This window comes from Gouania willdenowi, chromosome 3 (genome assembly GCF_900634775.1).
Source record: "Gouania willdenowi chromosome 3, fGouWil2.1, whole genome shotgun sequence".
Lineage (NCBI taxonomy): Eukaryota > Metazoa > Chordata > Actinopteri > Blenniiformes > Gobiesocidae > Gouania > Gouania willdenowi.
Window position 1 is genome coordinate 37,095,455 of NC_041046.1, and position 60,948 is coordinate 37,156,402.

Sequence of the window (60,948 nt, forward strand, 5' to 3'; positions counted from 1 at the left end):
ACAACTACGCAGTGTTTTTTTCTATTAAATAATACACAAATAAAAACCCAGCTCTATGTACTATTTACAAGAGGAAGTATTACAAACTAAAAATGAAAGGGAAGCTAACTTTGCTGTGAACTAAATTTACTGTTGACCTTCACTCCTTATGTGATTCTTTTTCAAGAACGCTAGAATGTCAACTTTGTTGATTAAGATCAAACTCGCTCCACATCCTCTCCGACAGTAACCTGGAAAACTGGCCCTGAAGGCGTCTCAGAGGCTTGAACAGCTTCAGCTACTGTATGTGTTTCACCTGCTGCTTCCTCAGGTTAAATGTTTTTACTCCGCTGACGTTACGTCACAAATATTGCAGACAGCGTAAATGACATCAGCCATGCTTGCGGAAACTGAAACTACTGAAGTCATTACGCTCGTGTGCGTTCAATGCTGTGTTCATGTCCGGCATGGAAAATCACCAACTCATCCACTTCCTCTGAACCACAAGGATGTGTTTAGGTACAGAATCATGGTACTGTTGGATTTTTCGTGAATGGGTGCTCAGTAGTACCCCAGAATGCAGCTGGTACCTAGAAAAGAACCATATTCGGTCCCCATCTCTAGTCATTACTTTTTATAAACTTATCATGGTCAGAGTTTATGTTTTTATCTCTTTCTAATTTTTTTTTTTTTAACAACTCGACGACTGAGTAAAGTTGGTATATTAGCCTTTAGTCCTGCTAAATATCAACCAGTCCAACACAAATAAAAGGCGATATCACCTTTACAGCACTTGATGCCTTCCAAAAATTGTCTTTTGTAAAGTCTAGTGCTGTTCACTCTCGATGATTACCAATTAGTGTGTGACAACACAAAGGACAGCAAGTGTAATATACAAACAATATGGTTCTAATAAACATAAGCTGTGTTTACGTCAGATAAGCAGTCACACTCATATTTTACAGGTAACATTGTAAACAAACCCAAAGCTGTTGTTTGTGTTTAAGGGTGTAAGAAAAAATTCATTCGCCAAAAAAAAAAAATCACAAAATTTCACAGCGCGATTATTGTATCGATCCAAAAAATGTCCAGATTGATTTTTAAAATCAATTTAATTGTGCTAACATGCATAGCACATAAACACCCGGTCACTAGGTGTCAGTGAACCACATTTAACCTTTTTAAACTACCTCAATACTCACTGCAGTTTAGCTTGGAAGTTGATTGCACTTTATTTTCATAAAACATATTGGACTTCTATATATGTACGTGGTTACTTTCTTCTTTTTAAGAATGTAATAACTTCACAGAATCAAAATCTGTTGTAGAAGCAAAAGTTACACTTTTTTAAAAAATGTATTTCGACAGTTTGATAAACAGCACTTATTTGTTTTAAATGGTACTTGAATTACTGTTAGTTACCATTTACTCACAAGTTTAAAAAATAAATAAATAAATTGTATTTCATACTATTTTGTACTTGTAAAGGTAATATTTGTAACTATTGATATTGCAATATATATCATATTGTTTAGTATCAGAATATATCATATAATGACATGCAAGTCATGACTCATATTGTCAGATTCATGGCAACGCACACTCCTATTTGTATTACACTGTCGGTATGTCACCCACTCTTTAAACATGTTACATATCATAAGAGAAGTACTCACATAAAACCTTGCATGGGAAACATCTGAAGGTAAAGCGACGTTATAAGAGCCCACTGCCTTATAGAGACATCGACTGTGTCGTACCAGCACCCCCTGAGGCCAAATGGTACTTTCTGACCACCTGTGAAACATCGGAGTTACACACGTTAGTTTCTACGAGTGTGTGTGTGTGGACGAATGTGCATCAGTGTGGAGAACTCACACATGCTGAGGTGCGTTACTGTAAGAGCCGTGCTCCAGCTTCTGCCAGCGGCCGAGATGAGCCGCTGAGCGATGGAGCAGATCGCAGTAGCTGGGAGGCAGAAGCTGACTCATCAGCATCACAAACGCATTGATCCACACCATGATCAGGTGCTCACATGACCAACGCATGTCGTAGTACTGGGTGCTCTAGAGAGGTAAAGTGGGAAGCCATGAATCGTGACAAACTAGAACTGAAATCTTAACAAAAAGAGGTTAAATTCAGGGAATATACAAACCTTAACAAAACACAGAGGCAAGAAGGCCACGTAATAAGCACTGAAAAGGGAGTTGAAAAGCACTTCCTTGATTCGCCGGTTAAAGTCACTCTTCAGCTCTTCCACCTCGGCTCGAATCACCTCTGGTGTGTGTGTGTGTGTGTGTGGCGGGCAGGTGTGGGTGGGCATGTGGGGAGGGCTGGAAAACTGCTCTTTGAGGTTCTCTCGCAGCAGATACAGAAAGTCTCGTGGTCGGAAGAAGGGGTTCTCTGCGAGGTCCGTCTGCTGGTGGTCGGAGGGATAATCACAGTCAGCTGGAGCTGATTGGCTCTTTCCTCCGTCCTGGTGGAAGCAGCAGAGCGGGACGTACACACCAAACCTGGCATGATTATAGGAAGAAAGAATAAATCAATCCTCTGCAGACTTTAGCACGTTTGAACATGTGGGACACATTAGGAAAGGGTGGGTGTGCGACTTCTTAACTCTGACATCAGAATGCAGGGAAACAAAAGCAGCCAAATGCTTACAAATAATCTGTTTTGTGGAACGGTTGGAATATTCATTTCATTTTTTGGATATGGTTTAGGAACTAAATCTAAATGTCATCAAAGTAAATCTATCTGTCATTGACAATGTCTGAAACTGAAAGGTTCAAAATCCAGCTGCAAACTTATGAATTGACACTCAACATAAAGAGACGAGTGTTTTCCAGATTTTAATGCAAACAGTTGCATGAATTCTTCGCTGTTCATTGAATAAAGGCCTGTTTAAAATTTGTGATTGTAGCAGCTTTAACTACTTTTGTGCAGGAGTAAAGAACAAAGTTTACAGCTGTGACAGTCTCAGTAGCAGGGTTGGGGTCAATGATAATTATAATTAAAATTGGAAAAACATGTTGCAGTTGTAATCGTAATTGAAATGTAAATATGTTCAAATAATTGTAATGGGCACGAACAGTCGATAAAAGCTGTCATTTATAACTGAATGAAATGCAAAACTGGGGAACCATGTGACAGTTCTAAGGATTACACATATGTAGTTAACAACTTTTAAAATATGTTCCATATCATGTTTACCTGTCAGTTCTATTGAGGATCATTTAAAAATAATCTGAAATCTAGGAGTACACAGACAGAAAAAAGGCTAAGACGCACACACCAAAAATAATAATACCAATATTTTCATTTATTAGAAAACCTAACAAGGTATCCAAGAAATGAAAAACTAATTAGATGATAGATTATATATTTTTAGTGTATTTTACAGTCGATTTAAGACATGGGCCAAAACTAACCCGTAATCGAAAGAGATGCTAACAGAAAGCTAACACAAGAGGAAGGTTACGTTTTACACGGTTATTTATTAAAGGCTCAATAATTGTAATTCATTGTAAATGACTTTCAGTAAATAAATAACAATAGTAATTGTAGAAAATGCAGGTCAACGTAATTGAGTTGTAATTGAACATGGATAATTGAAAATGTAATGAGGACTCACGGGTATCCCAGGAAGAGCAGGTTTAGCACTGAATGGTTTTTGCAGAGGTTGACGAGCGTCCAGCAGATCACCCAGCCACACAGCGTGAGCAGGCTGAGACGGGCTGCGATCAGAGCCACGTAGCGGAACGACGACCTCCCACTGCTCTGTGACACCTGGATGAGACCCACGAGGCAAAAAGTCACACACGGTCAGAGTGCACGTGGCTGCGCTCTAAAGGAACTACAGCTGAGTGAGCGTTTCATGATGCGTGCGTGCATTCACCTCTGAAACAATGGTCCAAACGAGCCTTCTGGCCAACATGACTGTAATGAAAATGGCCACGTGGTAGTCCATTAAATGAAAGTTCTGCAGGAATAAAAAGAAAAATACCAGGAGTTTTTATAATAAAAATATTGTTTTTAATGTTTAAAGTGGACTTTTTAGCGTATCAAACATAATGCATGAAAGAAAACAGATTTTTTTTTAAAATTAACAACTTAACAATTGCCTAGCACTAAAGATATTGTCCGAAATCAAATATTAAATATTTTTTCCTTTCTCTCCATTTTTAGGGTGCATTTCAGAACTAATTTAAATCTTCCAAGCATTTATGCAAACTTCCCATAATTTATTTTCTTCAGTATTCTATATTTGTATTCTACATCCAAAGGCACATTATTGAAAATATAATACAAAAACAAAAACAGAAACAAAATAAGAAAATCAAAACATAAGAAATTAAACTAGGTGCTAAAACAGGTCATATTCAATACATTAAAGATGTAATATTGCTTCTGCATTTGAGGAAAGGAATGAAATGTGTGCTTACGAGTGAGGTAGAGGCAGCCGGGTGGCTGTATGGATACCACCACACTGTCCTATAGATGTTGATGTACTGCACAAACAAGGCCACCAGCAAATAGAGAAAGAGCAGGAACTCAAAGAGCAGGCTGCTGTCTAACGGCAGCTCGGGAATCCTCGAGTGACGCACCGGCTCCGGAGTAATGAGGGCCGAGATCGGCGGGGCCGAGAGACCCACCGAGTTACTGCTCCTGAAAACACAGGCCTCTGATTACTGTGAGGCAGCGATGGTACCCACTGCAAAAAGCACTGAAACTATTCAGTTATAGCTTGGTTTTTAAGTTAGGGAGACCATATGTCTGGTGTCACGGTCTGAGTTCTGTAAACCTTGAATGTTTTTTTTTCTACATGTTTCTCATTATTTCAATGATGGAGAGATTTTAAGAAGACATTCATGAGATTTTTCAAGGACAGATTGTAATATTTCATAATAAAGGTGATTGACTTCAGTCATTTTTTAAAGTCTTTGTTATAAAGTGAGAAATTAATTTTTAAACTTTATTGACAATAACAGCTTATTTATCCATTATATTGTATTTTGCTGTAACAAGGTAGATTAAAAAAATGTAGAGTCATTTTCAAGTATGCCGAGGTCGGCCCAAGTGTCCTCTTTTTCTGAAACCAATATGGTCACCCTAGTTTAAGTACTAGTATTAAATGTTATTTAACTTCATAGAAAGACAATAAATTCTCCCATGAACAAAATGCATTTTTCAACTACATCACTACTTCTTATATATTTTTTGTATCATTTTTTTGTTTTAAATCAACTAGTTTTTGAAACGTCAGCACAGCATTAGAAATGCTTTAGATTGCTATTTGCTCAACTTTAATGAAAATATGATTTCTGCTTTGTGACATCACTCAGCATTCTGCCATTTTCAGGCGTTTGCCAACAACTGCATTGTTTATGATAAAGACCAAAACAAACCTTCAAGCAGCAATATCAAACCTTCTACATTTGTTTGTGAATAAATCATTTTAAATGTATTGATCTATAGGTCCTACACTATGTCTTTATCTGTTAAGATGCTATAGATGCCAGCAGCTTTAAAGGAGCATAGGGCAGGATCTAGAAATCAGACTCCATAGTGACACCACAGTGGTTAGTGTAACTGCAGCAATCAACCAAGACGCCACGGGGGCACATCAACTGTTTGTTTATCACCAGAACTAATACTGTGGATAGAGGATGGATACCCGACCAAACCCTGATGGGACCCGACTGGTCGGGTTCAGACAGATATTTAGAACTGGTGTTCAGGTTCGGTCACATAGTGTTGTTTACGTACAGCGTTCTTCCTTTCCTGCTGCAGCTGTTACAGCTGATGTAGAACCTGAAGAATGTAGCTTTAACTATAACAGTGAGAGCAGTGGTCCACGGTGCAATGGAACAGAGGACTGTTATAAAGGAATACATCGTTGAAATGTTCCTTTTCCTGCACAATAACATGAATGATCCTTATTTTTGATATGTGGATTATGTAAATAGATGCGATGGGTCTCTTGTGTGCACTGCGTCTGTTTGTTTCACTTTCGCTTGTTACAAACGCACTGATCTGATGTTGACATTAACAGTTGTTAATAATTAAATCGGTGCTTAGCACTAAAACAATGAGGTATTCACTATTGGGTTGGACTCGGACTGATCGGCACTCCAACTGTGACACGGTTATTTATTTACTCGCCGACCATGTGACTGTTTAATGCAAGACCTGTGCACATGCCTCTGCGTACATCTATGGAACAGTAGTTTAGTCCACCGTGCTTTTCTTCTTTCAGTCTCCAAGCAGTCTTCTTCTCATTCTTTTTTATTTCCGGTAATGGGCCGCCGCTCCAAGCCGTCAAGAACGCGCACCAGCATCATTTGACGTCACCATCAGAGTAATTTGACTTCACGTTCGCAGAACTGCGCGGGAAATACGCACCCAGAACAACAGTACAAAATGCATCACACAATCTTTTCAGGGCAATAGGTAGAAATGTGTGTGAGCTCATTCTCTTTGGTTTAAAATGCTTCATCGTCCATTAGCATTAAAAAAAATTAAAATACATTTTTATTTTTTCTCAAATCCTGCTCTATGCTCTTTTAAGTTTTGCTGGAGGAGTGCTGTACACCTGGAGCACATGCACACACGCACACGCACGAAACTGTGTGTGTGAGAAAAAACACTGCATTGCCCAGCTGCAGGACTGACAAAATATCTGTGTTTATCAACCGTTTGCTCCCATGGTGGTGCAAACTGCTCCGCTCTTTTATTAACCAACCTGTTTGCATGGGCGTTTTTCTCTCGCTTCCCCACCCGCCACCACCACCACCTCCTCCCCTCAAACCAAACTGTTACTCCAAAGTAAACACTGGGCAGAGACGTGTGCGCACCTGTTCCTGAGGCCTGTACCATTGCCGAGGTTTCCTCCGACCAGAGTCTGCAGGGATGGCAGAGCGGAGCGACTTAGCTGCTGTCTGCTGGGACCCCTGCGGCCTCCTGGCATGGTCGCCAGTTACCGTGGCGACCACGGAAGGCACCCACCAACCAAAATCCTCGGGGATTGCTCTCCTCCTTTTTAATAAGCAACCATATACAGCTGGGCCACTGTGGAGCCAAACAATGAGAAGAAAGAAAATGTAAACATGACAAAAGGGCAGAGAGGTTTATACTAGAAAAACAAAGGACAGAAAGATGCTAAAATGCCTAAAGCCTGAACAAAACTATCATAAAACTAAGTGTGTATGCTTTGAAGATTACTTTTGTGATTCATCACTGAATCCTTTTACTTCAATCATTTGTTGATGCTGTTCATTTTAGTTAGTCATATTGTTTTTAGGAGTTTAGAATAAATTAAATGTGCAAAAACTTTGAAATTATTATTTTAAATCAGTGTTTCCCAAACTTTATTGCCCCATGTACCCCTTAGTTCATGTTATATTAAATATGTAGACTTTTTATATCCACTGTATACAAAACAAAAGAAACATTTTAGGGTATTTCCTGGGTTAGGGCTAAAATAAAACTGATGGAACTATAGCTAGAAGGACACGGGTCCGGCAGTGCCAGAACTATAGTCAGGTTTGTTTGAGGTCCTGGTCTGGACCAATAGCAACAGCCAAAAAATAAACTGACTAATGTTTCTGTGTACCTCCTGAGAGGTGTTCAAGTACCCTTAGGTTACACGTACCCCAGTTTGAGAACCACTGCTTTAAATCAATGCAAGCACCAATCAAATTAGGCTGTAACCTAAACAAAACTGGTTTACAGTGATTTTCTAGTTCTTAACAACAGTCAAACCTTAGCTTTTACATAGCAACACTCCCCACTGTTGTCAAACCACAGCTCAATAATAGAATTATTAAGCCATCGCTGATGGGCTCCAACCTCAGCTTTTAAACATGCTCTACTGAATGGACTCACTGTAAAAACAATGGCCTGGAGGCGTTTGCGTATACAATCATTAAGAGTCAGTGAAAACTGACAAACAAGTCTCTACTGAGTCACTCCAAGCTGACATCATTCAACCTGTTAACGTACAGCAACATGTCCAACCAGGCTGTTAATACTGAAAACCAGCCATAACTGAGTCACATTAGCTACGTCCACATTGGATCGTTGGCGTAGTTGGGAATGAATGAGTGAAGGTGACAAACGGTGCAAAGAGATGACTCAGGTGATTAATAGGTGACGTCTCACCATGACACGGCACCAGTTTTACCTTGTGGTTAAAAAAAAAAAGCACAGAAATTATGACAAAGAGACAGAATAACTACAAGAATCTACAATTTGTTTGGGTGACTAAATAAAACACACCAAGTTTGTTTAATTGTCACTGACTGAACACACACAAACACAGCATTATTTACAGCAAGGGTAGCCATTATGTCTGTACAATTAGGTGTGTGTGTGGTACTTATGGTTCTATTGTTAGAAAATGGGAGAACAATCAAAATAATTCGTTGGAAAAGAACATCAAGAGGTAAGTTTCAACTGAATCAATGTCTGAATCATTACCATAAAACATAAAAAAAAAGAAATGGTTTAAAATGAATATGAATTGTAGTTAAACATAAATATATGTATATATATATATATATATATATACAGTATATATAATTTTTACACCAACAACTTTCTGATCATTTTCACTTCTAAAACAGTTCATATAACTTTTTATTCAGGGTTTAAAGCTTGTTCTGAAGCTTCCTTACGAGCTTGAAAGGTCAAATTAATGCATTGGTGAATTTTCTCTCTTAATAATGAAATGTTAACTTAACACACATATGATGAGAAAATATATAGGACTTAATACTAGAGATACCTGAATGAAGCAGTTCTGTATTTCTCCAAAAATAAAGAATTTAATGTACAGTTTGGTCAGCTTTACAATTAATTTTTTTTAAAACATTAAATTTAATATCAAAATTTTTTATATTAATTTTAATGAGTAACGAATAATTTCAACATTATTGTGCCTTAGTTTGCACTTCTACGTATACATAAAATACTAAATACGTAAGAAACCGACCATATCCAAGAAATAAGTGACAGATATCAGTTAAATTTCCTATGTTTTGTGAGCAATTTTTATTCAATTAAGGGAATTATTATGTCAAAATTTGAGGAAAATGTAAGTATTATGTAAGAATTTTGAGTTTCTTCAACTGTTTAGCATTAAAAATGACTGCAATCATGCGATATAAGCACAGGGAAAACATTAATGATTTTATTTATTAAATGATAAATATTATCTCTGTCATTTTTGCTTCCTGTGGGCCGAATTGGATGATCCAAAGGGCCGGCTTTAGCCCCCGGGCCATGAGTTTGTGGCTTAAAGTGTGAATGATTAAGGTATCATGATCAGGTTCACTGATCCAGATAACTGTCAATATCTGGCTAAGAAGATGTTTGATACTTAAGCTTTCAAAATGCTCTTTTTCATACTTAAATGTATCTTTAGTTGAGAGTGCTTGAAAATCATCCAAGTATTTTACACTCTTCCATCAGTCATTCAACAGTATGAGTTTTACTCCTGCATCTATAGACCAGAGTTTCTCAAATGGGGGGGAAGAGAAATTAACAAATGAAAGCATTAGAAATATGGGAGTTTGTCCTTATTTTTAGTTAAAACTGATAATCATACAAATGTTACCAGCAACTCACAAAATAAGAGAAAAACATACTGAATAATAAAAACAACAGACAAACAACAACAAAATGACACGCACGGAAAGAGAAAAATATGTACTATTACCAGCAACACACAAAACGACAACAAAGACACACTAAATGACATAAATACACAAGATCACTACAAAACACATCAAAACCACAGAGAAACATACAAAACGACATAATAAATAACACCAAAAACACACACACTGAGAGAGAATAGTTTAAATAATACCAAAAACACGAGAGAGAAAAAATACACTGAAGAGTAAAAAAGAACAAATAAACAACAACAAAATACACAAAATGACACCAACAAAACAAACAAAATGATGATAGAAATAATGTTGATTAGAAAATGAACTGAGGTCAGTCTTAGTCTAACATCAGGTGGGAGATGACAGGAAACATTAAAAACGATAGAAATAATTATACTCACAAAATGAAACTCTTTCAAATGTGTGTAATCACTCATTCATTCCATCATTATGTTATAGTTGTTTTTTCACAGTATTCTGAGTAAAATGTTGACGTCGGACAAAAGGGTACGAGGACTCAGAAATAAGAGAAAGGGGGTAATAGATAATAATAATCAGTAATTCAACTTAAGTACGTTTTAAAAAGGAGTAACTCAACCGTTACTGAGTAAATTATTTGTTTAAGTTTTAAAATGATCAACGGACATGGTGAAAATACAAAAAAAAAATAATGAAATGACCAGACAATCAAAGGCATCACATCATAGCTGACCAATCAGATTAAACATAATGCACGACATCAAAACAGCTTTGAATGATGATTATTTTATAATTTTTTTGGTTCAGGTTGTGGTTTTCTACCTATTATGTTGTTACCCACATGGCACAGTTTTAGAGTTCATAAATGTAGCTATACTTAAAGCCTGAGAATTTTACTATTTCTAATTGAATTTATTGGTGTTACAGTATTAAAATAATAATAATAATAGTACATTTTGACAAACCTTTTATTTTCTTCAGATGAATTTGCAGAAAATAAATTAACTTCCAATTGTGCAAGATTTCATCTCTTGCTTTTTAAGTTTATACATGAAATGTTTACTGTATTTAAGGGAACCATGGTAAGATTTATTACCAAAAATAAACATAAAGGTGAAAGTAACTAGTAACTTTAACATTGAGTACTATTTAATTGAGTTACTTTATTCTTGTACTTGTCTACAATTTCAATCAAGTGACAGTACTTCTACTCAGAGGTGAAAGTAATGGATTACAAGTATTCACGTCACTGTAATGAAGTTGCTTTAATGGGTACTTGTACTTTTTTGAGTAAATTTCTAAATCAGCAATTTTACTTGTACTTAAGTACATTTCAAAAGGAGTAAAGTAACTCATTACATTTCTACATCCAGACGTTACTGAGTAAATTATTATATTTTGTGATTTTTTGTTTGCTATTCTCTTCCTATGAAGGCATACTGAACACAACATTTATACATGAGATTTATTACAAAAAAAAGCTACTTTTTACTTGTACTTGGGTTTTTTTTTTTTTGTTTTTTTTTTAAATGTATGACTTACTTGTACTCGAGTACAATTCCAATCAAGTAACAGTACTTCTACTTATATCTGATATAGGATATATCAGTACTCTTTAATAGCAGTGTGACGATATCTCGAGACGGCGATATATGGCGACATTTTTTTCGCACGATCGATTACCAATATGCTTGCGCTAAGTATCAAATTATTATTTTTCAAAACCTTTTCTGATTTTTCACTAAAATGTGCAGGTACATCTTCACATAAATTTTGTCACTGTTTGTTGAAGGAACCAATATATTGTTTACTGGAATATTGCACTATAATGGTGTCACTGGTAAGAAAGACACTATTTTTTGTTCACAGAAAGCACTATTGGAGATACTTATTCATTTACATTGGTATGTTGACACTTATTTACAGAAATGTTGCACTAAAATAGTGTCACTGTTCATGGGACACTTTCAATTTATTCTCTTTCAGAGATATAAAATAAAAATGTTATTTTTTTCACTTAATCTGTTTTTTTTTTTTCTTATGTCATAGATCAGGGGTCACCAACCTTTCTGAAACTGTGAGCTACTTCATAGGTACTGCATGGTCCCAAGGGCTACCAATTAGAAAAGCACTTCTTAAATACTATATTTTCACAGTTTCACTTTCAATAGAGTCAAATAACAAGGAAGGCTAGCAGTAACTTAAAAGGTAGGAAATGTTGACACTTTATTTCTCCGAATGTATGCAATTGTTTCATTTTCATAAAAATTTATAGAAAATCCACCTAAAAATTTATAGAAAATCCACCTACATCTATGCACCAGATCCACAACACTTAAAAACATTTGTTACAATGTTTCAGTGAAAAACAACTTTTAAAGATCACTTTATCTGCAGTTTTTAACTTTACTAAGTAGTAACTACATCTCATATCATTTATATTTGTGAGTTTGAATCCTGGAAAATAAATCAAATTTTAGATGGAGCTCATTGGTGACTAGCTCCTGAAGGCCCCTCACATGGTCCATGTGGGCTACCTGGTGCCCACGGGCACCATGTTGGTGACCCCTGTCATAGATTATCGTAGATTGATTTCTGACCAATATATCGCTAATCGCAATATCTTCATATCGTGAGCTTTGTATCGTATCGTGAGGTACCCACCCCTACTCTTTAACACCTCTTGCTGTAAACTAAGCCAGTTAAAAATGATGTATGTTTATTGTTTGTTTGGGTGAGTGTGGCACAGCTACTGACTGATAAAAGATCAATAAATGAAGAAAGAGGTGAAATACTACATCAGTTTAACTCGGAGCTGCAGTGTTGACGTTAAAGCAGCGACTGAAGCTTCAGGTGAAAACAGGAACTTGATCAGAGCAAATGCACAGCCTGACAACAATGGAGGAGCAGCAGCAGAATGGTGCAACTCAGTGGAAGTGCAACGTGTTTCCACTTTCCAGCATTAAAACGAGCAGATGTGTGTGTGTGTGTGTGTGTGTGTGTGTGTTTTCTGCCTTCATTCACTGTGTAGAGGGAAGGACTTGCTAAGACTTGTACTGAAGCTGTGTGAGAGCTGACAGCTGGCACAGCTCAACATCACCGTTTAACAGCAGGCCTTTTAGAGGAACACTTGAAGCTTCGTTTTCACGGTTACGTTTTTCAACGCACAGCGAAGCCGCAGCTACTCACACAACGTGCAGCGGAGAGCCGAGCTGGACGAGGATGCATCAGTCAGTCGTGTGTTCGAGTCCCGACAGCAGCCAGCATTCTGCCCGCTTCCCACGTCCTCTATCGGCGACCGAAAATGTCGGAGCGACGGATTACCGGAACACCGGAGACTCGTAGGGTCGGTGGGCTGGAGCGTTACAGGTTTAATGGCTCTAACGGCTTCGGTACCGGAGAGTGTGGCTGCTGGCTTCCCTTCTCACAGACCGACGTGGCAAACCCGCACCGCCTATCCTCATGACGTCATCAACTTGCGACTACTTTTTAAAGCTGTGAAAGTATGGAGGAAGATTTGTACTATATATATTTCCCCACTGAACTAGATGGTCAGAACTTATTTACATTTCCCCTTGCGTCAAAGATTGTCTTGAAATGTATTGTTTATTTTTTGTTGTTTTTTTAAAATCTCTTCTTTTTTTTGTTCCAAATGAATGACATCTTGATTAATGCCATACCATGGTTTCACTTTTGATATGATTTTTATGCACAATATTTGTCAATAAAAAAAGAAAAAAAGTTTTAAATAAGAGATAGATTTTTCTTTATTATTAAAAAAAAACAAAAAAAAAAAAACATTTTCAATCAAAAAAGTTTGCATTTGAACATTTTTTTCTTTATATATTTATTTTAGATTTTTGATTGAAGTAAACTTTTTTTATTGAAAATGTTTTTTTTTTGTTGTTGAAGTGATTTTTCTTTTGATTGATTTAAAAAAAATGGAATAATGAAGATACAAATCATACATTGATAATTGTAAAATATACTGAATAACAAATACAATTTAAAAAACCCATTGTACTAAGCTTTAAAGTCACTGCTATTATCAAACTATTACAGATATGTACCACATACTGTAAGAATGGATTAAAATGTGCACTTCAAAATCAAATGTCCAACTAATTTCCCTATCCTTGTAAAAATGGTGAACATCTACTTTTAATTTTAAATAACAAATCCTTTTGTTATATAAAATAAAATAAAACAAAGGTGAACATTTGTCTCTCCGTACATAGACTTTCACAACTGGATTACGAGAAAGATTACAACTTTCCTTATTACTCAGAAGATAAAAATGCATTTGATCCAATTCTTGAAAAATAAAGTTAAGAGATGTGTGCACAAAATATTTCCAACATTGCCTCCCTTTTTAAATTAGCTAAAATTGTATGTAAAAATTATTTCAATTAATTAAAACTTCACTTTTGAAAAAAATATATACACAACATTAAAAGTACATTATCTGACTAGAACTTAAATGTTCATTCCCCTGCTCTGCTTATACTTACCTTTTACTAATATTCCCTATGACACATCTACAACTTGTCTGCACTACTGTTACATGTTCAGCAAAATGATAATAAAGCTTGATTTATTATCATTTCATTTAATAATGCATTACCAATTATATTAAAAGGTTTAAGATACATCTTTACTTGACAACATCTGGCCAAATTACATCAAAAACATCTACAGTGAAGATAATAGTGAAAAAAGTTGTGTTCAAATGCTATTTTTGAGTTTGTGAAATATTTGCATTAAACCCCTTTTTTCTTTTGATTGAAAAGGTCTATTTTGATTCAAGTGAGTTTTTCTAATCCATTTTTGTTTGAACAAATAAAGACACAAATCTACCTCCTATGCTTATCTTGCTATCCTACAATAGCAATAAAAGGTGAAATACATGTGATGAAGGAGAGTTTAAACAAGTTGTTTTTTTTTGTTTTTACCCCAAAAGGAATGTTTATTTTTAATAAACACACATTCACTGTACAAAATAAGACAAAAGTCAAACACTTTATTCCACATTTAAGCATATTTTACACCTGAAACATGTCAGGAAGTAAAAGGAGTGTAACAGCATTATAAAAACCAATGACATCCTAAAAATTCATAGATTTTTACACCAATAATAATAATAATAAAAAAAAACAAACAAAAAACTAGTGTCCGTTTAGATTAGATCGTTTCATAGAGCATTGACCTTTTAAGGAAGCGAGATCATTGTTTCTAAACAGTGACATAAAATAAACACTTCACTACAGTTACCTTAAGAAGTCAAATAGTTATTAAACATATCTACACAAGTAATTGTAATAAAAAGCTACAATTTCAGCATTTACAAGATCTAGTTTTAACATGTGTTCATATATGTTCTCGGCTAATGTAACGAGTCAAAACAAATATATGATGACGTTTTTTTTTTTTTTTTGCTGAAGTTCTTGACATAAGAAAAGCTTCATACATTTATTGCTTGAATTAAACTGTTATACCATAGAAATCCAACAGAGGGAGCATTAGCTCAAAATCTATCCAAAAGAAACAAATAATCTCAGCCTCTTTCTGCAGAGTTGGTGAGGCAGGATTCTTTTCCTGATCTCTGAGCTTTTCACTTCGGGTGCGTTATTATTTTCTAAGAAAGGCTCATTTATGGTCTGCTGTACCCATAACTGAGCCCTGAGATGTGCGTTTCACCACTGGGTTGTTCAGATGATGACGCTGGTACCACTGCGAGAGTTCTTGTCCTGAGAGAGACACACCAGCTTTAGATTCAATTCAGTGGAAATCAGCCTCACTGAGACCATATAGCGTTTTTACCTGATAATGTGGCTGTTGCTAAGGATCTAAATGCATCAGTGCAGTTGAAGTGACTGAATGAGCTAAAGTAGCGTGTTTCTTACGGAATAGCGGTCGTTCCTGCGAACTGGTTTCTGCCCAGGTTCGTACTCTGTGTAGTTTGGAGGTTTGTCGGACCCGCCTCCCCCCCTCCTTCCTCCAGATGTTCCTCTCCTGCTTCTGATGTCCTCGTCTGAGCTCCAGGATCCGCCTTTTGAGCGCCGGGATGCCGGTGGGGAGTAGTTTCCCCTGGATCTGCTGTCAAACAAGTCGTCCCTGGAGCGGGAGCGCGGGCGCTCCATGCCTCCCCTGAACTCCCTCTGACTCCGTCCGTCCAGAGAATCCTGACTGTAGCTGCGGGACATGGCTTGAGATCTAGCTGTTGAGGGATAATTCCTCCCGCCTGGTCTCTGCTGGTTTCGACGGCTGACAACGCTGCTGGAGCTGGAGCTCGGAGGACGGGTCTTTGGGGGCTGAGGTACTGATCTACCAGGCTGATGCTGCTGCTCCCTTAGAGGTGGGAGAGTAATAATGCGACGCTCCATTCCCACATCATCCAGGGCTGAGAGCATGCTTGGGGGGCCAGGAGAAAATGGCACATTAATGGGCATGTTCTGGGCAGGAGGTGGGAACTGCTGCATGTGGGGAGGAGGAGCAGGCTGAGGCTGTTAGGAAAAGAAGAGAAGAAAAAGCAATAAGTACTAAGCATGCAACAATTGTCAACAGGAAGACATTGTCATCAACATCGCACGCCAGATTGGTTCTCATTATAACTCACAACCTTTTCCTAAATGTACTAAATCTAACTTAAATGTATATACAAGAAAATATTATCACATCAGAATATAAAATTACGAACTATCTTAAACGGTTTCTAAAAAAAGCTGCCCCTTAACTCTGGAAGAAATAAATCTGCACTTCTCATTTTCAAACTCCATCAAGGTATTGATACCCTGAAGCCCCACACTGAATTTGGTTATCCTATCTTATGCGATTTCTAAGAAAAGCGGTCCCTTTTGAAGATACCTCGAATACAGTTAAAAAAAAGCCACAATAACTCGGAAGTAAAATAAAAATGTTTAAAATAAAAAAGTAGCACTCTTTCTTAAGCCCTTGCTGTTTTTTTTTAATTTTTTTTAATTCACTTAAAACACTTAACACTGGAAACACTTCGATTGTCCGGACCATCAGAACCGAACGTGACCAAAAAAAAAACCGAGATACGTATTGAATCGTGGGCTGACTATCGTTGCATCCCTAATAAGTACAAATAAAAAGTCTTCAGATAGATCAGAAAAGTTGATCCTATTGTGTCATCAGAAAGAGTTGTACAAACTCAGTTTTTACTAAAGCGTTTGCTTCAATTATTGTCTTTCCTCCAAATTTAGCCTCCAACGAGACATTGTGGCGCAATATACACTATAGATCTAAAACTGAAGTGCTGTTATGGCACAGATAACACTGAAAATTAAGCAGCTTTAGTACCGACACAAAAAACATAATTGCTCTGACAACTGCAGGGAAACACTTTTCAATACACCATTTTCCTGCTGCAGCGTTAATATCAGTGGCAGAGATGAGCAACTTTTATCACAATAGGAGCCACAGAAATGTGATTATCTGATCTTAGGGCCACATTATCAACATTAATGTCAGCATTAGAATAATTACTAATCCGAGCATTTATACAGGAAAGAACAAAGGGTTAATGTGTTTTGTTTTTCATTGTGTATATTTTGTTCGTTGTGTTTTTTGTCAATTTCTGTGCTTTTGTTGTTTTGTTTTGTGCGTTTTTAGAGTCATATTGTCTATTTTTGTAGTCTTGTGCGTTTTCTGATGCAGTTTTGTCTATTTTTGTCGTTTTTTGTGTATTGTTTTGTAATATTGCATGTATTTTTTATGTTCATTTTGGGGGCTGCACAAAATTAGTCCGTTAGCCGTCAGCTGCCCATGTCTGATCTATGGCATTAAGTTTATAATAAACAAATGTTCATGCATCAACATCCAAATTATTTCATTGGAAATGATCTGTTCTGGTAGTTTTGTTGGTCTTGTTACTAAATAAAGGGGTCTCCTTAGGTTAACTAAACATCTTTGTTTCTATTTATGGCTCACAATGATCCACTTTTTTTTAATTAAAGTTCATGTTTATTATCTATAGCAGAGTAAATCACATTTAAGGTAATAGACATCTTAAAATCTACTTACTTCACACAAAGAGACTGATTTCCATCAGCCTAAAGCAATCTGACTTTATGCACTACTTCTTTAACATAACATGTTTACAATGACTTGTTTAGTAAATTTATGTGGTAAATCATAACAGATTAAAACTGTTAGATTTACTTTTCAAAAAATAAGAGTGCCCACAGAAAGTCTTCAGATGTGAACAACATACTGTAGGTTAGCTTAAGCTTCCATAAACCCACCTGCAGCATAGGGGTGTTCATGTTCATCCCTTTGACTTGGTTCTCCAGGTAATCAAGCATCTGAGCGTTTTGAGACGGGGGATGGTAGCCGTTCACACTAGGAGCGGGCATGCTGTAAGACGAAGACTGTGGAGGAGGAAGAGGCATCGGCTTTAAAGGATAACCGTTAGATGAGCCCGCATCTGAAAAAAGCAGAATTGTATCGATTATTAATGAGTGATTAATAATATGGATCACATGACCAGTCCTAGAGGGCGGTGAGTTAGAGTGGCATGTCCTCTTTTCACGTCTTGTCCAGACCGACCAGCCGAATTGTAAAAACTCATCAAAATGTCTGGATTTCCCAAGGACCCTGAATGCATCTAGTGCAGGGGTCTGCAACCTGCGGTTCTGGAGCCTCATGTGGCTCTTAGACTCTTTTGCAATGGCTTCTTGTAGCTTTAAAAAAAAACTAATAATAATACTGAATTGTTACTTCTTACAGAGGGTATAGATGATTAATGACATAACACAATTTGTTAACCTAAAAATAAATCATATTGTGCCATAACAATTTCATACTTCCACTCCTGCAACATCTATAGAGCATCAACTTTCCTTACACCTGTGGCTAAGCTTGTGTTTTAAATCCCTCTTAAGATAACTAAACTAACAAAAACACTATTCTGGAAAAAAAAAGATTTTATTTGTGTGGGGAAAAATTTATTTAATTGCCAACATGTCGGCTTAGTATGCATGCTTGATATGCTGCAAGAAATTAGCAATAAGCACGTGTTATCAAATTCAGGTTATTTGTTATAGACCTTCAAATCCATTAACTTATTAAAATATTTCATACTATTTTAACTGTATAGAATTGTATACACTGTATTGTCTTCATTGAGAAGGTTTTTTTTTGGCTCCAGATTAACTTTAATCCAGGCGAGATTAAGCAGAATGGTTTTTTTGAGAGTAAAGGTTGCAGACCTCTGATCTAGAGGAACACTTTAACTTAAATGACCATCACTCCGCTAATACTTGCTCTATTGGAGAAGTTCCAGCAGTTTCTGAAGGCTAATGAGTTGCTCTTTACAGACAGTATCACGTCATTACAGTAATTTTACTCACACATGAATCATTAAACGGAATCATTAAACATGCCGCTTTGGTTTGACAAAATTGTCACATATGAAGAAAAGAGAAGATGGAATGAAAGAAACCAAATACTGGTGGATTTAATTTAAAAATATCAGTAATAAGATCGTCCTGGATGATAAAACCACCATGGAGGTTCAGAGAGGGATTTGAAAATGAAAGAGCCATTGGGAGAAACTTAGAATGTAGGATGTTAAGGTAAGTTTCCATCATCTGCTCTAGACCTCATCACCTCCATAGACAACAGACAGAATAAAGCGCAGTCAGCATGGGACCATGTGATGTAAACTTTCAGTTATCTATTGAAGTGAATATTTAATGATTATTTACTGTTCTGTAAGCCTCAAGGTTTTTTTTTTTTTCATTTTTAGATGTTTCTCATTGTTTAAATGATTGAGAGATTTTAAGAAGGTTTATATGAGGACAGATTGTTATAATGTACAATAAAAGGTGATTGACTTAGTCAAACCTGTTATAAAGAGAGAAATTAATCTTTAAACTTTATGAACAATAACAACTTTATTACTAACGATATTGTTAAAAGGTAAATTAAGAAAAAAATAATTAGTCATTTGAGTATGCTGAGGTTGGCCAAAGTGTCCGCTTCTGGAAATCAATATATGGTCACTCTAAAAGTTTAACACAATCACCCAACCCAATTTTTCAATTGTCATTTGCACATTTGTTGTTTTTCTAATTACGGTATGTCCTACATTTTTCACTATTATCCTATGTTAGTATTTATTTTTACTATTACTCTCTTCTCTTATACTGTCTTCTGCAAATGTGAATTTCTATTCTATTCTACTCTATTATCAAAATGCTCCAGGACGGGACTAGAGCACATGTGCTTTTGTCATGTGTGTACTTACAGAGCATTGGGTTTTGGGAGGAAGCCGTCATTGGCGTGTAAATGGGCTGTCCGCCTGCCCAGGGAGCCATGGCCCTCTGAGCATCCTTTATCATACGGTGCTGCATAACCACTGAAACATGAGAACATCAATCTATCACATAATGTTTGGGATGACGGGGGCATTTAACATTATTATGCATCATCACTCTGTGTTCTCCCTCCAACAAAAACATAAAAATAAAGTCACACCTTCTTCAACATTATTCATTCAATCATGCACTAATCTTGTGTGTCTTGTGTCCAGGTTCATCACAACCTGGACAGGACCCTAGTCTGCCATAACACCATTATAAATAAATATTATACTAAACTAAATAATTGAAGATTTTTGGCAAGTAAGCAGTCTACTTCCACGTACAACGTTCAGGACAGCAGCACTGTTGTGGGCAGCACGGGCAGCGAACATAACAGCAGCAGGCCTGAGGGCAGCACTGGCAGCAGCAGATGCAGATGAGGAGGATGAGGAGAAGACCACCGAGGACGATTCCCAGCACTGTTAACCAATCTGTGGAGAGAGGGCCGAAAGAAGCTCACAAGAAATCTTCCTCTAAGTTCATCTGAAATGATTCAAACCATGAAGTAGAAAAACAGTGTGTAATCAGCAGAGGTGTAAAGAGTACTGATATATCCTACTCAAGTAGAAATACTGTTACTTGATTGATATTGTAGTCAAGTACAAGTAAGTCATACATAAAATACTCAGCTACACGTGAAAAGTAGCTCAATTAAATACTACTCAAAATAAAAGTTAATACCTACTTTCACCCCCCACATGGTAATAAATCTTACCACGCTTCCCTTGCATACAGTAAACATCTCATGTATAAACTTAAAATGGAAAAGATCAAATCTTGTACAATTGGAACTTAATTTATTTTCCACAAAGGCATCTGTATAAAATAAAAGGTTTGTCAAAATGTACATTTCTATTTTAAATAAAATAACACCAATTAAAATCAAAATAGAAAACATCCCAGGCTCTAAGTATAGCTACATTTATGAACTTTAAAACTGAGAAAATAACCTCCATTGAATGCTGTTTTGGTGCCGTGCATTATGTTTAATCTGATTGGTCGGCTATGATGTGATGCATTTAATTGTTGTCTGGTCATTTCATTTTTTGCAGTTTCACAAAGTCTGTTGATCATTTTAAAACAAAAAAATAATAATTTACTCAGTAACAGTTGAGTGCAGAAATGTAACAAATTACTTCTTTTAAAACATACTTAGGTACAAGTAACGTGAGTACTTGTAATCCATTACTTTCACCTCTCGTAATCAAGCATGTGAAGTGTGTTTCTTACGGTAGACGATGAGTTTGACTTCTTTATCAGAGTCTCCTGTGGTGTCTCCAGCAGCATCAACAGAACAAAAGTAGACGCCGTTGTCCCACCACATCACCTCCTGGATCATCAGGTCTGCATCTATACGCACACAAAAGTGTTACAATGTTTAGGAAGAAAATAAACTGCTGGACATTTTTATTTCAATCAAATAAAAAGACAGAAATTAAAACCATATTGGGTTTAACCGCTCTTTGCCTTTTAAACAGCATCTGTGCAAATTCCTTGATCTCATTAGAGTTCTTTGCATTGCTATAACATCACTTACAGGGCACCTCTGTATTTACAAGTACATACAAAAAACTATTTCTTGCATTAATCCCCGAGGAGCAATGGGTAACCACAGTGTAGCTCATCTTAACCTTGATCCCCAATAGGACAGGAGCTGGGAGTCAGGTGATTGCTCATGGGCCCATGGTAGTAGATTCAATCCTGTGCCCCTCCAGTTCCATGTCTGCATCTTTAGCCATTAGGCTACATATGTCAAATTCAAGGATCGGGGGCCAAATTTGGCCCTTTAAAGCTCCCAATTAGGCCCGCAGGAGAAAGGGTACATTACAAAGTATGGAGATGAACTTTTGTTATTGACCAAATACATATTTTCCACCATAATATGCAAATAAATTCATTAAAAATCCTACGATGTGATTTTCTGGGTTTCTTGTTCTCTTTTTGTCTCTCATAGTTGAGGTATACCTATGATGAAAAATACAGGCTTCTCTCATCTTTTTAAGTGGGAAAACTTGCACAACTGGTGGCTGACTAAATACTTTTTTGCCCCACCGTAAATTGGTCACAGAATCAAGGAAAATTAGGATATTACACTATTATACGTGGAAGTGTAAACCACGGGACATGAATGATGAAACAACTCGTTTTCCCGTCTATAATCTGCGGCCGGGTTGGGATTAAACTGCTCCGTATTTGGCCCCTGATTTAAAATAAGTTTGACACCCATGCATTAGTCGGTAGCCATTCTGCAGTCAGATTGACAAAAGCTATTGGCCAACTTTTAACTTGCATAGGGCCCCAATGAGCCACTAGGGGGCTCCAGAGCCAGGTCAACCACCTGCTCTAAGGAGATTGCAATGTACGTGTCTATATCCATAAAATGTAGACAATAAAGATAAATGTAGGAAATAAACGGTAACAAGTATGATAATGAGAATGATTGACAGCTACTCATCACATTTATCCTGCACTCACTGTTCTGGATGGAGATCTTGCGTTCACGGTAGTCAGGTCCACGCGTTGGCTCGTTTGTTCCTCTTTTCTGGATCACAGTACGCACTGTTCTTTGTCGATCTGGACAGTCGTTGGATGGGTCCTGACCCAACTGCAACGCCGACTGGTACGCTGGGGAAAAAAGGAAGAGCTTTAATGAAATGAATACGTGACACATGGGCCAGGTTTTTCAAAAGGTTTAATCTGGATAAAAATTGATCCAGAGTTGATAATCCTTTTTTTTGCGTTCCATAATCACCTAATCTATCTTATTTTTGAGCCAGGTTTCAAAGCAACATGGGATTGGATCAATCTGATTGGGATAGAAACTTTTCAGGATCACCAGTGCCCATCTTTGTCTGATGAAGGTGCTTCAAGCGTTTGGAGACCGTGATCAACCTCCTGCATTCTGCCAGAACCAGCAAACAGGACGTTACACAAGGGACACTAATCTGGATTTCAAAAACCAGTGATGCCATTGCTTTATATTATCCTGTTTTATCATTGCATGCATCACTAAAAAAATAATCTCAAAACAAAACAATAATATGTAATTTTTTTATGAATATACATTAATCAATGACAGAATGAAATTCATTATTTGTTGTCAATATTGACAGCTGCTTGGCCTAACCAATCACTGTATAAACAAATCAAATTAAAACCTTATGAATGAATTTAATATTTTGTCAGCTATACTGCATTAACCAAACATTGTATTATTTGATACACTTTTAAAGTTTCATAACATTTTGGGTCTGAAATTCATGCTGAATCCACCCTTCTGATGGGATCAGTTTAATCCAGATTTTTTCGATCAAAGTGTTCCCAATCCTACTAAAAAGTTATGAAAAACCCAAACAAAAAGGTTTGATCGGGATCTAAACCAAGATTGGATTATGTGTTCTAATTCGATTACGTAATCAGTTTTTTCTTTAAAAAAAATAAAAATTCCAATCCATTATCCAGAATCTGAGCGGATTACTTACTACATTTAATTATCCAGATTTGGAAATCCCATTTTTTGCTACCCAGGAACAGGTAATCTGCCTTACTTTTATGCAGGCTTTTCAAAGCAACATTGGATTGGATCAACCTGATTCAGATACACAGTTTTCAAGATCACCAAATCTTAATCTTAATATACAGTGATGACAGAAGTTACAACCCATTTGTTATTTTTCAAACACAAAACATCACAATATATATGTGTGTATATATACACACACACACACAAAAATAAGATTACAGTAATAATAAAATATAACCTATATGTATATATAAACACATACATATACACCATAAGACAAACAGGTAAACAAAGATAAAGTAAAACCAGTGGAAATACATCAAAATAATATGTAAATTTAGGCATACAAAGGAATTTTTCCAGGTTGGTGTGTACAACCCATTAATATCCTGTTACACAAAACTATCAAATATGCTTTAGTCTTCCAAAGATAACATTATTGACTAAGGAAAGAAAAGGGCCCCAAGTGAATCTTTAATATTTATAACTCGCTAAAGTCTAACCAGAATTAAATTTGCAAAATACCACATAGGCTCATTTATTAACAAACGGCTGCACATTATGTGCCACTTTTAGCTTTTTCTCCGATATGGGACAGCATGTGTGAGTGAGCTCTGCATAGTGGCTTGTTTGGGGGAAGGACTGGGTTAGAATCCACCTAACTGTGCTTTTCATGCTGTTCTGAAGAGTAGTGTAAGTATTTTGATGCAAAATAAGCTATAAAATAAAAATGTATAGATACAAGCCATATTGTAATTATCTTTATCTCCAAAATACACAACTCGATATATCTTAAATCTGGATATAACACCCAGACCTACCATGTGTGTGATGTCATGTCACCCACCTGTGGAGTAGTACTCCAGGACGGGGTCTTTGCAGAAGGACTTGTACCTCCACTTGACGAGGACATCTTGGCTACTTGCAGAGGTGCTGAAGTCACAGCGGAGGATGACGGTGGCGAACAGGGCCGTGCTGCGTTCCAGCTCAGGTACAATCACCTGAATGCACAGGGACACTGTGGGACAGATGGGAAAAGCAGGACAACAGCAGTGATAAAGATGGTGTTCAGGATTGGACACACTCAGGTTGAATGACTGTGCGTGTTTCCCTCAAAGCTGCAAAACAGGAAAATCCAGTGACACAGACAATGACACAGGAAACAACTTACTGTGAAACTCCAAACCAAATATCATAAAGTGTGCTGGACTGAAACTCTCTTGAGTTTACCCACCACAAGGGGTTAAATCCAACTATGTGACCAGGATCCAGTATCTTCACACTCATCAGGATAATATTTTACTTGTAAACAAAGATACAAAGATAAACTTTGAACTTACAGTGGCTCACGCCCAACAAAATCAATTTTAAACCCTGTGTAAAAACAATGTGGAGCATCAAACAGCTTGTTTTACCATTAATAATATATATAAATATATATATTTACACTGTATATTTTTTAGTCTTTTTTTTGGACAAATTGCAAGTTTACAAATCAGTAAAACAACATTAAGGGAACAAAAAACAAAGCCAGGAAACTCATCACTAGTATGAATAAAACAAATACAGGTATGACAGGATATCAAATAATTATAAATTCAAAATGAACAAAAACAGGTCAGTGACGTTAGGTCATGTGATCGATACTTTAACTAACTTGTTAAAAAAAAAAAAAAAAAAAAAACTTTAATTAAACATACATTTATGAGTATCTTTAAAAAAAAAAATTTAAAAAAAAATAGTGTCATGATACCAGTGCGTTTAACCGATGATTTTACCTTTAAAGATTGACAGCAGGAAAACAGCAACAGGTGGTCTCCACATTATGACCCGGAAGACGATTAAAACTCTTTCTGGGAGAAATAAACCGTGAAAGAAGCCCCACCCCCAAAAAATAAAAGTAAAATAAAAATGGAAACTGAGAGAACCTTCCTCCTTCACCGTCACATGAACTTACAATAAAAATACTGAGATAAGACGACAACACCCTGAGAGTTTGGTCGCAAAGTGAGACGACGTGCCCACAACAAGCCACGCCCCGAAACAGGTGAATTCAACCGATCGCGTGACGTCACCATGTGGGGAAATCACCCGTGACCGGAAGCAGCAAAAAAAAAAAAAAAAAACTGAGAGATTAAAACACTGAATACACTTTATACCTGTAAGCAGTTGCACACCTTCAATAATTTATTTGTTTTAAACTACTTTTGAAAATTAATGCTGTGACAAAAGGCTGGTTTTGATTTGTCTCATGTACGTTTGTTTTATCCTTTGAAGGACAAGAAAAAAAGTCGTTTTATTGGTTATTTTTGGCTAAACGGTATATCACAAGTAGGCGTTCTAGGGTAAGCAGTATTTTTGGGTTTTGTTCATGCTCTAAAGACATTAAAATAACATATAATTTCACACAATTTGCTAATCTTAATTTGTAAATTCAATTATTATTTTGAGTTTGTTTTAGATCTGTTTTGTTTTCTTCTATGTATATGATTTTATTTGTTTATCTATTAAAGGAACAATGCATATTCAAAACAATACAATGCTAAGAAATATATGTTGCCATGTTGTTTCTTTGTGTGTGTGTGTTAATAGGCTCTTGTTTTAACACTATAACTAATTAAATATCCCATACAGATACGACTTTTCATCTGCACAAAAAATATATATATATACAAAAACCAACAGTACACAATTAAAAACGTGTATAATAAATGATTTATCTGTTTAACATTTCTGAAGGTTACCTGACACTTATCTTACATAAAAAACAAAGTGTGCTGGTGAGTCATTCTAAACAAAGGCCGCTAGGTGTCAGTATAAACCTTAATTTAGCTCCTCATTGACTTCAGGGTAAAAACTCAAGTTAACAGACGCACAATCTGGTTGTTCTGGTTTATCACAATGACTGGGATTTTTTTTCATCCTAATGTTGGTTTAATGCTCAACAACATTCCGAGCATTTCCTTTAGTTGAATTACAAGTTTAAGCCAAGTCTCGCGTCACAAACACCAACAGAGGGAGTCCTTTTCCCTCCTAAAATAATAGAGCTACTATGTGTGCAAATACAGTTGTAACACAACAGTGATTACGTCATGTCTAACTCACCAAAATAGTAATGCATATTTTTACTCTTTTATTACTATTCTGACCTTTACAATAGAGGTGGGACGATGGACAGAGTTTACGTCGATACAATATAGACAATAATGGGCTCACGGTAACGCTAAGATATTTAGGAAAGGGGAATAAGATACACACAAAAATTGTAATGAAAAAATAAGTTTTTATTTGACTTTAAACTCTCAGCGTTACATACATTACTTACCTTTTCAACTCAAGAGAAATGTAAAAAAAATAAATAAAAAATACCATAAATAAGACCAATTCATTCTATTTAAAGTGCCAACCTTGGGGTCGGGACCCCATGTCGGGTCACCTGAAATGTCTAGTAATTGGTATATATTTAAAAAACAAAAAAACATGGGTTGAAAAAACTGCTTAACATGATACATTTACAAATTTTTGACTTATAATTATTTTTCAAATGAACACATCACGCACAATAAATATCAAACAACGATTTTCAACACTTAAACTCTCAAAAAAATTATGTCTGAGTGGTGCATCTTGGGTAACACTTTACTTGAAGTTTAATACATAAGGCTGACATTACGCTGTCATTATTATGACAGGACACCTGTCATTAGCATGAATAATGCATCATAAAGGCTGTCATTAAGTGTTGTTCATGACCCTAACCCCACTAGATCCCTCCACCGAAACCAAAAAATGCCAACATAGCTCTAAAGGTGTTATAATTTAGCGAATGACATTTAATAACAGTATTCATGACACCTTATTCATGCTAATGACAGCATAATGTCAGACTTTTGTATAAAACTTCACGTGTTACCACATCTTGCCACTTTGTGCAGTAATCCTGGCTACTCTGTATTAATAAAACACTTTAATAAACATATTTAATTAATTATTTAATAAAACTAATTCTAGAAAAAAAATGTCTCTGGGGTCGTTGGACATTTTTGATATCAAAATTGGGTCACAACCTCTGTACCAGCTAAATGGAACATAAAAACAGTGTTAAATTCAAACCTAATCATGTCATGTCATGTCAATCATGGGTACGTTATTAACTTCAGGGTCAATGAAACCAGTTTGTTTTACTTCTGAGTTTATTATTAAAGACAATGGAATGAGGACCACAGATGGCCACAATGTTTTCTGTCTATTCATCACATTGACTGTTGCAAAGTAGGTGAGAAAAGCAAAGCAGACGTTACCAGTTCTCCCGATGAGACAAAGTGTCTGTGGTGTGTGGTGGAGCAGCCTGGCAGTAGTGATGATGTAGGAGGTCTGACACAGCAGCAGTGAACAATGAACAAAGACGTGAGTCACACTCAGTCACACGTTGTCCCCTTCACAAAAATATACAAACACACACACACACAGGCATCTTTTATTATCTAAGTGTGACCGGGCATAGAGTCGGGGATCATGTAATAGTGTAGAGCGCACAGTTGAGTAGAAATAAGCGACTGCGTTTATTCGTGCACTTAGCAGTGTTTGATAATACTTTAATGGCAGTGGCTATCCGTACGTAGCCGTAGCAATATACCGACAATCTATCCGTACTTGGCACCACTAATTGGCCAGTTTAGGTCACGTGATTAAGACGTTGCGTACTTGTACTTCTGTTTGCTATTAATACGTAGATTCCTAAACTATGTTACGGACTAACTAACCCTAACCCTAACCCTAAACTACGTTACAAACTAACTAACCCTAACCCTAAAATATGTTCCAAACTAACTAAACCTAACCCTAAACTACGTTACGGACTAACTAACCCTAACCCTAAAATATGTTCCAAACTAACTAAACCTAACCCTAAACTACGTTAAAACTAACTAACCCTAACCCTAAAATATGTTCCAAACTAACTAAACCTAACCCTAAACTACGTTACGGACTAACTAACCCTAACCCTAAAATATGTTCCAAACTAACTAAACCTAACCCTAAACTACGTTACAAACTAACTAACCCTAACCCTAAAATATGTTACAAACTAACTAAACCTAACCCTAAACTACGTTACAAACTAACTAACCCTAACCCTAAAATATGTTACGGACTAACTCTAATCCTAACCCAAGTTACGGACTAACTAACTCTAACCCTAAACTACGTTACAAACTAACTAACTCTAACCTTAAACTATGTTACAGACTAACTTTAACCCTAAACTAGTTACGGACTAACTCTAACCCCAACCCTAAACTACGTTACAAACTAACTAACTCAAACCTTAAACTATGTTATAGACTAACTAACTAACCTTAAACTATGTTATAGACTAACTAACTCTAACCCTAAACTACGTTATAGACTAACTAACTCTAACCCTAAACTACGTTATAGACTAACTAACTCTAACCCTAAACTACGTTATAGACTAACTAACTCTAACCCTAAACTACGTTATAGACTAACTAACTCTAACCCTAAACTACGTTATAGACTAACTAACTCTAACCCTAAACTACATTGCGGACTAACTAACCCTAATCTTCTGAAGTGGATTTCAATTTCTTGCCACCGTGAATTCGTACGTATATCGCTTGTTCAGCCATTTTTTCTTCTGATTTGAATGTACAGAATGGTCACATGACTTCCGGTAACGTCATAGGCCACGTACGAATAGCACCGGGGGGTTGTCCATACGGCTGCGTACGGAAAGCCACTTTGTTTGTTTAATAATACTTCACGGGTGAATTAAATAACCTACAAACAAACAGTCACCAACAAATTACAAACTTGTTAAAAAACAAACACATAAATAGTTCTCAGGTACAAAAAAAAACAAAAGGTTCACGAAGAGCTTTACAAAAATGTTACACATTTTAAATCCTTACACTAAAATCATACACTCACTGTAATTTAGTCTGAACACAAATGTGTTTATTCAACTGTTTAGATAAGTGTTTCTCAAATGGGGGTACGTGTACCCCTAGGGGTACGCAATGAGACTAGGGAAGTGTTTCTTAAATGGGGGTGCGCGATGGCACTACTTTGATAGAGTTGAAAATTAACAAATGTGAGCAGGAAAATATGGATTTAATGTTTATTTTTAGTCCAAAATGATAATCATAATACCAGGTGGGAGATGACCGGAAATGATAAAAGCTATAGAAATAAATCTATTCTGGAGGTACAACTGTTTAAAATAAAATACACTATATATCTGAGATGGCGCAACTCACCAGTAATCCTGGCTACTCTGTATTTGTAAAACAGTCAAACAAACATGATCAAAAACTAATTCAAGAAGAAAAAATTGTCTTTGGAGCTGCCTGAAATTTCAGATATCAAAAAAGGTTGGGAAGAACCACTGTGCTAAATACTGTTTAATTCCACTAATTTACAAAATGATATAATTTAAAAATGTTATCACTATTACTGGTATTCTGAGGAAGTCATACAAAGGGGGTACTTGGATTCCACAATAAGAGAAAGGGGGTACTTGAGCCAAAAACCTTTGAGAACCACTGGTTGAGACCATTTTGAACATCAAAAAACCCATCACCCACTTCTATTTGAAATCTTTTTTTTTTCGAATTCACTTTACATTTTTATTAAATAAAACCATTTAATAAAAGTAAATACATCAACTTATCGCCAGTTGAAAATAATCGGCCAAACGCAAGTATTTTGTATTCAAATCTGGTCTATTTCAAATATGTACGGTAGTTGATTGGTCTTGCTTTTAAGACTATTCTATACATTTACTATCTTCCTGATAGAAATGCACAGAGTATCGACTATAGCAAGGTGTGTACTACTCATACTTGTAAAACATGCTCTGATATATAACACAGTTCGATAATTGTAGCCTCAACTAATCAGATTGTATTTATCACTTAGGCAGTTTGGCTGTTAAAGAACAATATTAGCTGTGTGGAAATATTTCAAGGTTAGTTGAAATGGCAATAAAAGTGAACTAAAAATAACAATATGTGCAAAATTGTGTTATTTAAAAGGCCGTAGCATCTGCATTTGCATCTGGAGACATTCGACTACTTATATTCGAACTCGATAATGAATAAAGTTAGCAAGATTTGAAATTAGGGCCTCGTCTAAGCTCCACCCCCCATCTTCCCCGTCAAAAACCACACCCCCACAAGCTTAATATATAAAAAAAACAAATGCCCCAAAGCAGAACAAATACGATAGTTACCTGTCCGAATAAATCCAGGAAGTTAGTGAGATAAGAGGAAATCCAGCTTCCTCGTCCAGGCCCTAGGTCAGGGGTCGTCAAACTCATTTTAGTTCAGGGGCCAAATACAGAGCAGCTTAATCTCAAGAGGGCCACAGACTTTTAGAGGGAAAATTTGTAATTTCAACATTATTGTGCCCAATGGTTTTCACTTCTACGCATACATAAAATACTAAATATGTAAGAAACCAACAATATGCAAGCAATAAGTGATAAATATCAGTCCCAACAGGATCTTTAATTTAAATTTCCTAGATTTTGTGACCAATTTTTACTTAATTAAAGGAAATATTACTGAGAATTTTGAGTTTTTTCAACAGTTTAACATTAAAAATAACTGCAATCATGTGATATAAGCGCCTGGAAAACTGTGAGCCCCTGCAAGTATTGTTGAGTTTCATTTACACAATGATTCATGTAATCGCTGTGGTTTTTACTTTCTCCTGGATTTGGGCCGGATTTGGCCCCCAAGCCATGAGTTTGACACGTGTGCCCTGCTAAGTGATCAATAACTGTTAAATCAACTAATACACTAATAGTGTCAGTAATGTGAATGAATGTGTCATTGTTAGATGACAGTCAATGAGCACTTGTTCAACACTGTAAGTTTTTGGACTAAAGATAAAGTCAGAGCCTTAAAATAACTGCTGAGGAGATGAATGTCCTGGTTGTTCCAGAGGCGCAGAAACGATGTCTCTGTCTCAGAGAGGCACGGAGCAGATACACAGGAGCTGAAATAATAGCTGGGATATAAAGACACACCAGTGACAGCAGAGCGTGTCTGTTGGCCTCATCGTCATCCACGCCGTTACAGCAGCTCCCGCTGACATGATGCAGCTCCCGCCGTGTGTTACGTGCACGTTACCCTCGAGTCCCTTTCAAATCAGACAATGAGCGAATCCCGACTCAGCAGAGTTCCCTGGAGAGGGAGAGAGAACGTGCAGCTGATTGGAGCAACGACACACTGTAAAGATGTGTGCTTTATTAAAGCTGATGTTGGTGAAAAGTGTGAGTTAGTCACACAGTTATTTATTTAATGCAGAACCGAGGACAAAACCAGCTCTGGTTTCCATTTGTTTTTACTTTTCAGTCATTGGTTGTCAAACTGAATCAGATTCAAACCTCTGATTCTGGGGACACCAGAGGTGAAAGTAACGGATTACAAGTACTCATGTTACTGTAATTTAGTTGCTTTCATGGGTAGTTGCACTTTTTTGAGTATATTTCTAAACTGGTAATTTTACTTGTACTTAAGTACATTTTAAAAAGGAGTAAAGTAATTTGTTACATTTTTACACCCAATCGTTACTGAATAAATTTTTAGTTTTAGTTTCAAAATGATTAACAAACATTGTGAAACTACACAAAAAATGATCAAACACATCACATCGTAGCCGACCAACCAGATTACATGTAATGTACGGTACCTAAACAGCATTGTCCATAAATGTAGCTATACTTAGAGTCTGATATATATATATATATATTTTTAAGTGAATTCATTGGTGTTATTTTATTTTAAAAATAATTGTACATTTTGAAAATAAACATTTTACTGCTTATTTATATATTTTTTGCTGTACTGTTATATTGACCAATATCTAATGTTTATTTTATTTTTACCCTTATTTTTTTCTTTCTGTATTTGTATTTTAGTAGGGGTGTCCCGATCCGATATTGATATCGAACATCGGTCCGATATCAGCCAGAAAACAAATATCGGATTTTATCGGACTGCATCTAAAATCTCCGATATATATATTTATTCAATTGTAGAATACTGTAGATATTATGTTAGAGGTTAAAATGTATGTAACCAATTGGTTAATAATAAATGGGTCAGTTTTTCTCATACCTACTGTTGCTGACTATTGTTCTCTGTTTGATTAACATCACTTGATCAAGCCTTGTAATTTATTTTATTCAGAGATACCTTTGTGGAAAACAAATGAAGTTCCAATGGTGCAAGATTTTGTCTCTTCCTTTTAAGTTTATACACGAGATGTTTACTGTATGCAAGGGAACCGTGGCAAGATTTATTACCAAAAATAAGCGTGAGGGTAAAAGTAACTAGTAACTTTTACTTTGAGTACTATTTAATTAAGCTGCTTTTAATTTATACTTGAGTGTTTTATGTATGACTTACTTGTACTTGAGTATAACTTCAATCAAGTAACAGTACTTCTACTTAAGTAGAATATATCAGTACTCTTTCCACCTCTGGGGGGCACCATCTGTTATTATTATTAGTATTAATTAAAGGTTACAGGTAAGTCAGATAGAGAGCAGAGTATTCTACCTAGTTGTCATTCTGGTAGCATCTGAACCTGACCTGTCAAAGGTACAACAACAACAACAACAGTCATGACACTTAGTTGGTTAAATGGGTCTGAAATGTTCAATTATTAGTGACAGCACAATTGAACGGTATCATTTCTGTTGAGAGCATGAGAGCAGACAACACACAAACAACACTCCATCCATCCATCCATCTTCACACCCACTTATTCCCATTCATCAGGGTCGCGGGGACAAACAAACAACACTATTAATTATAAAATAAGGCCTCAAAATACCGCGTACGATCTGCAAACGCAAAAACAACACACATGTTTTCTTACAATGTCAGAATGACTGAAAAAAAATCAGTTTACTTTAAATAAGTACAGATTTAAATTAAAGTGTTTTAAAGAGGGAGTTTATCACAAAACGAGATGTGTTTGGTGCTAAAGTAAAGCCATTTTTGGACAGGCTGAAGCTTAAAGGACAACTGTCCCACCCCTCTATATCTGATATTTAACGGTTCAAAATCTATTGGAAGGCTTTGCACTCATCAGACCAGCTTCTTTTAAAACTCCCAAAATGCCAAGCTAACGGACTCAAAACACCACTCACTTTGTTGTTGTTCTTCTTCTTTGTCTTGTTGTTGTGTACACTAGTTAAAATTGCCCGGTGCTTGATTTAGGCCAAAAAAAAAAAAAAAAAACGAATGTCAATTTCTCATTTATGATGCTGGTTGAATCTAACATAGATATTCTATGAGCGGATGAGCCTCTCTGAGACTTTTTTTTTTACTCTGTGGAACCGAGTCACTTATTAAACCATATCTTAAAACGCACTAGGGTGGTTCACATCACATTTTGCCTTGTTCCTATTGATATTTTGAAACCTCTGTCCCAAAAATTGAGCCAATATACTATCAGTAAAGAGTGGCACACTTTTTCACAAATCTTTTTGCTCAACCAAAGAATTCGTAACTTTCACAGATATGAGAAACTTTTTATAATTAATCGTTAATCCCTGTATTTATACTAAATGAGTAAGAACATTAAAACAGTGGAAATTCTATTCCTGAAAATAGGAAAAACGTCAACAATGTCACCCCTAAATGTGTAGCGATTGACTCCATTTTTGGGACAGATGCTTACAAAGTCATTGTGAACAAGGTAAAAAGCGATCTGGCAAAATTTGGCTAAAAAGCATTTTATAAAACACCCTAAAACACACTTTAATACAAAAGCCTTTAGCAAAACTTCCATTAGTTTTCTGTGCGTTTTATGATTTTTCAGGTGTCAAATTACCAGTACTTGTGAATTCATCGCAACATTGTCTGTGTAATTATTTTATTAGTTCACTTTTGGGTGATGAACACTATTATTTATTGTTTTTTTTAAATTTATTTACTGTGAAGCACTTGGTCTACATGCTGGGTTGTGCAAATAAAGTTGATAGATGGCTTCATGAAACGCTAGGGCCACTCTAACCACAGGCTTGGCTCAAAAGCTTCTAAAAGCCAGTTTCATATCAGATCCATCAACAACTATTATATACATTAATTATTATATTCTTCCCAAGCTTTCAAGCAAACATCTTCATTAACATGCAGTCAGCCCTGTATTTAGTTGTGACTCACCACTTTCCTGGACTTGTCTCTGGGTTCTTCTCTGCGTCCGCTCTGAGAGAGAGCAGGTGGTTGTGAGGGGCGGATGTTTGTGGGTACGGGCCGAGGTGACGGCCTGTCAGTTCTGTTTCTCTCTACCTCTGCGTATGGAGGGAGTGAATCCGTTCTGGGACTGGGTGAGCAGCTGCAGTGTCCGCTCGACTCCCCGCTCGTCTTCTTTGAGCTTCCCCTTGAGGGAGCATCTGAGTCTCCCTCCCGGAAAGCTGCACTCTTTTCTGGATCGAGCCCTCGTAACTTAGCCTTACGATCCAACAGGCTATTCAGGAATGTGGCGTCATAGTCCTTTTCCTGACAAATTAAAGGAGGACCAACATTTGGTGGAGGGGAGGTTGTGCGCTTATTGTCCCACGTGCCCCTCCTTTTCGTAGGCGAGGAAATGGGGCTTATATCACTTCTTTTACTTTTGCCTCTCCTTGGATATTCCTCGTGGCCGCTGCTGTCCCCACGTTCCCTGTAGGCGTTGTGGTGATGCTGTGAAGGACCGCTGCGGTGGGATGGATACCCGCTGAATTCCTGCAGCTCTAATTCGTAATCGTTTCTGTCCTCTTCCCATCGGTCAGCTCGTCTTCCTCCTCTCTGATAGTAGGAGGCAGCGAACTCCTCCAGCTCCTCCAGGGAGCCGGTCCGTCCTGCAGCTTGGTACGTCTTCCTCTGCAGGTGTTCAGAACGAGGGTTCCACCTGCACACAGCAACAGAGCAGTCCGTGTTTAGAGTCAGGGGCGTAGCACCACATTTGGGGCATGATCATTTAGTTCTTTTCATGCATGTTATATATATATGCATTCCCTCATTTCACCTTCTCTCCCTCTCATTTATTTCCTTGCATATTTGGCCTGGTTTTCCTTTCTTAAGGAAAGACATGGTTTCCTGCTGCTGTCTATCTCCCGCTCCTCTACAGCGCAGCAGTAAAAGCACATGTGGGTCAAACCATTAGCACTGTTTTAAAGGGGGTGGTAACTAGAGCCCTGATGAAGCATGAATAATTGTTTTTAGTGCAAAACTGTGCTTAACAACTAGCTTATTTTCACACGGGGCCCTTTTCATTTCAATATAAATATTCTAAAAATGTTTAAAATGCATTTTCGTACAAATTCATACTAAAACAGACTTCTGAGGCCACCTTCCTGTCTTGTGCCCTGGGGACTCAGTAGCCTTTATCCGCCCCCCCTCAATCCGACGCCCATTATAGCGTACATCAGAACATAAAATCTGGGCTATGGGACACTGAACATAGTCGTACCTGATGTGAGTTTCCTCCTCGCTGTGATTCTGCAGCTTCTGATTCCGACCGAGCCTGTGTGACTGGGAGGAGGACGGCGTGTCGTCACTGTGTCTTCGTGCAGGACGGGGCTCCTCCTGGGAACTGCGAGGCTCTGCATCTGGTTGATGGTGATAGGTGTGGGCGGATGCAGGGCTGTCCCGGTAGCGCTGTGGTTCGGGGCTGCGATCGGACGGAGCATCACGATCAGGAATAGCTGGCAGAGCTTTGTTTTGGACGTTTCTGTACGTTTGGCGGAAAGCGGTTTGTCCTTCATGGAGGGAGCTGAGCTCAGACACGCTGCAGGCTGAACAATTAAAACATTTAATCAATAAAAAGTTAATTACATGATAAAATTTTGTGTTTTTTAAACAAAATTTTGAGTGTGAATCAAGGTTGGCGTCAATTACATTTTCAATTACAATTATGGTGAAAAACTTTTTTCAAATTCCCCTGAAAGTAAATTACAATTACATTCTCAATTACAGTTCATCACGATTACTGATCCTGAAATAAATAACACCATAAAACTTAACTTGTGTTAGCTTTCTGTTAGCATCTCTCATGATAAGGGTTCAGTTTGATCCATGTCTTAAATCAGCTGCAAAATACGCTTAAAATATCACCTAATTTGCTTCTTATCTCTTGTTAAGCATCCTAATTCATTAAAATATTGGTTTTAATATTTTTGGTGTGTGCATCTGAGCCTTTTTTCTGTCTATATACCCCTAGATTTATATATACAGTATATATATATATATATATATATATATATATATATATATATATATATATATATATATATATATATATATATACTGTATATATATATATATATATATTTTTTTTTTTCTTTAATGGTAAAATGATTTTTAAGATTCACTGACAGGTACACTTTCCATAAAAATTACAAGTCAATTATCTGAACTCAATAACAATTAAATAATGGCTACAACAGAAACATATTTTGTCAAGTACATTCACAATTATAATTGTCATAACTGTTATTAATTATCAATTACAATTGACCCCAACCCTGGTGTGAACTGCAGAAAAGAAAGTCAGTCTCCAGGGAAATAAACATGCCAAATTCATTAAAACTCATGCCTCTATGTCACAACAACTACAGGAATTTCAATGGGCAGGAAGCACAGGAAGGCATGCCAAAGGAAGCTCAAGAAAATGAACAGCCAAGAAAGAACACAACTAATGACGTAGAAAGCATCGTAAGCAGGCGTCAGTGGGTAAAAGAGAACCCGCGGTGACGGATGATAGATCTTACAGTGGTGACTGGTGGACCTAGCTGGGTTGAAGTGAGCCAGTTGTTTCTCTACATACTGCAGCACCCTGAGAGAGTCCTGATCCTGAGAGGAAGGCATACGATAGGGAACGCCCACAGCACACATCGGCACTGGAGATACACACTGGACTTATCATCGTGGTGACAACTGAATTTTTCCCACTTTTTTAAGGATTTTGATTTCATATTTAAATTGTCTGATATCACAGATCTAATTGAAAAAAATGTAAACATCACACATTTTTTATTGTTTGCCTGTTATCCTTAAAGCTGCAGTATGTAAGTTTTTTTTTTGGCATAATTTGGTCAAAATCCATAATCACCTTTGAGCATATTGTAAATCAACACTGAACATCTTCTCCTTCTCTCTGCTTTATATTTAAGCTTTAGAAATCCAGGAGCATAACGCTGTATTTTAGCCAATCAGAGACCTTTCTACAGAGTGTTCCATTAGCTGTTTTGGGCGTTACTATTGGCTGCTCGACTGAAGTCAAGCGCATTCACGTACCATCGGTAGTAAAAACAGATGGGATAAATCGCTTGTAAACCTAAGAGAAGCATATCCAAGGTGGAGAGAACATTATTTTGCAGTCTGGATGTGGAGTGTCTGTCTGCTAGGATCACTGTGGCTGCTTGTGTGTGAGCTTTGTGGCGGAGGAGGGGCTGTGAGCCTCTTACTGGCCTCACAGCAGTGAGTGATATTTGCTTTCATGCCTCTAAAACACCAGAAAACTCCCTAATAACACAAGATAAAGTCCCTACATTTGTCACTAGTCTCTATTGAGAAAAAAGTTGCTAAGGGCTCCACAGTTGTGCGCGTTCACAAGGATAAGGGATGATAGATTTCAAAACAGGGAGGGGAAGGGGGAGTCTGGTTGTTTCTATACAAATCTCACGATTCTACATACTGCAGCTTTAAATGTATTTCAGACAAAGACTAAAAGCTTGATAGAGAGAAATGAATCTCAAATCTAGTTACTAATCAAAGTCTTCCCAAACCCACAAAATAAGACCTTACCTGTTGCTACTACGCTGCCATCTGTATAGGGGATTGAAGACACATTGTCCACCAGAGAGGGAGGGGCAATGGGAACCATAGTTGGAACACCAGAGACAAAGTAAGGAGGAAAGGCAGAGGTCTGAGGGGTGGACGTGCCGGTCTTGATGCCCTTACCTGCCTCATACACTGAAAACAAAATAAAAACACAAAAAGTTAAAAGGAAGAGGAAATAATACACTGACATTAAATGTATTTACTGTGTTGACACTCACAGTGTCTAGGGCAGCAGCAGGTGTCGGGGCAGCACCAGCAGCTAACGTAGCAGCAGCAGGAATGAGGACAGCACTGGCACCAGCAAACCCCAAGCAACAGCAGGAAGAGGACGCTGCCCAGCGCCACCGCCACCACAAACACCCACTCTGTAGGTGCACACAACACAAATGTCTGAAAATATACACATGACGACATTTTGATCAAGATGAGATTATGGCTGTTGGTTTTCACCAGACTGCAGACTTTTAAGGGACTGTAATGAAACACAATTAATTTTTTACATAATCTTTTTCTTTTTAAAGTTTTCTTTAATCTCATTCGGTCTTTGATGTCTGTTTGGAAACTATTTACATAATGTAAAAGTACAATATGTTAAGGTTTCATATTTTTAGTCAACTTTTTTTCAGGAAATTTGATCTCCTGACATGTTTTGACTGCGAACTGTCAGCCTTACTCAGAGACATCTAGTGATTACTTTGATGTAACTCTTCAAGTTATTTCATAAGGAAAGCATCAAAGCATCTACTGATCACTTAGATGTGTCCCCATGAGTTGTTTCTGTGCAAAAAGAACTCATGGTGACACATGACAAAATTAACATGCTGAAATTATCTAAAAGTATACTACATTTCTTATTTTCCTCTGTGAAAATATACTTTTAAAATGACAGCAGCAGCATTGGAAGTAGTCTTCAAAGACATTTTAAATCTAATTTGCTAATTATTCAAAGTCAAAGTCAGTTTTATTGTCAGTTTTGCTTTATGCACAAGGCATACGTAGAACTGATTATTGCATTCCTCTCAACATGTTTTGAAAATAAACCACGGGTAAAAAAAAAAAAAGTATTATCAGGCGCATAATACAAGTAGATGACATAAACGAAATTAAAATAAATAAATATTAGTAATAATAGTCTAAATAGTAAGAGTAGTGCAATATGGCAGTATGTTTGCTTTCTGACAGACAAATTGATCCCTTTATTACTCTTCTGTAGTTATTATTTACCACAGAGTGTCTGTTGTGTCTCAACATCTGGTATGAGGTGAAATGTATCAAAAATGGAGTCAGGCTAATCACTGTCCTCCTTGTCTGGCAAAGAAATGCAAGAAATCATGGTAATGATGGAAAAAACAACTCAATGCATTTGTTTACGGGACTCCACATCCCACAATGAATAGTGCCAAACTTTTAAGAAAACTATCTTAAACGATTTCTAAGAAAAGCTGTCCCCTTTGAGGATACATCGAACAGAGTTAAAAAAAACGACACAAGGGCAATAACACGGAAAAGATATTTGCGAACTTCTAATTTTCGAACTCCATCAAGGTATTGATACCCTGAAGACGTACACCGGATTTGGTGATCCTATCTTAAACAGTTTCTGAGAAAAGCTGCCCCCTTTGAAGATACCTCAAACAGAGTAAAAAAAAACCAGAACAAAGGCAATAACTAGAGAAAAAAAAATTGCGCACTTCTCATTTTTGAACTCCATCAAGATATTGATACTCTGAAGCCACACACCAAATTTGGTTATCCTATCTTAAACAGTTTCTGAGAAAAGCGATCCCGTATAACGGACGGACAGAGCTCAAACCTATATCTCCTTCCACACTTTGTGGCGGGGGATAATACACCTAAAATACATGTACACACAAAGGTCTCAGGTCTAAAAACTACAGATGAGATATTGAGTGATGAAAGCCATCATCCAGCTGTGATACTCCACTTTACAGTAAGTTTAGATATGGTTTCTATTTTCTAATTGGAACAGAACACAGGAAAAGGAAAAAGAGGCGAGTAAGGGAAGTCTTTAACATTGTTGAGTATATCAAGGACAACATTCATGCTCTGACAAAGTCACATGCACACCTAAAACAAACACACACTCTGACACACACTCACACAGGAAACCTGCTTCAGATGAAGGAAGGAAAAGGACAGTCTATGCTGCTCGTAAGATACCAGAAATCAGGCTGTTACAACAAAAAATCATGTAATGTTATCACGCGCACACTCACACTCACACACACACACACACACACACAGATATCACAACTGTTTGTGAACATTCACATTCACTGACTCAACAAGTCTTGTTAGAAATATTCTGGCATTATTTAGAAAGTGTTTAGAAAATATGAATGCTGTGTTTTCAATTGATGCTAATAGACATTGGTGTTCATTTTTACAGCAAATTTTGATTTGTTATTAAAAACAAATGAAACATAAAATGTATAATAACTCAATAATGTAACAAAAGTGACAAGCACAAAATGTTAAAAAAAAAATTGCTATCAGACTCGTTAAGGCAAAACAGGCAAAACATTTTTCCCCATTTTTCACCTTGATAACCTTTTTCTTTCTTAATTTCTTTCTCTCAAGATTTTAGTCAACGCATATTCAATTTGGCATATTTTGACTAAAATGTACTGCAACTTAAGTTTTAGGCCAAATTTAGTCATCTGGGCTATTTCAGATATAGTCTAGTTTTAGTCACAAATCACATTATGACAATTTGATATAGTCGACTAAAATATAAAGCAAAAGAGTTTATGCATTTTCTAAAATTTTAATAACCATTTATCAACCTGATATGGGATGATGTCAAGGCTTGTCCCGCCTTCCAGCAACAAAAATAGTTTTGATTGTTTATTTTCCAAACCAATTTTTACTCCAACCCCAGTAGTTTCATGCTATAGTCTGGCGTTAGCAAAGTCAGCAACTGTGCCTGCTCAACGCAAGAGTATTCAATTCAGTGCAAACATGGCAGAGGAAGCTACGCTGGGTAGGCTGCCAAAGGGTGTAAGAAAAAAATCCTTTCAGTGATATATCGCGATATTTCACTGTGCGATTATTGTATATTTAAACAAAAAAAAAAAAAAAACATTTAACTGCACTAACATATGCATAGCACGTTTATAGGTGTATGTGGTTACTTAAAAACGTAAAAAAAAAAAGATCTGTTGTAGAAACAAAAGTGAACCTTTTTAAAAAAAACTGAATTCGACAGTTTGATGAAGATACCGCTTGTTTTTTATATTTGTAGTTGAATTACAGTAAGTTACCATTTACTTGTTCTCGCAAGTTAAAAAAAAAAAAATTAAACTATTTCATATCATTTTGCTCTTGTAAAGGTGAAATGTGTAATCATTGCTATTGTGATTTTAACATCTGGTTTAGTATCAGAATATATTGGGATATGTTGTGTCGTGACATGCAAATTCGATGCAGTTCAAAACCTTATTAATCAAAATTGAATCAATTCAGGAAATTGGCCATGATACCCAGCTCTACAGGTGAACATGAAAGTTTAATATTTTGATTTAGTCCTCGTTTAAATGCTTTGTTTTTTTCAATTATTCACAATTTGATAGTCTAGTTATTGTCACTTAAAAAAATATAGTCAATGACATTTTTTGTCACTGGATGACATGCTAACCAAAACCATAACTAATGATCATACAGAGGCTCTTAATGTGGTAGATGACAGGTAGGGATCAGGTGTTGGGATCATAAAACCACACACATGAAAACAGCACCATCCAAAGAAATGATTCCTGAGGCAAAAAAAAGAGGAGCCAATAGCAAGGTTAGTATGAATGAAGGAAAGCTACTGAGATAAGACACATTATGCCCCTACCTGGCATAATCTTCAAATCAAAGCCTGGCAGCAGATCTCCAGGCTCACCTGAGGAACCTGCAGAAACAGAGCACAGGTGGAGAGAGGAGGAGGAGGAGGAGTTGGTACAAATTGAGAAGATTGATTCAAAGAAGGTTATTGCTGCAAGAGCATGCATTAAAAGTGAATTAAAAAATAAAAAGAAAGCACACGTCACGAGAAGCACAGAGTGCAGAAAGAGTGACAATCAGCCACAGCTGTGAGAGAGGATGAATGCAGAGATGCAAAATATAAAGTTGTGATTTCTGTTTCATCTTACACACATGATGAATACACATTTAAGAGAAAACCAGGACTAGGATGATCTTCATGAGCAATAATAAACTTAACTAAACTAATATCCCCGAGTTTTTCATGTGCTGTGTCTATTTAATTGGCTTTATTTAAAGCTGAAATCCAGAGTTTCTGAGAAACAGCCTCACTTCCTCCCACTGCCTCTTAGGGTTGGGAACCTCTGGATACCTCGCGAAACGATACGCGATACAAAGCTCACGATAACGATTATCTCACGATATGACGCTACTGCGATTATCGATATATTGGTCAGAAATCAATCTATGATAATGTATGACTTAACAAGAAGAAAGAAAAAAAAAGATTAAGAGAAACATACCAATGTAAATGAATGAAGTATTTTCAATAGTGCTTTCTGTAAACAAAAAATAGGGTCTTTCTTACCAGTGACACCATTATAGTGAAATATTCCAGTAAACAATATATTGGTTCCTTCAACAAACAGTGACACAATTTCTGTGAAGACCAACCTGCACATTTTAGTGAAAAAGCAGAAAAGATTTTGAAAAAAAAAAAAAAACGATAGCGCGAGCGTATCGATAATCGATCATGCAAAAAAAATATTGCGATATATCGCCGTATCGAGATATCGTCACACTCTTACTGCCTCTACCAATCTACCAGAAGCCACGCCTCTACTTTTCTGCACGCGCATCGCGTAACATAACAAGGTCGCATCGGGTCTCATTGATATAGGTCTATGGGTCATATTTACCTGTTTGCTGTTGTGACGCACGGCCTTGTTTCCGTGCAGAGTTCCACATGATTGATTGATTGACAGTTTCAAAAACAGAAAGTCAAAGCCTATTGGTTGTGTGTATTCGTTTCCATTTGTAAAGGGGTCTATAGGACGAAGGAGGGACTTATATACATTAATGTATATGAATGACCACCAGCAGTAGATCATAGTAAAAGACTAGTTACTAGGTATTTTTTCACATTTCAAAAGAATCAAACTTAAACATAGATTTCTCAGAAACTCCTGATATCAGTTTTAAAGGAGGCCAACAGCTGTCTGAATGAAACATAAACACATTGAATAGATAACAGTGTCATAAGCTTGGACAAAAATGTGCATATTTCCCAGTAAGTGAGATTTGTGGAGCACTGTGCGAAGGAAAAAGAGCTGCTGAGTGTGTGATGTGAATTAATGGCTGTTTTACTGCTTTTTTTTTCTGTGTAACTATTGGTGAAAAGAAAACAGAGCAGAAAACAAGGAGCTGGAAAAACAGCATAAAATGGATGATGTGGGCCTGAGTCTGGCTGATGGTGCACATACTGTACCTTAATGTTTGGCTAAACCATCTCTTCGCTGGATTTAAAAACAGAAAAAGATCATTACATATGCTGAAGAACACTTACAAGGCTTAGGTGAAATTCAGAAGTACAGTATTTATATTTTATATATACTTTTTAATTGGTCTTCTACTCATGTGTTCCATTCAGACCTAAATTTGCTGTTTTTGTTAAAGGAGACATATCATGGTTTTAAATCCTTCCTTTTTATATATAAATCATACAGTTGTGGTCTATATAAAGCGGAACTGCAAAGCTTGGGTCTGAATTCCTCATTATTATAGCTCCACAGGCCCCTTTTCTACCCTTTTCTGATGTGCTTCTGAGAGCAACTCGTTTTGGTGCGGTCTCTTTAAATGCAAATGAGACACTTCATACCCCGCCCCCTCTTCAGGTTGCAGAGGTGACACTCGGTTCAACTCCACCCTGTTCGGCCATTTTTGTAGTTTGATAGAAGAGATACGATTATGTAGCGGCGCAGAAAATGTTTATTCACACGTCATTTAAAAATGTCAACAACAGAAGACTTGTCCATCCAGCCTTACATGTTCGAGCCAGAGTCGGACCCAGCGGAGCGAGATGAAAATGAAAATGAAGATGATGAACCTGAAGAACCCTAACAAGTGAGCTAACACAAGCGCCGAGCTAACACTAGCGCCAAGCTAACGTCACAAAATGCATTTTAATACAGTCTTTTCGGAGACAAAAACGTCAAAATGAAATGACTAATGAAAACTTTAGACTTAAATTAAACCACGTAGGCCATATCATCAAGGATCTAAAACGAGCACACAGCGCTAACATATGAAGACGGTGCAACTGCTAATGCTAACAAAACAATGACAGGGACGTCTTGTCATCACACTTTTTAGCGTTATTTCCAGCTTACCGAAGTGCTCTGTTCGTCGTCTCCAAAGATAGAAGGAATTGAACCCTCAATCAGACAAAGTCTTTCGGCAAATCCTTCTTTATACTGGTGGAGGTTGCAGAAGCAGTCATCACGCGGACACAAAAATGACCTTACCCACAGATGTGGGTACATTTCCGTAAAAAATAAAACTCAACCAGGCACTTCGAAAAGGTTCTGATGCTGGGAGACGGTGTAATGAAGCGTGTGGGTTACTACATCCAACAACCAAACATTTTGACTTATCCTCTCGTAACTTCGGAATCCTTGAGCTTGGACTACAAAATAAAAGCGAGACATAAAAATGGCGGATTGCTCGAAGTGTTGGGCCTGGAGTCGATGTCCTAATTTGGCAGTTCCGCTGCAAATACTGTGACGTTATTGTTCAAAAAACGTAATAGAGAATAGAAAAATCGAAACAGATATAGAAAATATGACCAAAACAGAATATAAAGATATCAACGGAGCACCTGAAGAGAATAATTTGAACTTTTCTGTACTTCTAAACAATCTAAATATACAACAAAATGCATTTAAGGGCTAAAAAAGTGGATTTAGCATGATATGTCCCCTTTAAAGTTATTCTGTGTTTTACGTCTTACATGGTTTGGAAAATAGATTTTGTGAAACAACTTTTAACAAGACATACAGTAAGACAGAAATACTATACAAGTAGTGGTTAATACAAGGGCAAAGCTTAACATGTGTTTAAAAAAATGCACTTAGTGTAGTTGTTTTTAGTACAGACAATAATTGAGAACATAAAAAAGCAACATCATCAACGTATTATATACTTTTTACATTTTTAATTCCTAAATATTTTAGGTTTTTAATACATGTTTAATGTAGTACAAGAACTGAAGCTTAAAGCTGTGGGAGCTGAACATTTTTTTTATTGTCAGATAAAGACATCAAGGATTTTTTAAATTAAAAAAAGATTAAAATAATAATAAAAAAAAAAAATCAAAGATCATTGGCTAAAAAAGATGTAAAATGTTAAAAATTTCCACTCAAAAGGTTGTTTTGATCTCCACTGTAAACACTTGACACAATTGACATTTCAGAAATGTTTTGTGCATTGCATTATGGGATGTGGAGTCCTGTAGAAGGATGCATAGAAGTGTTTTTACTTAATTCTTTCTATGATTTCTTGTGTTTGCCCCAGAAATTCTGCCAAAGCGACTTCCCAACAATTGAAAGTTGCCGCAAAACAATCGCCGATGTTTATTTTGGGGCTACATGGGAAAATCGTGATCCATCCGAAATTGAACGTCTCACAGCGTGACGTGATATCAAGAGGAATACCGGAAACTAACTAGAACAAAAACTGTGTCAAGTGAAGTGAATTACTTTCATTTTTTCAATGCAATTTGAAATTAAATTTAACACCAATTTCACAGTAAACACAATTGGGTAAAAAAATGCCACATCAGTTACAAAGGGTTAGGGTCCATTTTTCTAGTGTCTAGTTTAGGGCCCCCAAAGTAAACACACAAAATGACAGTAAAATAAACAAGACAAAAACCGAAGAAAATGATCCAAATCACTCAAAACACACAAGATGACCATACAAAAAGCCAGAAATCTATGAAACAACAAAAAATACAAAAAAAAAACATAAAGAAAAATCTTTGTTGGACAAAGGCCTGAACGATTAATTGCATTTGCAATATTATCACGATCGATTTTCTAACTGCAAAGGCTGCAATTTTGTCTTTTTTCTTGTCCTGTCTTGTTAAGTTCAGAGAGTGTTTAAGAAGTGAGTCCACATGTTTACACGTTTCATGAAACGTGAAGTTAGTTAAATATGTTGAAGAACTAAAGTCACAGATTTGTTTGCTTTATTGTTGTAATCTGTGCTTTAAAATCTATATCTTATATTTATTTAAAGTTTAAATAAATCTGAAATGGTTTATTATGAAACAGATTGATTTATTGCTTGTGTTCATTGAAAAATACATGACAAGAGGCCCTTAAAAAAATAATCGCATATTAACTCGCAATCGCAATATTGAGGAAAAAAATTGCAATTAGATTATTTTCCAAAATTGTTCAGCCCTAGTTGGACTGGCAATTTTCATTACATTTACATTTCCCCATGTTGTTGAGAGTTGCTACAAGCATGACGCGCATCTGCACAGAGACCCGCTGCAAACACGTCACTGTTTTGTAGTTTGTTCCTCTGTCGTGATGTTACGGTAAATTATATATGGTTTTAAAAACGAATGTTACCATTTATTTTGAAATGTGAAACTCATTAGAATCATATAATTGTACTTATTATTTGTTAGAATTTAAGACTTTTGAAAGATTGATTTTTAATGGCAATTAAGATCTTATTTCATGAATTTAATGCCTTTTAAGTGTTTTTAAGGATCCGCGAGAACCCTGAATACAGGAAATATAATTTTCTCTGTAATTAATTACATTACAAACATTATCAGAAATAGGATGAAATCTACTTTAAATTCTACTTGTGTTCTGTTTATCAGCTATTCAGTTCCTGCCGTTTGTAGGACATGTCTCATAGCGTAATCGTCCCTCTTTGTGTCACTGTACTCTGAAGCCTCCTACACTTTTTTTACAGCTTCCCTGTCCTCTTTACCGTGAAGCCATTTGCTGAAAAGACAAAAGATGCCCATGCCTCACTCTGTGGCCCCTGTCGTTGTTAGGGAAACACAACACAAGTACCTCACATGACATCTTCACTGCACCAAAAAGCAGAAAGTACAGCATTTTGCTAACATAATGAAGGTCTGCAAATAACATGTGAAACATTGTCATAATTATCCAAAAACATACAACAGTGATTAGGTTCAAAGAGTGGAAATGGACAGCTTTGTACAGAGTGTGGTTTTATTTGTCTAGTTGTAGCTACATCTCTAAGGCCTGCCAGACAAATATTGAGCCGCTGGCATCAAGCGCCACTGTACCTCCCAACGGTTTCTATGGCAACATTTGGAACTGTACCCCAACACTCAGACCATGCACTGTCAAACAACACATCATGCTTACATTTACACACACACACATACACAGAAACACACAAACAAGCCTTGACACATGGAGCACATATGATTGTTCATGTCAAATGCTTGAACAAATGTCTATTATTCTGCTCTGTGTGTGTGTGTGTGTGTGTGTGTGTGTGTGTGTGTGTGTGTGTGTGTGTGTGTGTCTGTCGTAGCATACTATAGGAGTTAATTGGGTTTCCGTGGATATAGAACAGGCCCGACTGTCCAGGATGTGTCAGTGCTTGGTGTAAATCAGCTCGTTAATGCCTTTGTTTTGTTCTGGTGGAAGCGTCTCTGCTTTAAGAGCCATGATTTTAGCAGAAAAAGAAAAAGCTTGGGACGTACCTGTAACAGCACTGCTGGGATGCAGTCAACCAGTGTTAAGTATTGAAGAAAATAAAAAATAATTAAGTAAATCCTGATCAGATTTTCAGCTGAATAATTGAATCACTTAAATGCAACTAGGGTTTCCTGTAAAGGGTGTGGTGTGGCTATCCTGTCTCCTGTACATCAGCGCTTCCCAAACTGAGGTATGTGTACCCCGAGGGGTACTTGAATACCTCTCAGGAGGTACACAGAAGCATTTGTCAGTTTATTTTTTAACATTATAGATTTTTTCTTTACATCCACACAAACTTTTTTTTCTCATTCATCAATAATAATTTGTGGCACAACTCATTAAAATATACACCAAAAGGTGAGGTTCAAATTCTAAAATGAGCAAAACATCAGAAATAAATGAATGAAAATGCCTAAATTCAAGGTTAATGTTGGACGAGACACAGGAAAGAGTTTAGATGAGCCTGAAGACACAAGTAAATATTGTATAACATGAGGTAAGGGGTATTTACAATAAGAAATAAAGGCTAAGGGGTACATGAGGTTTGGGCTTCCAGAACTTCTATTCTGACTACCTACAGTAACATAGAATGAAAGTAGAGCCAATTTACCGAGAACCAGGAGCTCCACAGAGGCTTCATTTTGTCCCTCCAGGTCATCAGATATAATCACTTTGCAGGTATAAACTCCACCGTCTCCCCACTGGACCTCTCCCATCCGCAGGTCTGCCTCTGCAGGGTTAGGGTAAAAACAACAACAACAACAAGAGGTTAAAATGAGACACAGACTGCTGCAGATCAAACATCACATGAACCAAATTATTTTGGAGGAAAACTAACTCGTATTTAATTGTTTGTTAATGCATTGCACCTGTGTTAACTGAGATTTACAGACAAACATTTTCACAACAGATTATCAGCGTTACAGGATCACTGCTGAGGGGTGTGGTCATGTAAATACATCTTTTTATTATGGAATCCAAACAAATCTTACAATATTTACAAGGTTCTTCATCTTCAGTTTAGATTAAAATGTTAATAGCTAGAGTAGGGGTGAGTATTGGCAAGGATGTTGCAATACGATACACAATACTTGGGTGACGATACGATATTATCGCGATATATTGTGAGGTTCTACCCAGTTAACATCAAAATTAAGCATAGAGATGAAAAATCAAGTAGCTATATATGTTTATCAGAAGATATTGATCATTCAAAGGACAAATTGAGTCAAAACTCATAAAGTAAGCAACATGTTTCTTTTCACTGAAACTACTGTGTAGAAGTCTCAAAGTAACCATGACAACATAATGACGCCATTGTAACAACTGTAAGTGAGAACATTAAGGAAAAATTACCCTGATTTACTGACAATGCACACAAACAAGATTTTTTTTTTATCCTATTGTATCAGTTTAAACACTGATCTGAACAGATAATATGAAAATAAAATGTCTGTCCATACATACATATTGCAGGCATTACACACTGCCATCATAAAATCAAGTGCATCAAATAACCATTGCAACACATTGAAAGCATTGTAACCACCACTGAAATATTGCACAAATACACAAAAATATGGATTAAATAAAAAAATTGGATTTTTTAAATTAAAAAATTGATTTAAAATCGGCACCCAAAAAATTGCGATATATTGTGAAATCGATTTTTTTTTTACACCCCTAAGCTTGAGTAGCTTGTATGGCAAATAGAGACGTCACATCCTATGTTCATGAATATATTGTCTTGTAGTTAGGGCTGGGCGATATGAAGCAAAACTCGATATTTTTTCTCAAAATGGCAATATGAGATATAAATCTTGATCATTTTTATTCAACTGAAGCATTACCAGGCAGAAAGACAATTCTGGGTTTCATTTGCTGACGCAAAATCCCACACAGGCACATTTATTAACAAACAGCTGCACAATTTGTGACACTTTTGGCTTTTTCTCCTACAAGGGACAGCACGTGTGAGTGAGTTCTGAAGTAGAGAGAGCAGCGACTCCTAAAACGAGTATTTTTATACAAAATAAGCAATAAAAAAAAAATATATGGATAGAGACAATATTGTAATTTTCTATATCGTCAAAATAGAAAACTCGATATATCTTGAATCTCGATTAATTGCCCAGCCCTATTTGGAGGACGAATAAGATGGCTGATAATTTAAAAGTACCATTAATTCTATAGTTGTGGATCAGGGTTTGTGTACTAATGACCCACTTTAGATATCTAATATGATCAAAATCGCTAAGAGGAGACGCAATTCTTTCTTTTCAGGTCTGCATTTTGTTGCGATAGTAGCACAGATGCTAAACATAGTCAAGGAAACTGGCTCAGCTTTCCTTTTAGTAATGTATATGGTTATCTAACCTTCTAAATGAGGCCACCATCATAAGATCTGCAGGCACAGAATGTGGCTATTCCTGTCTGTTGAAGAGGAAGAAGAATAAAATCCAGACTGGGACCTTCATTTTCTTTCAAGTGACAGATCTTTTTGAATGTGATGAATTTTCTGTGTGTGTGTGTGTGTGTGTGTGACAGGAAGTGTGCGGGTCTGGACCCAGAATCAAAATTTGACTCAGTTATGTCGGGTCGGTTGTTCTGAGCTTCATCCAGATCTGATCTGGATTACACATTTTATTGTGATTTTTCTAAAAAAATGGGGTGTCTATACATTTGGACCTACTGTGTCGTTATTAATGGGGATAAAAAATGGACCCAAGCCTATAAAGGATGAATGATCATTCATCAAGGTATCATGATCAGGACCATTGATCCAGATAACTGCCAATATCTGACAAACACTACGTTCACATAGGGCTGCTCGATTACATAAAAAATAAATAAACACGATTATTTTAGTCATACTTGAAATCACGATTTATCAAACAATTATTTGTCAAGCAAAGAGTTACTTGTTTTTTGCACAAAACAATGTAAAAGATATTCTTTAAACATAAATAAAAGCCTTCAAACACTAAAATCAAGTATGTTCACTTTTGCACAAAAGAAAACACTTCTTGCACGTGATGTGTTTTTGCTTTAGGTCTTCATCATCAAACCCAAAGTGTTCCCATATCAGATCATTTGATTTGTCTTGCTTCTTTACCAAGCGTTTTTGCTGCGTTTCTCCTGCCATGTTTCAAGACTGCTAGCAACAACTTTCCTCGCCTTAGCCTGCAGGCTAGGCTAGCTTTAGCTTTGAGAGGGGCAGGGCGGAGGGGAGGAGCTGTGCAATAAAACCACTCAAAGTTAGTATTAATAATATTTTTTTCTCGTGTGTGCCAAGCTTTATTCTTTGTAGATTTGAAGTTTGTTTTATTTAGTAAATGAAACATATGTATAATAAAAATAAAATATATACAGTATATAGTTTAATTATCATTTTTTTCCGATTATGTTATTTTTGTAATCGTTAAGTGTAAATGGGGGTGTCCCAATCCAATATTGATGTCGGATATTGGTCAAATATTCAATTGTAGAATACTGTAGATATTGTGTTGAATCTCAAAATGTATGTAACCAATTGGTTAATGATAAATGGGTCAGTTTTTCTCATGCCTACTGTTGCTGACTATTGTTGTCTGTTTGAGTGACATCACTTGATCAAGCCTTTTCTAACATTCCACACTACAAAATGTGTCATAAAAGTATGTAGGATTCATGCTGATATCTTATTGGATCGTTATCGGTATCGGCCAATACTCAAGACTACAATATCAGCATCGTATCGGAAGTGAAAAAGTTGTATCGGGACATGCCTAGTGTAATAATCGAAATCGTAATCAAGTATTAATTTACACACGCTTACGTTCACACTAGAGGTCACAATTAGGACTTTTGAAAAAAAAAAAATATATATATATATTTTTTTTTGCGTATTTACATAAACGCATCTTCAATCAGTTTGGAGTATGAAGGAAATGCAACCGCAGAAGAGGTCTTAAGGTGACCCATGTAGTAAATATGGAGACGTCCAGTGTAGGACTGTGTATTGCGCTGAGAAATGTTCCAACCAACAGAAGTCAGAATTTAATAACTTTAAGTAGATTAAAAAAAGAAGAGAGCCAGGTTTATCGCTCTAGACGTTTGCTGTGATGCTGCTACATTTATACAACAGATGTTTGGTTGTGGAGGCAGTTTATCCTGGGACCCAGAATTATGATTATGATTATGATTGCACATGGCGATGACGTAGGAGTCGGATAGAAAGCGCCTCGGCCGTCCACACTGTAGTCACATTGCAAAAATTTGGATACGCATCGGATTTAGGACCACATATGAAAGTGACCAGTGTAACAAAATGTAGAAAACGCATTGATGGATGGACAGAAATATACAGTAAGTATATCTGTACTTTACGTGGGTCAATTTGTCTGTCCAAGCCAAGTTATTATCAAAACGCCCCTCTATCCAGTGCATGATGGGACTTACTCCATACACCATGTGATCCTAAATAGGATTACATGGATATGGATGACTGGTTTTCTCCAAAGGCAACCGAGTCAAAGCTTTTTACTTTACAACACCACACGGACCTGTTAAACAGCAGGACGTACAGTAGGACAGACCAGAAAAGAATGTACGATAAATAGAACAGAAACACTCAGAGAAAGCCTCACTGGCAGGAAACAGTGTTTGGAGGGTGGATTTTTTTTAAGGATCAAGAGTGGAACGGTAAAAACGGGAGATGGGAGTACATTAGAGGGAAGAAGTGAGAGGTCAGGATGAAAGAAGGAACAGCGTGACAACCATCTCTTTTGTGTGTGATGTCGGCTGGTGCAGAGAAGGTCAATTCTTCAGAAAGAGTTACAGCTCCATAAATCTGTAGCTAGCAAACAAGAGTACCTCTCAGTATTCATCAAACACACACAAGGAACTACAGTTCCACACATGGACTCACGCAATGTGTGTTGTTATGCTTGAGAGACGTGATGATACAGTGAAGACACTAGGAGTAGTAGCTTCTTCTTTTTTAAACTCCATTCTGAGAACTTGATTTTAGTCCGAAAATGAGGTTCTGAGTTTTCTAACTTTGTCTTCATCTGACTTCAGTTTAGACACAAAGTCATGTGAGGGTGAGTTTCAGCCAACGCTATAACCTCTGCTCAGTTTAAAACATGCCAAACTTCCTTGGCAGCAGATCAATAGGTTTGGTCGTTTGGACCAACATATTAAAAGAATATCAAAGAATGTGTTTCCCTTTTTGGTCTTTTTCTATTTGAGGTTTTCATTGTTCATTGTGTTTCTGTTATTAGGGATGTCCCGATTCAATTCTTTCACTTCCGATACAATACCGATATGGCAGCCTTGAGTATTGGCCAATATCGATATAGATCCGATACAATATCAGCACGAATCATACATACTTTTATTACCTATTTTGTAGTGTGGAATGTTAAAAAAAGCTTGATCATGTGATGTTACTCAAACAGCGAACAATAGTCAGCAACAGTAGGTATGAGAAAAACTGACCCATTTATTATTAACCAATTGTTACATAAATTCTAGGGATGTCCCGATCCGATATCGATATCGGTCCAATATTAGCCTGAAAACGAATATCGAATATCGAATCCAAATTTCTGGATTTTCCAATTTTTTTTTATAATAAAAAATATCGGATATCGGTCCAATATCAGCCAGAAAACGAATATCGGATTCTATTGAACTGCATCTAAAATCTCCGATATCATAACCGATATAATAACTTATTTTTTATTTATTTTATTCAATTGTAGAATACAGTAGATATTATGTTGAATGTTAAAATGTATGTAACCAATTGGTTAATAATAAATGGGTCAGTTTTTCTCATCCACTTTTTCTAACATTCCACACTACAAAATAAGTAATTATAATTTTTTTATTAAAGAAAAGAGAAAGAGAGAGAGAAAAAAAAAAAAAGTATGAATGATTCATGCTGATATCGGATCAATATTGGTATTGGCCGATAAACAAGGTTGCAATATTGGTATCATATCGGAAATGAAAAAGTTGTATCGGGACATCAAATTCTAACCTTTCAACTTAATATCTACAGTATTCTACAATTGAATAAATATAATATATATCGAAGATTTTAAATAAAATCCAATATTTATTTTCTGGCTGATATCGGACCGATATCCGATATCAATATCGGATTGGGACATCGCTAAAAATAATAACATTTATCAAACGTGCACTTATTGGACACTCTGATCCTAGTTTTTTTAATTCCACTTGTTTCTATCTTTTCGCTTCACTGTTTCAATGATACAATTTTAAGATGGTAGTTTGGTGGCATTACCTCGGTCCCTACAAATCCATCTGAAGCTGCTGCTTTCAATTCCAGCTATAGTTCTGCTTCCTAGGTTTTTAATTTGATTATCTTCTTTTCAAATGAGATGGGAGGATCTGAATCACAGGTGCACATCTTACTGTTAATGATGGAGATGTCTCTGTTCTTGTAGTACTCTGACAGCGTTACTGACGACCCAGAGATGGAGGCTACGGTTCGGACGGTGCGGCTGTTGTCAGAGCAGTCCAGGTAGTTGGCCTTCGTCCCGCTCTCGTACACTCCGCCATTACCTCCAAGGCCGTTGGTGTGCCCGACTCCTCCCAAGCCTCCGCTAAGGCTGTCTGGGTAACTGAAGGAATCCCGTGTCCGGTCCCGACAGTATGACTTGTAGACCCACTGTACCACTGCGGTCTGGGTGGACACACTGGTGTACTGACATGGCAGGACCACAGACTGGAACAGCACAGCGTACCTCTTTTCATCTCTGACAAATACATGAACTCCAGAGCAACAGGGAGGGAAGACACCTGGGAGGGAAGAGAAAGGAAGACATTCTTTGCTTGTGCAGTACAAACTGACAAATTATTTAAGTTCTTCTGGAATAAATCTACTGAGTATTTTGACTTCAAGACCTTTTTCAGCAGTTGACGAAGTGACTTTAGGAAGAATTAAATGCTTTTAAAAAACATCCCAATTTTCCACATACTCCAGAAAAAATGATCTCAAAGAAAATGTGGCATGAAAACAATAGTTGATGATGTCTAGGGCTGGGTGATATGGACCAAAACTAATATCTTGATATTTTTTTCAAAGAATGGCAATATTTGATACAAATCTCTATATTTTTTATTCAAATAAAGTCTTAACCAGAAAGACAATCCTGTCAGCTGCTCTAAGGGACAGCACGCGTGAGTGAGTTCTGTAGTGTGGCTTGGCATGTTTAAGTGAATGTCTGGGTAAGGACACACTCAGCAATCCATTTAACTGTGCTGTTCTGAGAAGTAGTGAAAGCACGATATTATTTTCCATCTCACCAAAATAGAAAACTCGATATATCTTGAATCTCCATATATTCCCAGCCCTACTAATATCCAGATCTCATCAAAAGAAGGGGGTCAGACATGGGGGTGTTGTGTGTGTGACTGTGCTGCTTTAGTACAGTAAAATCTGGTTTTGAATTAAGTCAAGCTGAAGTTGTTTTGGAGTTTTCTATCAGCAGGACTCTTGGTCACATGGTGAACAGAAGTCCTGACTCCACAGTTCGGCATCAACACACACAGAGACGTGACCACGTGAAAAAACATGCACACACCCAGAACCATCTGTGGGAGCTGTTGTGTGTGTGCATGTGTGGGATGGGATGTGGGACTTAACTGGACCAGGGAGCAGGGTGAGGCAAGAACTGAGAGGTGGTGATTCTCTTCATTCAGACCAGGCAGAAAATGAAGCGTTTGATTTGCTTTCTTTGATCCTTCATTGAGCACCTATGCCTTTAGTCGGGTTGATCTAATCTGGAATACTAACTATATCACACATGATGTTACATTTATATTTTCAGAGATCATGTGGTTTGGTTGTTTACATACTCTCAGCACTGACTCAAAGTCAATAAATCATTTGTTACTGATGGCATAAGCAGGTACAGATGACAAGAGGATTCATTTTAATCAAACAATGAAGAACAATGTAACCATCTAAATTTTTTATGCCTGCTTTAGAGTTATTTTTTATGTAGTTTTTTTTTATTGTTTATGTTTTAGTCAAACACACCTATCTTTTTGTTAAATTCTGTATTATAAAACTCTTCCCCTTCCCACTGATGCTTAATGTCTAGGTGTTAACATTACTTCACAAATCAATGAGATGAAAAAATAAAAATCTTAAGGTTGTACATAGATGTAATTATGCGTGATAGGAGTGTACTTGGCTGGCTTTTATTTTGAAATATGGTTTATTTAAAGATTGGTCGAGATTAGTTTTGGGATTTAAAAAAACAAGCAAACAAGCAGCTATTAAAAGATCTGAGTCTGTATACTTTTGGAATTTTAAAAATTTTTTCTGCTTTGGTTTTATTATTCTAATCATCTGAAGCTGCATCTCGGGAGTTTGAAGAGATTCTTTAAAATCAAGCAGGGCTGATACATGAATTCCTCAGGCTTCCAAGAAGTGATTGCAAAAAAAAAAAACCAATGGGTTGGTCTTCCTGGGATTACAGACTGAGTGCTGTAATCCTCCATTTATTGGTTTTTACAAAAAACTGCCTCCAGTTAAAAAAAACAAAAGTTGCAGTAAGTATGATTAAGTGTTGTTGAGGAAGATGTGAGTGCGTAAAACTTGTTTACCGTCAGCTTTGATAGGTGCTTTTTTCAGGATTTAGGTCACAGGAACTCAGAGCTCGTCCTAAACAATAAGTTCAAAGTTTTTGGATTAGACCAGTTTGAGCTCTCGACCCACAAAGCAACGAGTGACATCCATAAACATGACATCGATGCCCCGTCAGCTCATGACCCTCTCGTGTTTTATGTAATGAGACAGGAGCCTTTGTTTTCCTATTATTGTAACATTCCACTAGCGTTGTACTCAAGACCACACTATCTGAGACCAGAATGAACCGAGACCAAGTCAAGACCAACATCATAAATATCACATTTGAAAAAACATGACAAGGTTGAACAGTTTCTGACCTTTCTGCTCCTTTTTTCAGGGTTGTGGGGGTCTGCTGGTGCCTATCTCCAGCAATCATTGGGCGTTACGTTGGGGCACACCCTGGATAGGGCACCAGTCCATCGCAGGGCAACACACACCACAGACAACCACTCACACTCCCATTCACTCTTACTGGCAATTTAGAGACTCCGAACAACCTATAACAGTCATGTTTCTGGATAGAGGGAGGAAGCCGGAGTACCGGGAGAAAACCCACGCAAGCACGGTGAGAACATGCAAAGTGTCCAAACCAGGGCTTGAGCCCTGGACCTTATTGCTGTGAGGTGGACATACCAACCACTACCCCACCGTGGTGTGCACCCTTTGTTCACCTGAAATCTTGCAAAAAATATACCGACATTCTATCCATTCTAGCGCCCCTATTTGGCCAGTTTAGGTCACGTGATAGGTCAGTCATTGGCCAGTTTAGGTTGCGTGACTAAGACTAAACCTAACCCTCAAAATTGTTGCGATATTGGGTTATAACCTAAACATAAGCCTGACCCTAAGAAGCTACGTAACCGTACCAATAGCACCGGAGGTTGTCCGGTGCAGTTGCGGCAACTGTACAAATAGACACTTTCTTTTTAATATTCTAAAAATAAGATGTTTGGTTGTCAGGACAATGAGGACCAAAGTAATTATTCAGAGATATTTCTGACTAGGGCTGAGCAATATGAACCAAAACTCATATCTCAATATTTTTTCTCAAAATAGCAATATACGATATAAATCTCGATAATTCTGGGTTAAATTTGCTGATATTTCTGACTAGAAATAAGATGGACTTGTGTCAGAGTTTTTGCAGGTGTCTGACACAAAAGGACCGTGAAAAGGTTTCCAAGGAGGTAGGAAATATCAGTGAGCTATATCTAAATGTTTTCCTCCTATTTCTCACATTAATGAAGTTGAAGAACAGCAGATCAGTGCTGGTCTCGATGGAAAATCCCAAGACAACACAAAGTAAAACTGCATTAGTGTCAGAGACAAGACCAATATCTTCAAAATGTGGCCTCTACACTGGTCTTTAGTAGGCTACGACCACAACACTACATTCTACATTACTGATCTGTCCAACACAGGCTATGCAATGGCATATATTCGCTCTTACTGTAATTCGATCCCAGATGTACGTGGATAACCTCTCCTTTTCTGTTCCTGGAGGCTATAATTATCTATGGAGTGTAGCTGCATGTCTAACAGCCAGGTGTAACATTAAAAACTCAAGCTTTTTATACCCTCATTCAAATATATTTTAGGTTCTATTTGGTTTTTGTAAATAATGAACAACTTGTATTGAGATCTTACCATACATAATCATGCCAGTAAAAAGAAATAAAAATACTAACAAAATGAAAATGTGACTAATACACAATCTAACATGGCTATTACACAATAACAACAATAACAGTGAGATTAGGAAGAAAAATACACTTTGACAATAACATGATTCACTTGGTTTTTTGTTTTGTTTTTGTTCTTAAATTGAGCTTTTCGGTAAAATCCATGGTGATTAAAAATACTGAATATTCACCAACACATACAGTAAGTATGGGGTGGCGACACTGGCGAATGTAAAAATATTTTGAACATTTAGCTCACTTTCTTACATTTAGCTCATTTTTCTTTCATTTGAGACAGAAATTCATGTAAAACAGCATGTTCTATATCATTGTTAAACATGTGGACACATGAAAAATAAACCTAAATATAAATGTTCAATCTAAATGTTATATGTCAACCTCAAAGTTAAATAAAAATGTAAATGTTGAATCTAAATCTAAATATTGGGCCTCATAATCGACAGGCCCTGACCAGCCCACTTTGTATAATTTCAGAACATTTAGCTTTGCACTTGGCGACTGATTTAACATTTAGATTTGCATTTAACATTTATATTTAACTTTTACATTTAGCTTTACAATTGGCGAACTATTTAACATTTAGATTTATATTTAACGTTTAGATTTACATTTAACGTTTAGATTTACATTTAATATTTATATTTAACTTTTACATTTACATTCATTTTTCTTGTTTACACATTTTTACTAATGATACAGATACAGAACATAGTGTTTTACATGAATTTGTCTGAAATAAGTGAACTAAATGTTCAAAATATGTCAGCTATGACACAGTGACAGAGTTTTTACATTCAGCACCCTGTACATTTGTATGAAAAACAGATTCATTTTAAAGCTTAAAAAACAAGAAGAAGAAGAAGAAGAAGAAGAAGAAGAAGAAGAAGAAGAAGAAGAAGAAGAAGAAGAAAGACACAAATCTATCAGGATAATTTGTATTCATGTCATTTACTGAAACGTGAAAAAGTCAAATTATTTGTTTAAATGTACGATATTATATAACTATTCATGTTGAAAATAAGTCACTAAAGTTAATTTGGACAACTGGATCGTGTCTTGTCAAATAAGCGTGTTTGAGGATTTGTTTGTTAATAATAATAATTTAAAAAAACAATTAAAAAATGCTTTAATATTTTACTCTGAAAGTTGTGTTGAGTGCTCTCATGTTAAACTGCCTGAGCTTCCAGCGCCAAAACCTCACATTAATTCCTAAATGTGATTATATGGACCAAAGCAGGAACCTTAGCAAACACTGTCATTTCAGCTCATCTATTGTCTCAAAACTATAGTTACAGTTGTGTGAGGAAACCACTTTATTTCTGCCCATCATGTCAGGTCAGGACATTATAGCGCGAAGTCAAACTCACTCCAACAACCTGTTACTACACTTTACAATGGATTCCGTCGCTTACCTGCCAGACAAACTGTGAAAAGTAGCCACTTTGTGCTCCAAAACATCGTCCACATGGAGGAGGAAACGTTCACAGACGTTTTATATCGTCTGTTGCTCTCTTTTCTCCTTCGTTTCATCCCTGCTGGATCTTTACTGCTCCGGTGGACTGTCGTTCACTCACTGAGGATCATAACGGGACGGGAGCGGAACTCCCGTCAAGTCTCCCAAAATAAAACGTACATCCGGTAACATTACTGACAAAATAAGAGCTCATGAGGAATATGTTGAGAAGACAAATTATAATCTCTTTAATACACTACCTAGTGGTCAAAATATTCTATTAACATTAAGTTCCAAATGTTGACATGTCCAGGCAAAAGATAAATCTTTATTGACAGCTTTGTTTAATTATTCTGTTTTGTTTACTATTATATAAAAATATTGTACAACAAAATGTTAAATATCTGAAGCAACAACAACAAACACAAACGTTAACATCTTATTATTACGGAAGCGGATTAGGGCCAAATTTGACGGAGAAAATTGTTTTGGGCAAATCGAGAATAAAGGTGAAATGTCATTTCAAGAATAAAATTGAAATATAATGCCAAGATTAAAGATGAAATTTCGAAAATTAACTACAATTACAATATTGTGATTTATGTCAAAAGTTTGCTATTAAAGTCAAATCTGACGGCGGCCAATTCACCATATATGACAACAAACAGCAGATTGTGGCCGTTTACAAAATCGTGTGTATCGATGAATGCGTTAAAGTTGAGAGTAACAAAGTTTTTTTTCTAGCTCATATACATGGCGTTGTAATCTCTTTAAGGAATTTGAAGAGATATTGCATAAAACTTAATCTGTTCAGAAGGAAAAAACAGTAAAGTATGGATGAGGTGGAGCATCATGAGGTTGTCGTAGATTTGACTTTAATAGCAAACCTTTGACTTTTATCTCGATATTGTGTTTTGAGTATTTTCAAAATTTCAACTGTAATCTCGTCTTTTCGACTTTTATAATCTTGACAT

General features: G+C 36.6%; 3 protein-coding genes across 5 annotated transcripts in view; all 3 read right to left on the reverse strand.

The window, feature by feature from the left end:
• tmem39a (transmembrane protein 39A) overlaps positions 1–13,090 on the reverse strand; it is a 17,482-nt gene extending 4,392 nt beyond the window's left edge. Inside the window, exons 1-8 of the mRNA XM_028442348.1 lie at positions 12,822–13,090; positions 6,834–7,047; positions 4,422–4,644; positions 3,875–3,958; positions 3,611–3,765; positions 2,135–2,492; positions 1,858–2,045; positions 1,656–1,776 (exon numbers count right to left, since the gene is read on the reverse strand). Coding sequence (XP_028298149.1) covers positions 1,656–1,776; positions 1,858–2,045; positions 2,135–2,492; positions 3,611–3,765; positions 3,875–3,958; positions 4,422–4,644; positions 6,834–6,946 — 1,242 coding nt within the window. The 5' untranslated portion in view covers positions 6,947–7,047; positions 12,822–13,090. The remainder of the gene's footprint in view (positions 1–1,655; positions 1,777–1,857; positions 2,046–2,134; positions 2,493–3,610; positions 3,766–3,874; positions 3,959–4,421; positions 4,645–6,833; positions 7,048–12,821) is intronic.
• Positions 13,091–14,632: 1,542 nt separating this feature from the next.
• On the reverse strand, positions 14,633–25,570 carry ildr1a (immunoglobulin-like domain containing receptor 1a). Its single transcript, XM_028436353.1, has 9 exons — positions 25,322–25,570; positions 24,391–24,561; positions 22,496–22,645; positions 21,251–21,370; positions 20,305–20,451; positions 19,906–20,016; positions 17,900–18,081; positions 15,536–16,135; positions 14,633–15,379 (listed from the first exon to the last, which is right to left on the reverse strand). The coding sequence occupies exons 1-9, from the start codon at positions 25,365–25,367 to the stop codon at positions 15,341–15,343; spliced, it is 1,566 nt and encodes a 521-aa protein (XP_028292154.1). The 5' UTR covers positions 25,368–25,570; the 3' UTR covers positions 14,633–15,340.
• A 5,636-nt stretch (positions 25,571–31,206) lies between these two features.
• Positions 31,207–60,128, reverse strand: LOC114455228 (immunoglobulin-like domain-containing receptor 2). Of its 3 annotated transcripts, XM_028436322.1 has the most exons (10): positions 59,934–60,128; positions 54,592–54,978; positions 48,773–48,892; positions 42,273–42,329; positions 38,632–38,778; positions 38,378–38,545; positions 37,342–37,470; positions 36,042–36,366; positions 34,754–35,480; positions 31,207–31,759 (listed from the first exon to the last, which is right to left on the reverse strand). In XM_028436322.1, exons 1-10 carry the CDS (start codon positions 60,049–60,051, stop codon positions 31,724–31,726), a joined length of 2,214 nt encoding a protein of 737 aa, XP_028292123.1. In that variant the 5' UTR covers positions 60,052–60,128; the 3' UTR covers positions 31,207–31,723. The 3 variants fall into 3 exon arrangements, with proteins under 3 accessions (XP_028292123.1, XP_028292132.1, XP_028292141.1); XM_028436331.1 differs by lacking the exon at positions 42,273–42,329; XM_028436340.1 differs by lacking the exon at positions 37,342–37,470.
• Between the last annotated feature and the right edge of the window lie 820 nt (positions 60,129–60,948).

Excerpts from the sequence above, each read along its gene's own strand:
- ildr1a (XM_028436353.1), bottom strand. The coding sequence starts at position 25,367 with ATGTGGAGACCACCTGTTGCTGTTTTCCTGCTGTCAATCTTTAAAG. Across the intron at positions 24,562-25,321 it reads CCTGCTGTCAATCTTTAAAG|TGTCCCTGTGCATTCAGGTG; the intron begins GTAAAATCATCG and ends TCTGTCCCACAG. Across the intron at positions 18,082-19,905 it reads CTCCCAAAACCCAATGCTCT|ATGCGGGCTCATCTAACGGT; the intron begins GTAAGTACACAC and ends TGCTTTTTTCAG.
- LOC114455228 (XM_028436322.1), bottom strand. The coding sequence starts at position 60,051 with ATGAAACGAAGGAGAAAAGAGAGCAACAGACGATATAAAACGTCTGTG. Across the intron at positions 48,893-54,591 it reads AGACATCTCCATCATTAACA|AGGCAGACCTGCGGATGGGA; the intron begins GTAAGATGTGCA and ends CTAACCCTGCAG. Across the intron at positions 42,330-48,772 it reads TGTGGAGCTCCTGGTTCTCG|GTTCCTCAGGTGAGCCTGGA; the intron begins GTAAATTGGCTC and ends CTGTTTCTGCAG.